General features: G+C 44.4%; 1 protein-coding gene across 1 annotated transcript; it reads right to left on the bottom strand.

Annotated features, from left to right (window-relative positions):
* Positions 1 to 288: 288 nt before the first annotated feature.
* LOC311227185 (sentrin-specific protease 6-like) lies at positions 289 to 31238 on the bottom strand. The gene is made up of 8 exons (XM_084312734.1): positions 31017 to 31238; positions 28420 to 28947; positions 23540 to 23775; positions 17906 to 18046; positions 10227 to 10260; positions 9323 to 9508; positions 2284 to 2477; positions 289 to 1195 (listed from the first exon to the last, which is right to left on the bottom strand). The coding sequence occupies exons 1-8, from the start codon at positions 31213 to 31215 to the stop codon at positions 1001 to 1003; spliced, it is 1713 nt and encodes a 570-aa protein (XP_084168860.1). The 5' UTR covers positions 31216 to 31238; the 3' UTR covers positions 289 to 1000.
* Positions 31239 to 72089: the final 40851 nt, after the last annotated feature.

Here is a 72089-nt window from a genome sequence, read left to right on the forward strand (position 1 = left end):
ACCTAGTTTCCATGGTGATACAATAGTATCAAAAGTAGAGCTGTACAATGTCCAATTTATTCTCAAAATGGCAGTACAGTGTAATGTACAGCTTATGCAGTAAAAGAAAAAACATTACAACAATACAAGTCAGTTTTTCAGGTCCAGAAGTATTATTGTGACCAGCAGAATGGAGCTTTGCTAGCAACAACATGACTTCCGGCCACTTTTTCAAAATAAAAGAATGATTCTGCACAAGTCTAAACACACAGAAGCTATTGAAAATGGTTTATTTTGCCCAGTAAAACAAACAAAGCTTTCAAACGAAGTTATACAATACAAATTATGTTTCTGTATGATAATAACTGTTCTTCTCAGTACCTAAAAGGATAAATGGTGTTCATTGGAGAAAATAGGCTATAAAGATTGACTTTATGGCAGCATGAAACATATGTCCACAGACTGAGGAAGACCTCCACTTTCACATCCCACTGTCATCTAAGGTGAAGCTGGGTCAAATAAATTGTAGCTGGCTCTCAAAGCTACCCATACTACACTCGAGGTCCATTTTCATACTACATTGGACACTGTTCAAGTCTACTGGCTTAATGGCAGCATGGCTGGCTTTGAGGGCCAGCATTAGCTTTTCATCAGATGTGGTGAGTTTACACAGGTCTTACACAGGTATCTAGGCTACATTTTCACATACAGTGGAAACCTTTATGAATCGGCACAAAATGGCTACCAAATATCTACTTTGGAAAATCAGCTGACTGGAAAATGTCATTCATTTAAAACTTTAATTAAAGAAAAGTGTGTCTAACCATTTAAAAATAACAAGATAAAATGAGGTACAACTGAGGAAAATATTTACACGAATGTCGTTTGCAGCACTCTCAAGCATGTTTACTGACTAACCCTAATGTTAAACTAGATAAACCCCAACCTTAAACTAGCTAAACCCTTATATCAGCACAAAGTAATGTTTGATTTGACCTAGGTCCTGGCTTAAAGAATTCTGTCAGAGAACTGGTCCAGAGAATGTGGGGTGGAGCTCAGACATGTCTTGATCATCATCACTGAGCGTGCTAGCCTGCTGGCGGGTGGCCATCCGTCTCAATACTGGCTGGGTTGCGGGGTTGACCTGTGTGACCTTGCTGCCCGGGTTCACTTGGATGACACTGGCCGGGGAGACACTGGTTAGCGTTGCCTTCACCTATAGAGACAGACAGGTGTTGAAAGGAATGCTATGGTATTGAAAATGTGTGGCAGTGGAGCCTTTTCTAAGGGCTCTCTGACACAGGGACACAGGCAATGATGGTACAAACGGACCCTTTTCATTGAAGAGAGTTGGCAGGATGTTATGAGTACTAAATACCTATATGTCCCTATGCCATAAATGTCATGTATGTTATGTATGTCATAAATGTCTATATGAATTGAAAATGGGGGACCCTGATGGAAACAAGACAAACGTCTTTCTCAGGTCTGCATCCCCTTAACAATTGTATGTATTGAGCCGTACTGTATTGTACCCATTCTGCAATCTGTTAAATAAAGTTTTTCATTCATTCATGAGCCTGAGCAGATAGAATGCTCTCATGACAGAGGTGTGTGTGAGGATGGATGATGCAACCTGTGTGCACCAATTACCTAAACGCACAGCCATCCTTGCTCCAGAAGCTACTTGACCCAGGGCAGGTGTGGCCACTTACACCCCTTACACCCCAACATGTTTTCCCAAACCCTTTTCATGTCAAGGACCCACACATACATATGCATTATGTTAGCTTAGCTTAGTACACACAGTCTATTGTTGTATTGTGACAAGCTAGGCTTATGTTAGCTTAGCACACACAGACTATTGTTGTGTGAAAAGCTAGGCTTGTTAGCTTAGCTTAGCACACACAGTCTACTGTTGTATTGTGACAAGCTTAGCTTATGTTAGCTTAGCACACACAGACTATTGTTGTACTGTGAAAAGCTAGGCTTATGTTAGCTTAGCTTAGCAGACAGTCTACTGTTGTATTGTGACAAGCTTAGCTTATGACTTTATCTTAGCTTAGCACACACAGCCGATTGTTGTATAGTGACAAGCTTAGCTTAGCTAAATATATACCTCACATCTTTTAAATCAATGTGTTGGTATTACCGGTAACCTACATTCTGGTCAAACAGGCTGTATATTATTTTCTTCATAAAAACTAGATTTTTTTAATTTTTCTAAAAGTTAAGTCTTGAAAAAGTGGAGTCATCTTAAATCAAGATGGTTTTATATTTGGGTAAATATGGCAGAAATCCCACCTTTCCTTCCCTCTCCTTGGTGGCCTTGTTGTAGTTGACCAGTCTGATGTTGGTGTCATCCAAGGAAAGCTTGGTTGGGAACTTGTTGCGATTGTTTATTTTGCCGATCTCCACCAGGACGTTCTCCAACATTATCTGCTTTTTGAACGTCAGTCCATTCTCCAAGATGAGAATAATGTACTTCTCATTATACTCTAAGGAGACCAAGAAGAAAACAACATTTTACCGGTATGAAGGTACAAGCAATCTAAGTAACAATTAGGCCCACTTTATTCTAAAACATCTCCTCTTTGTGGTTCTGTGCAGCTCAATAGGTAGAGTGCTGGGGACTCTGAGCATGGCAACAACACTGCCAGGGTTATGGGTCCTGTGTAGCGCAATAGGTAGAGTGCTTGTGGTGGCAATTGCGTTGTCCAGGAGACTTGGGGGGGGGGGGGGGGGGTGTGACGTGGTGACGTGATGATGTGGATGTCATGAGTACTGATACGTCTAAGATTCTGGTGTTATCAGCTTTAACTCATTCCCTACCAACAATGATTTTTGTTGTTTGTTTGTCCGCCAATCGTTGAACGCCAACCACGTATATATACGTTATTTGATCGTTATTTCTTTTATTCGCTATTTCCATTTAGTTATCCATCCAGGCAGCCTGTGTTACCATAGGGAATGAGTCTGAGATCGCAAAAGTCCAATACCGCCGCCTGGTGGTATGCGGACGATGTTGCACCTCCTTTGAGACTCTGTATGGGGCTGTGCGTCGATGAAATTCCTCCGGCGAATTTTTCCTAGTCGGGCATGGCGAGCGCTTATAACGCATGGATTTATAAGAATCAAACACTCCCGATTCATGTTCTTTGGAGGATTATGTTATGGACACGATTGACATCAATACTTGGAATATTCTTTTTGGGTTACATCTTAGTCAAGGTAAGGGCTATATGGTATCAATCTTGCGTTGTTCCAATAATTCCTTCATTGCGATCGGAGGGTATGTGTGTAATGTACTGTGTAACGTATTCCGTTGGTGACGATCAAAGCATAAAAGACGACCCCGCCCCCACCGTTTCATGCATTCATGATGAAACATAATACCGATAATATAGAGTTGATTTCAAAATAGTAGCATATACAGGCGAGAAACAGCATGGTTTTGAGTGAAATGCACGTATTGCTGCATAGTAGGGCTGACCCCTATTAATCGATTAGTAGACTAATCGGTCGAAAGGAGCCGTAGTCGACTGGCCAACCTCTTAGTCGAATATATAAAAAAATATATATATATATATTAACACTATGATCGCCGCGGACAAGTTTTCACGTCATTCCGAGCCATGCTCATTCTGCCGAAGACGCCGTAACTCGTCTTTGATGTCAATATTTCAAAAATCTGTCATCGAAATCATATTTCCTTTCCGGAGCCCTGAGACACACTGCTGATCTCCTCTCAACTCTCTAGCGGTTCAAGAGCGCCATCTGGTGGCTGATCGGCAGATCGCCAACCGGATATTAACCTTTGAACCGGCTCGGGGGGGGCAGGTGGCGCACGGAGATTACGTTCGTCACCAACACCGGGAGACACTGGATTCGCCTGTTCGAATCCAGCTCCCGGCGTTGCTATCAGCTTGGCTGGCCTCTCACACTGATACAATTGGCTGTATCAGGGGGTGGGAAAGCTGAAGGGTGGGTCCTGGGCGTTGTGGACAGCGACCCCTACAGTTCGGTCGGGGCGCCTGCTCAGCAAGGGTTGGAACTAAGGAGAGATAGTGTGGCCTCCCACACGCTACACTCTCCCCGGTGAGAACCTGCGCGGCCAGGTTGGCCTGCCCCAGGCTGCACATGCGTCGGAGGAAAGCATGTGACAGTCTCCGGTCTCCCGGACCAACAGTAGGGGAAAGTATGCAACAACCAGGAAGGGTGGGATGAGAGAAAAATCGGGAAAAAGGAGGGGAGGGAAGAAAGATAAAAAAAAAAAAAAAAACGTTGAACCGGTAGTACTCATCCATATGTGGTCCGGCCACTCGCTATAGCTCCCGCGACTCCATCTTGAAACACTGGATAATAGATTGCTCGCCCTAACTCAATAAACAACGTTATTTGGACGTATATACTATTATACAACCTGGAAATGGATCGGGCATTTCTACATCCCATAATAGAAAAAAATCTGTTCCACGCTCATCTGCCAGCGGCGCGAGGAAGCCACGGTAAGATTCAGTGTTATTTTCTAACGTATTCTATACTAACTGATCTGATGAACATATGACCCACTCTGGATGAATCATCTAACGCTGCCCACGGAATTATAAACGATCCCCCACCCATCCGGTCAACATCAGATGATGCGTAGAAACTTCTAGAAGTACGTCCAGTTGAAACTTTTTATCTCGCACAGATTCCTACAAAACTGTATTTGATCATCAATATAATGCATTTAGGGCTATAAATCACGTTCTGAAGAAAGCTGCAGAAAACGATAAAAACATACTTATACTTTAGACCAAGTTTAACGTTGCTACACCCTGAACAATACATATAGGACATTGAATGGGGCATAATAATGGCAATTTAGCAATAGAATTTAAAAAGTTATAGCCCTGCAAAGAAGGGGAACTTCTCCATAGACAAATAGAGCTGGCGAGGGATGGTAAATTATGAATTTAACCCATAGTGTTAATATGAATATTTTTATTTTATCATTTTTTCCAAAAGAAAAGAGGCCTAGAAGCATGGCTGACGCTAATGGCACGCATACCAGAGGCTAACTGCCTACGAAAACAGGCACAGAGGCACTGAAATAGGATTTTACCCATCTAATGAACACACTAGACTAGACAAATATCAAGATGTATCCATCAGTGGCGCGGCTACCTGGCGTAGTGGGCAAGGCACTCGCCACGAAATCTGGAGAGGCTGGGCTCGCCTGTTCGAGCCCAGCGCTCCACATTTGCTTTCAGTTTAGCTGGTCGTCCGTACTAATACACATTGGCCGTATTAGGGGGTGGGAAACTGATGGGTGGGGATCGGGCGTTGTGGACAGCGACTCCTACAGGTCGGTTGGTGCGCCTGCGCAGTGGAATCAGGAAGTGTCGGGGGCAGCGTGAGCCTCCCACGCGTTACTCCTCACCACAGAGATCGAGCTGCGCAGGTGAAAAGATGAGACTGCTGTTACCTCAAGTACCGGAGGGGACTTGTGCTATGTATGACTTAGTCCACATTGCAGCCGGCTTGTGGGAGGCAAGAAACAGCGTTCGTGACAGGGGAGGGTTGAATTGGATGATACGAAATTGGGATGGGAGGAAATATAGAAAATGGGAGAAAAAGTGAAAAAAAAAAAAGATGTATCCATCAGTGGACCAATTGCATGCTTTTGCAGAGGACAAGAAGCATTCAGTCGACTCCTTCAGACATTAAGCACCCCCCACAGCCCAAATGGAATGATACAAAATTAAAAAATATATATTTTTTTATTCGACCAATAGTCGACTAACGGCAAATTTTGGCCAATCCTAGTCGACCATCCAAATCCTTAGTCGGGGACAGCCCTACTGCATAGCGTAGTTTTCTGGGATTAGACAGGATTACTCTAAAACTATACTCATATTCACCATGGTATAAAACGGGAACGTATGGATGATTTTTTTTCTCTTTTTCACAAATTGAACGATAGATACTCGATGTCAAATGGGTAGTGATGCACGATATATCGGCCGCCGATATAATATCGGCCGATATGGCCGTTTTTTTACACATCGGTATCGGACCGATATCAAGATAGGGCAGATATATATATAAAAAAAAAAAAAAAAAAATTATTTTTATTTTTTTACATGTTTTGGCCTTAAATAGTTTCAAAATATCAGTCATTTCTGAAAATAAGTTACAAAAGTAAAATAATTATGCGTTTTGGAAAATAGCTCTTTATTTGATTATCATAAAAAAGTGTTTTCTATACAGAGATATCGACATCGGTAAATATCGGTATCGGCCAGAACAGCAATATTAATATCGGTTATCGGTATCGGCCACAATTTTCACATCGGTGCATCACTACAAATGGGCAATAGTATTATATCGATAGCTATGATATATAATATAGTTTGAGCCCTGCAAACACAGCCACATATTCGTATACTTTAAAATCGCTGGCATTTCAACAGTAACAGTAAACAGCCCTGTGGCACTGAATGAGTTAATCGCCTCCACCGTTGTCATCTGTGTTGTGTTTGTTGTCATTCCATGAGGCAAAACATCTTCAGGTGTGGAATTCCGAATTCCACCCTAAGCTGAAACACGCCATCTTCCCCGGTAGCATAATGAACAGCGTACACTGAACCAATTGCGTGCTTCAGGTATCGAGTTACATGACGACATATCCGGCGAGTGTCATTTGACAGGCCGCTCCGCCAAGTGACCACGATCGGTTGTGAGCGGTCCTGAACTGATCAGTCACCGCTGATGGTGAAAATGATTGACCACCTTAGTAGCCAAGGAGCGTCTGCTCCGAAAGCGATCCCAGACGGGCGCTGAGAGTGGGGGAAGGTGACACAAGAAGACGAAGAAGTCCATTGTTTTGACGAGAGCCTCTTGGGAGCGGATGGCCATTTTGGATAATCATGCTGAATTTTTACTGGTACACATACATTTTCCGTGGGATTTTTATAAACTTTGGACCCGTACTACATAAGACTTAAAGGAAAACTCCAACATTTTGGGAAATTAGCTTATTTGGCATCTACCCTGGAGTTAGACAAGAAGATACATACCTTTTTCTTCTCTGTGCATGCAGTAGGAGTAGGAAGACGCGCACCGTTAGCCTAGCTTAGCGTCAGTCACTGGAAGTAGGTTCCTCCATTAGCCTAGTTCCAAACGTCTTCCTACTCCTACTGCATGCACAGAGAAGAAAATGGTATGTATCTTCTTGTCTAACTACAGGGTAGATGGCAAATAAGCTAATTTCCCAAAAATTTTGAGTTTTCCTTTAAGGCTATGGAAACGTTATGTTTCCCAGCTCCTACATCTCAGCTGGTACTTAAAAACAGGCATCTGGCAACCAGTAAAAAGAAATGTGAATACACAAAACTTTTACTTCAGTGTGTTCAAACCTCGGTTACTCTATTTCATTAGCACTCAAAGTTATTTTTCTTTATTGTGTGAAACCTCAGAATGTTACCTTTCAAAAGAGACCACTCATGTATGTGCTATAAGTATAAAGTATAATAAATTGCAAATGACTTTGGGTATGCAATCGTGAATTTGGTGAAAGTGGTTATGGGCTTCATTTGAGAGAAATAATTGGTGATTCACGTCAATTCTACAGACATCCTCGGAATTGAATAATTATAATAATAATAAATACGACAATATTAACAATTACGTTTTAGATTTATAGTCATGACTATAAAAAAACATGCTACCTGTTGAGGCATCGTGATGTCCGAAAATTTATAAAAGCACTACACAAACACTGCAAATGACAGTGAATAAATAAATAAGAACTAAAACCAATCGCACGGATATAGCTATATAGTGGAATAGACTATATTCCATATACCGTCTTGTTCTCTATGCTATTATTTATTGTTGGTTTTATTTATTTCTCACATTGCTTAGTGTGCAGATCGTAAGAGCCAGTGCGTATCTTACTGTTCCCAAGTTGAACCCACACAAATGACAACAGACACAAAGGATAACAAATTCCATATAAATCTATAGCTTATTAGCAACGATGCAGCAGCCTGATGCAGGCGGCTTGGTGAGGATACATACAGAGCTGTGCGCTGATGGGCACTGGGCAGCTGTGCTCAGCGTGCGCACACACACACACACACAATATGGCATATCTACTGCTGCTGGAAGATATCTCTGATCATATCTCTGATCATACACAAAGTACTAATCGACCACAGGAAAAAAAGGTACATATTGTATGTTATGTTATAGCCATAAGTATGTTTACATCTTTTATTGAAAATGTACAATGTGTACATATTACAAATAAGTACTTATATAACATGCAATTATGCTGGAGAGCAAACTCGGGGCATTCACTTGAGAAGCAAGTGCCTTTGCCTCAAGACTACCAAGACCTCTCTAATAGTCTTGTCTAACCTTAATCCTAACCTTAACCATAACCCTAATTTGATATCTTAATCATAACCGGGTTAGTCTAGTGGTGAGAGCACTCACCTGCAAACACAATCATTGTCGGTTAGTTTCCCGGTCACAATGTTTCTTTTGGACATATGCTGATACAAAACATAAATATATTACTTATACAACACGTAAATATATTACTCATGTCTATAACATACGGTACATTATGTACCTTTTTTCTTGTGGTCGATTAGTACTTTATTTACGTTTTCTGATGAGACCTTGTTGCAGCCACACCAGCCATTGACACAGTTGACTTAGTGTCTTCAGTCAGGGACAACCCTTGTAACAACGATTAAATCAATTCAGCGATGCGCTCGGCAAGAGAACTGAAGAAAAGCCGACGGAAGGGCGGCTACGTGTTGCAGTGGGCAAGGCGCTCACCACGAATACTGGAGACGCTGGGTTCGCCTGTTCGAGCCCAGCGCTCCACATTGCTTTCAGTTTAGCTGGTTGTCCGTACTAATACACATTGGCAGTATTAGGGGGTGGGAAACTGATGGGTGGGGATCGGGCGTTGTGGACAGCGACTCCTACAGGTCGGTTGGTGCGCCTGCGCAGTAGAATCAGGAAGCGATGGGGGCGGCGCCCCTCCAAAGCACAGACCCCTGGCGCTGAAAGATCACGCCGCGCAGGTGATAAGATGCGACTGCTGTTACCTCGAGTATCGGAGGGGACTCGTGCTATGTATGACTTAGTCCACATTGCAGCCGGCTTGTGGGAGGCAAGAAACAGCGTTCGAGACAGGGGAGGGTTGAATTGGATGATACGAAAATTGGGATGGGAGAAAAATAGAAAATGAGAAAAAAAACAAAAAAAAAAACGACAAAGATACAGAAACGTGGATGAAAAATGTGTCCTCTAGGGTGTGAGGCCTTGTACTCACGCTTCCGGGCACAGTCGTACCACGGCCCACCTCTCCGAGTCATGTTGAGCTGGGTGCGGAGCCGAAGACACTCGCCCCTAGTGGTCTGGAAGAACAACACCGCCAGCTTCCTGCTGCTGCACCATTCACAGCTAATCAGCTCTGAGGCCTGCAGTCTCACCTTCTCCAGATCTTGGTGCTCATCGCCTGGTAGACACACAGCAAGGTGTTAGAATGGAACCATAGTTAGAATGGATAGAAGACGATATGCTGGTACTATATATCATGATAATCTCATCTGGTAATGGTTTTATCTTGTAATAAAGCACATTGTTTCAAGCGGGGACTGGGAACAGTGCATGAGACTCAAAAAGATGAACAGCGGTTGCCTAAAAGGTTAGAGAAGACGACTTGTGACCAGAAGGTTGCCGTTCGATCCTCGGAATGCTAGGGGGATGTGAATGAGTAACGCTGCCTTGAGCAAGGCACCTAAACTCTAATTGCCGAATGAGGAGCTACTCAGTAGCATGCATGCTCAGCAAAAATCAACCCTTGGTAAGCAAAGGTTAAAACAAGCTCAAATTCGCAATAGCTGCAACCTTTTTGCGATAGGCCACTCCTATTGCCACGCCCCCTTTTAGCCAATTGGCATGAACACAAAGACACTTGACCTCAAAGCCAAATGTCTGCCTCCTGAGGATGAACCCTGTGGCCGCTAGAGGGTGGGAAAATTTGTGTGGACCGATTTGTGTGGTCGCAGCTATTGCAAATTCTGAGACCAGTTGTTATTTAGAAGAAAACCACACACATCAACAATTTTGAATTGAATTCTAAGTCTGCGGATAGAGCCATTTAACATAACCAACACAGAAACAAAACTTACTGTAGTTTACACATAAGAGATTGAATGGATTGTGTTCAGTACCTACTATTTCAAGCTGGATGTGATCAGTGGAAAACTGCAAGACATGAGAGCAAGAACACCGTTTATCAGGGGTCCCGTCCCGTTAGAGGCAACATAAGCAAACATCGCAGAGAAAACAGTACAGTCTGTTGGCAATATTTCAGCAGTCACAGGCAGAGTGCATTCTTTCAGAAAGACCTTCCTATCAATCGTTAATAAACATGCACCCCTCAAAAAGCTTAGAATAAAAGACAAGTCATTGGTAGACACAGTGGGGATCCATCCCATTTGCCTTATTCACTTCAATGCCATCTTTATTTAATAGATTGCTATAAATCCATTTCAATGCGCTGATGACTTCCATGTATTTCAAAGTGGTCTGCATTTAGACCACTTGGAAATGAAAGCACATCCTCTGTAAGGAACGCGGAATCAGATTATTATTTAGACTTAACACACTCCTACTAAAATCCTGCCAAATTTTGGAAGGCAGTAAATTCTAACAAAACAAAGCGTAGCTTAACACATTGTGCGCCAACAACGAGTATACTCGTTATTGCCCGCCAATCGTTGTGCGCCAACAACGAGGGAACTTGTTTTTGGGATCAATATTAAATTTTTTCGCCATGGCATTCATAATTCATCCAGCCTCCCTCCGGGACGCAGCTGGACCCTGGTCTGATATTGCAACGCCTCAATACCGCCGCCTGGTGGATTTCGGGCGAGTGACACTCAACGCCAAACCGGAAGTGGCGCTCTGTGCAGCGTGGAAAATCCTCCGCCAGAGATATATTGTAACGTGGGTCTAGATACACACTCGAGTGCATTGGATCGCTTTCGAAATGCAAGAATCAATATGATTTCAGCGTTTATTGCGTCATACAAACGGAAAATGAATCTAGCAGATCGACATCGAATAATTAGAATTTTTTTCCTCCAGACTCATCGGCGAATGGTAAGAGGAATCTAACCTTATTTTCAGCCCGATTGTTTATTTATTTCACTGCAATCCATCTGATCAATGTATCAACCCATACTAAAAAAAGCTGTTACTGACGATCAAGGAATTATAAATGACCCCTCCCCCCCTTTCCTTCACACATGATGAAGCATAATGTATACCGATCACATACATTTGAATTGTTTAATATAGTGTGTATAGGAACAAAACGCCAATCAATAATGTATTGTATGCGTCGGGGCCTATAACTCGCGTTTTAGGAATTACTGCTATACAGTCCAAAAACACTTATATTCACGACGGTACTAACACGACAATGTATGAATGGAAAAATATAACATTCCCACATCCGGAACGATAGATACCCGATGTTGAATGGGCCATAGTAATGTCGATATAGCTATAATATTTAAAAAGTTATAGCCCTGCAAAGAAGGTGAGCCACTCCATAGGCTTACAGCGGTGGCAGAGAGGACACAAGGATGGGCATACTGCCTGACAGACAATAAATACTTTGTTGATGCTGAAACCATCCAGATCAATTCTGGGTCCTGTCCCATTTACCTTTTATATTAATGATAGTGTCTCATTTTTAAAACCCTTTTACACAGAATGTGTCAGGACAAACACATTTCACATGCATTTATACAGTGGTACTGTAGGTATAAAAGGGTAAGGGTCTGTCAAATACCGTATTGTGCTGAATATAAGAGTTTTTTTCCCCCTAGAAAAAAATCTGAAAAATGGGCATTGCCTTATTTTCGTGGTCTAGACTTTTAAATGTCATTATACACTCACAACAGATGAGTGTACACCAAGTGAGCCACTGTCTTTCTCTCTGTATCTCCTTCTCACACACACACACACAGCCTGCAGGGTGATACACACACAGCCTCCTGGGTGATATGGCCAAAAATGTTATCACGATAAAATTTTCATATATTTTTTTTAAGTATTATTTAAACAACAAATGTATGTTTATTTTGCAACTTGGTTGTTGCCGCCATCTTTAGTGTTACAGCCCCTCACACTCCAGTTCTCAGGCTGCAGCTGGTTTGAAAGCGAAAGTACGTGTCTGTAGCTCCAGGGGAGTTGAACAGTTCTGGCTCTGCTAGTTTCTTTTCTATCTTTTGGCGCTTTATTGGTGGACAAACCACCGCACACATGCACCGTGACTCGCGACTGGAGACTAGCACTGCTAGCACACAGCCTACTGTACAGACCGTTTCAAACTGTATTTTAAATTAGAAAGCAAACAAAATAAATGGACAAGAGAAAAATAAATCTCAATTTGGATAAGCAAAGCCATTACTTTAAGTTGCAGGCAAGAAAGACAAGTCTGTCCACCGTCTCTGGTTTTAAAGCTGCCCTGTTGCAGGTCACAATACAAATTTTAAAAAGAATTAAACAAATTTAAAATACAATTTTAACACTTTGATCGCCATGGTTAAATTCATAATTTACCATCCCTCGCCATCTCTATTTGTCTATGGAGAAGTTCCCCTTCTTTGCAGGGCTATACCTTTTTAAATTGTATTGCTAAATTGACATTATTATGGCCCATTCAATGTCCTATATCTATTGTTCAGGGTGTAGCAACGTTATACTTTTTCATTCACATATTCATACTAAAATACGGTCTAAAGTATAAGTATGTTTTTATCGTTTTCTGCAGCTTTCTCCAGAACTTGATTTATAGCCCTAAATGCATTATATTGATGATCAAATACAGTTTGGTAGGAATCTGTGCGAGATAAAAAATGTCAACTGGATGTGCTTCTAGGAGTTACTACGTATGATCTGATGTTGACCGGATGGGCGGGGGGTCGTTTATAATTCCGTGGGCAACGTTATATCATTCATCTAGTGTGGGTGATATGATCATCAGAGCAGTTAGTAAAGAACACGTTGGAAAATAACGCTGGATCTTACCGTATCTTCCTCGTGCCGTTGGGCGATGAGCGTGGAGCAGAGATATTCCTATTATGGGATGTATAAATACCCGATCCATTTCCAGGTTGTATAATAGTATATACGTCCAAATCATGTTGTGTGTCGAGTTATTTGCAACCGATCGACATCCATTGTGTCAAGATGGAGTCCTGCTAATGATAGCGAGTGCCCGGAAGAAATATGGGTGAGCACCACTTCATCCACATGACTTCCTGTTGGGCGATCTGCCGATCGGCCACCAGATGGCGCTCTTGAACCGTTAGAGAGTTGAGTGGAGCTCAGCAGTATATCTCAGGTCCCCGGGGGAGAAATATGATTTCGATCACAGATTTTTGAAATATTGATATCAAAGACGTGTTACGGCGTCTTCGGCAGAATGAGCATGGCGGGGAATGACGAGTTTCGGCGTTTCAGGCGATTAAAGTGTTAATTATCGCTATTATTTTTATTATCGATTATTAAAATATATCGTTATTATAATATATTGCGATAATTATCGTTATCGTTTTATCGCCCAGTCCTACTGCAGTGATAGATAGAGATGGAGAGACAAAGTGACCAGCTCGAACAAAGTGGCTCAAAGGTCAGGCAAGTCAGACTGATTCAGAAATACAGTCAGAGAAAAGATTTTAACCAAAGGATGTTTTATTCAATGCATGCGTTTTATTTTTTTTTATAAAAGATGATTTTACCAAAATATGATAAATAATAATAACAGCATACATTGAATAAAACAATGTGTTTTATTATCATTATTTTAAAATAAAATGATTTTCTTTAGAAAAACTAGATTTGGTCTTCAAAAAAATATATTTCCAAAAAATGAGTCTTGAAAATAATCAGGGTTGTCTTATATTTGGACCAATATGCTACATCTTTATGCTGATGACACTATTGTGTATTGTATTGTTGATTGTGTATAACTAGCCATTCAGAAGCTGCAACTTTCCTCCAGGGCTGATTGCAAGATGCACTTATTCATCTTAACACAATGGCGCCCGACCACGGATATATACGTGTTTCGAATCCATGCTTAATGGACCGAAGGACGGATATATCTGTGGCAAGTTGTTTTGGCTTTTATTCCATTTTAATAACCTATTCAAGGTCGCCGAGCTGCACTGCAGATGTACCCTACTCTTTGAATTCGAGAAAGTGCATTACCGCAGTTAATGCAGTGTTCCCTGTGGCCGAAGTTGTCTTTTTTCTTTTTTGATCTCTAATGAAGTTTTCTACTCACCTGAAGCGATAGCTATTGTCTGTTGCACGGAATACGTTTTGGATTGCGGATTTCACTATGCAATAAGGGGATTTATCATCAGCCAATGGACACATCGATCTACCAGATGGCGATCGATAACGGGGAAATGCTCGGGGGATCCAACCGGCTCATGGTAAGATCTTTTTCACGTAAATTACATGCTGATCAGAGCTTGCTATGATACTCAACCAGTCGACCAGCGTATGTGGCTACTTAGACGAACACGGTTATTGGTAATCAATAATCAGAAACGACGTCCCCCGCCCCCCCCCCCCCACTTTCATGCTTGAGGATCATACCGATCATATGCAGTTTGAGTTTTAACTGTAGCTTTTGTATAACGGAAATGCCATTGGATATAACGTTAGTAGCTATTAGCCTATTATCTATTAGCTATTATCTAGCCTTCCAGGAAATATACTAGACCAAATGCTGTATAACGCTTATATTCACGGCGCTATAAAATGAGAACGTATTGATGAAAAAATTATTTCTTTAATCCATTTTGAAGGGACGGTTTATGGTCTCAATTTACAATGAGAATGGACAGATAGCAATACTATAAAGTATAGATTTAGCTCTACAAACAGCCCCAAGTCTGTTTACATATTATGCTGGTCGTCTCTAGTGATATTAGACTCATCCCAGTGGCATGTGTTAAAATGGTACTGAATGCAAATAAAACATAGCACATGCTGTTTACATATTGATTACAATAATCTGCATATATCCACCGTGAAAGGCCTAACATAGAAAGTTCTATCTAATTTTATCAATGAAATATGAATAATTCATTATTCTTGCACTGACCATCTTGCACGTCAATAAGTACACAAAGTACCATTTACCATGAAAGATAGGGCCCCTCAGTTCACCTTCACCACAACCCTGGTCTCATACTATTTGATTTGATCGAACAACCATAAACAGACAAACTTGAAATAACAAAAACTAAATAAAAAACAAATACAAATAAAATAAAATATATCTTCCTAGACATGGAAGCAATTGTCAACATAGCTCAAGACAAATGGTTGTTCGAGAAGGGACAGAAAGAAGCAAAGCTTATCTGGTCCTGCCCCTTCCTTACAATATCATATTAATATGTAATAAGTTATCCATCAATATCAAAAATAATATACCTATCCACTACAGCAAAAGATAAATAAATAATTACAAGAATACTAGTTCACATTATTTTCAAGCTCCTCAAACTTATACTTGTCCAAGAATTCCTGTTTATATCTGCATTTAAACATTTCAATAGACAGTACTTGTTTTTATTGCTACATCAAGGCCAATTCCAAATAGATACCCCACAAACTGAGATGCACTTGCTTTTGAGAGTAGTACGGACAATAGGTTGTTTTAAATTCAATTCCCCTCTTAGATTATAACCCCCATCTCTGCCCATGAAAACATTTTGTATGTTGCCCGGGACTATATTTTGTGTTACTTTAAACATGAACATGAAAAACTTAATTTCATATACTCTATCGATTTTGACATTATCAATTTCCAGATAGAGTTCTGTATTTATTTTGCGATTTCCAAACAGCATGAACTTGGTTTTACTCAGATTTAATGATAGCTTGTTTGTATCAAACCAGCATTTCAGTTTGTATAATTCCTTCTTTGCCACCTTTAAAAGCTGCTGCAGATCATCCCCATAACATAAGATATTTGTGTCACCTGCAAAGACAACCAATTTAAATATTTCAGACACTTTACAGATATCATTAACACTTTGGGTGCCGGAAAACGCTTTCCAGCGTCATTCCCGGCCATGCTCAAGTTGCCGAAGGACGCTTTACAGCGTCTTTAATATCAATATTTCAAAAATCTGTGATCGGATTCATATTTCCCCTCCGCTGGCCTGAGATCCACCAGGAGGACCCACTGAGCTCTCTGGCGGTTCAGGAGCGCCATCTGGTGGCCGATCGGCGCAATCGCCAAACAGGAAGTGCTGTGGAGGTTGTGCTGGTCGGCCATATTACTTCCGGGCACTCGGTTTGGCTCCCGGCACTCTGGCTCGTCACAATATATAGCGATCCATTGCCAATAACTCGATAAACAACATGATTTGGACGTATATACCATTATACAACCTGGAAATGGACCGGGTAAATCGACATCCCATAATGGTAAAATGTCTACTCTACGCTGATCGCCCAACGGCGCGAGGAGATTGGGGTGAGTTTTAGCGTGTAAAATTACCATCTTCGATACTAACTGCTATGATCAACATTTGACCCACATTAGATGATTGGTATAACGCTGCCCACGGAATTATAAACGCCCCCTAGCCCATCCGGTCAACATCAGATGACGTGTAGTAACTTCTAGAAGTACGTCTAGTTGGAATTTTTTATATTGCGCCGATTGCCATAAAACTGTATTGCATCATCAATATAATGCATTTGGGGCTATATATCACGTTCTGGAGAAAGCTGCAGAAAGAGATGAAAACATACTTATACATTAGACCATACTTTAGTATGAATATGTGAATGAAAAAGTTTAACGTTGCTACACAATGAACAATACATATAGTACTTTGAATGGGCCCTAATAATGGCAATGTAGCAATAGAATTTAAAAAGTTATAGCCATGCAAAGAAGGGGTACTTCTCCATAGACAAATAGAGCTGGCAATCTATGGTATATCATGAATTTAACCCATGGCACCCAAAGTGTTAATGTATAATATGAACAATTTGGGTCCCAACACTGACCCCTGTGGGACACCACGGGTAATATTTTCTATCATCATATAGTTTCTCAAGTATTTTTGAGAACTGTGATAATAATGATACCGGTCTGTAGTTGGTGAAGAGGTATTTATCTCCAGCTTTAAAGAGAGTGGGATAACTTTTGCCATTTAAATTTTTTCTGGAAATGTTCCTGTCATACTACCCCAAGAAGGCGAAAATGTTGTGCTCAACTGCATGAATTCTGGCCTATACTCTAATATGTAGTACAGCTCCATGGTGTACTTATGACCAAAACACCAGCAGAATGCAACATGGGGACCATGACATGTAGTCTGTAATCGACCGTTGGTAGAGACTGGCTTGAAAAATGCAATGTTTACTAGGAAATACCAACATGTCTCACATGACATTTGCCCAAAATAAATGTTTTATTTAATAAAGTTTGACTTCTGATCACGTTTTTTGCCACCGATACCGATCACAGATCGTCTTGAGCCATATCGGCCGATACCGATATCGATCGTTTTTGATTAAAAAAAATTTATATAAATGACCCTGTAGATATTTAAATATGAATTAATTAGAGATAGATCAATGACGCTATAGAGATTTAAATAACAGGCTGAATGAATTAATGATTTAGAGAGAGATCAATGACCCCACATAGATTTTTATATGAAATAATTAATACATGTGAGATAGACCAATTATTAACAATGAATACCAAAAAATTATGAATTAGAGAGAGAGATCAATGACCCTATAGAGATTTAAATATGAATGAATGAAAGAGAGACACCAAAGTACTCACAACGACAGGCTTCGCCACCATCCTGCGCAGAGACCCTATTCTTACACTCCGACACTCCAGGACTGTGGTCTCACACTTTCTTGGTTCCACTCGGGGCTTCTTTGCTCTTGGTGAAAACCGCTTTGGGACATCTTGTCCAAACTGCAAGATAGAAAGATACATGCAAGGCTTTTTGTCTGCAGTTCAGTACACTTTCATGTTACACTGTTCAGTACATTTTCATGTTACACAGTTCAGTACATTTTCATGTTACACAGTTCAGTACACTTTCATGTTACACAGTTCAGTACATTTTCATGTTACACAGTTCAGTACACTTTCATGTTACACTGTTCAGTACATTTTCATGTTACACAGTTCAGTACACTTTCATTTTACACAGTTCAGTACACTTTCATGTTACACTGTTCAGTACATTTTCATGTTACACAGTTCAGTACACTTTCATGTTACACTGGTCAGTACATTTTCATGTTACACAGTTCAGTACACTTTCATGTTACACAGTTCAGTGCACTTTCATGTTACACTGTTCAGTACACTTTCATGTTAAACAGTTCAGTACACCTGTTAAACAGTTCAGTACACTTTAATGTTAAACAGTTCAATACACTTTCATGTTACATTACTGCTAGGGGCGTCACGGTTCTCCAAACGGCTATAGACCATCGATTATCTTTAAAAATATAGGGTTAGTGTTGTGAAGGATCAGATTAAACCGAATATGTATATTTATTTATATATATATATTTAATTGTATTTGTATATCGTTTGATATCCCCTGTATATTCCTTGTACAATATGCATTGAATATCCCCGTTTCTACTAAACAGCCCATAATAGTTTCATTCTACCATTGGACGAGAACCTGGCACCAGGTTGCCATACCCCTAGGTCCAAGTTCAATCGTGCCGCCTAACATGTCGAGGCAACCCCCGGTTCCGCGCAGTAATATGCCGGGCGAAATACGAATGGTACTATTTGTTCATAGCGCATATATATATGGCGCTCGTAAAGTAGAACTTTCTTTTAGTCCAGTTCTTTACCCTCCAACAGAGTGACAGACGCAAAAGCCTCCCCACGACGCACGTGCGGTGTAGTAGGGCCTACTTGGCCCAGAATAGGCATTGAGATATCGTGTAGATTAATAGTTGAATGGTCATAGTTTGGCACCATACCGTCGAGTTGGACGTATTCTATTAAGCTAATAATAGTTTATTTATGTATGGTGCATCGTTCGGTTCGAGTTCTACAGTTATCAGTACCCCCATCGTTCCTGACGTTATCTGGACGCTTATCCAGGCTGGTCAGACCCCTAGTGGTGATTGCATCCGAGGAGCTCCGGGTCAAGAGCGACTGGACCTGTATATTGGATTGCTCTACCCGACGACGGCGAGCCTTCCACGGCTCTTGGATTATGCTTTGTGTGCTTTGATTATTCCATGGATAAAGGCCAACACTGCCGAGTGTTGGAATTACCCCCCGGAGAGGACTCCAGGTGAGGCGGCGCTCTACACGTGAGGTCGCACCACGTCTCTCCGTTGTGGACCGGCAGATACCGTTCCACAGAGGGTCCAGCTGTATTCGTCTGCGGCCCGAGGTTCTGTGGGCACTGTGTCCAAGACTTTGGATTCTCCCAAGACACCGTCGGCCAGATGGGATACCGCCAGCGGCTTCTCTAACCCCCCCCTCCTACTGTCTTACAACCAGCGGGACCCCCCCCCCCCCCCTTAGTGTATCCAGCTATAATCATTTAAGTACCATCGCTATCGTTTCCTAAATATTCCAGGTTGTATACTTACTCCCTGCGCAACCAGAGATTGGACATTCAATGTTGATTTACCTACGAATACTCATTTGCCATAAAAGTGCATATTCAATATTTCAAATCATAAATGTAATTAAGTGATCGTTGTATACACCTTTTGCTGTATTAAATATTCGATTTGGTACATTTGTGTTGGTTCGTTTCATCAGGTGGGAAAGTGTTCATCATACTTATATCTTGTACTGGGTGGCCAGAAGTTAAAGTACATGAGGTAGTGGTATTAAATATCATATCTAACAATACAGTCAGGGAATTGTACCCCTCAGCTACAGTTAGGGTAACAACAGCTACTACAAGGACAGTTTTCAACATAATAGATCAGTCAGATTGGTTGGGATACCTTGGTATAATTACAGTTAACAAATGAGACCATTGCTGAAACAAACGGTAGCCTAATTCTCAAGACCATGTTTAGTCGTTGTTTCAGGCCAACTTACATGGAGGATTGTTATGGAGAGGAGAGGATGAATAGTTATTTTTGTAAATTATATTAAATAATTTTTGTTGATGAAGTAGGTTTTGTTCAGAAAGGCTTCCTTTGCATTGGATCTGACCTGGGCACACAATATCAATATAAAATAAAGGATATTGATAATGTACTTGGTCGTGGTCTTGTTCATAAAGCTCATGGAAGCAATATTTTTGCCACACCGGTGGCAAGGGAAGCAGGAGGGTTTTACAGTTCTGTTTCTCAATCTCTTCCATGGCCATAGTGTCTAAACGTAATGCAGGCTACTGGTGAGGTAACGTTAACTAGCAGCTACACTGCATGTTCTCTCAAAGTAATGCACGGCTAGTACTGGTGAGCTGGTTAAGTAGCAGCTATGCTGTGTGTTCTCTAAAATTATACAACGGCATGCAAATTTCTCGATTCTGATTGGCTGAAACAGTCCATTTACACGTCTTTATTGGCAACAATCCACGGTCCTGGGCTCAGGACCCGCCCACAACCGAATCACATATCACTCCACCGGCTCACTCCGGGAGAATGTTGATAGCGCCATAACGACTAAATATGAAGCGATTCTGTCAAGGGGAATGTGTTAGTCCTTTAAACAATGTTGGATGATGTAATTGATGGGTCTTGAGTCAATCTAGAACAAAAGAAAAATCGCGAATTGATTGATTGATTTAAATTTCTACTTCCTTCCCACTGACTGCAGCGTTCACTCTCACACTGTCCGACGCTGGCGTACCCCCACACACACACACACACACACACACACACACACACACACACACACACACACACACACACACACACACACACACACACACACACACACACACACACACACACACACACACACACACACACACACACACACACACACACACACACACACACACACACACACACACACACACACACACACACACACACACACACACACACACACACACACACACACACACACACACACACACACACACACACCTGTCTGCAACAGAGTCAGACTGAGAGAGAAGCAGCGCTGTTTTAAGTGAGCATGGTCTATTGAATTGATTGGTTGATTGCTAATTTTATTACTGTACCCCTGGTTTCCAACTGGTTAAGTTTAGGCTAAAAGAAATAAATAAAAAAATAGGGCGAAGAAAACGTTTTTTTTCCTATAGGGCAAAGAAAACTTTTTAATTTGTTTTACCTACTTTATATAGAAGCATCTAAGAATGAAGTTCTATGGAAAGTAGGTCTGCATTCCCTTAACAATTGTGTGTATTGAGCCGTACTGTATTGTACCCATTCTGCATCTGGTAATAAAATTTTCAATCAATCATTCCAATAATACACAGTTGGATGTGTTAGTTGGTTGGATGCACTTCAAGCTGCTTCCACCATGAGGCAACTTCTCTCAATCATTCCAATAATACACAGTTGGATGTGTTAGTTTGGTTGGATGCACTTCAAGCTGCTTCCACATGGAGGCAACTTGTCTTTTTTGTAGTTGTGGGAACTACTTTTTCTGGCGGATGGTTTTTTCAATAAATCTTCGATTAATGTGTGTTTATTGTATAGAAATAAGGTTGGATGAATCTGGCAGTTGTATAAAAGCTTTACACCACTTGCAGTCGTGATTTGTGAACAATAAACCATGCCTAGGGGGGTCTAACGACCCTCGGCTGCGCCTCGGGCCTAACGACCACCCCTAGGCATGGTTTATTGTTCACAAACCACTCCTGCGCGTGATGTAATGCTTAAGTAATGCACGGCTACTGGTGAGCTGGTTAACTAGCAGCTACTCTGTGTGTTCCCAAAAAAGTAATGCAGGCTATTGGTGAGCTAATGTTGACTAGCAGCTATGCTTTGTGTTCTCTAAAAATAATATATGCTAGTACTGGTGAGCTAACGTTAACTAGCAGCTATGCTGTGTGTTCCCTAAAAGTAATGCAGGCTACTGGTGAGCTGGTTAACCTGTGAAGGATATGGCTGGTTTTCGTTGGGATTATAAAAAGTGAATTGAGCGAACGATGAGAGAGAATGAGACAGATAGATATAGATATTTAGATATATTAAACTTTTGTTTTTCCTCCTTCATTTCATTCTGTATTAGACCTTTTGTAAATAAATGTAATGTATAAATGGATGTAAATAAACTATCCTTTTTTATATGAAACGACCATAATCTTACACCTGTTAAGCCCCGGTACCGGGCCGAGATGTATTTAGCGTTGCACAAATAGATCAATAGAGTCCGTATTAACCTCTAAACATGCGGGCACATTTAGCATAAAACGCCTGTTGATTGCATACTTAACCTCTAAACTCATTGACTGCCATCAACTTTCACCATCTTTACTAAATGGCGCCAGCGTTATTAACTATTTTAGCGATGTTTGTAGACCCATCGTGTGTTCTGTATTATAGCTATGGAGACAATAGTATGGCTCATTTGACAGGCATTGTTCATAGTCCATTACTGAGTAATTAGTTCATTTCTACACACTGTAGTTTGTTACACGCTACACATCGCCCCATTTCCAAAAGAATCCAGTCTTTTTCCATAGATTGCAAGATATGACACATTATAAGCAATAAGCCCAAATCGTTATGGTTGATCGCCTGAAGCTCCAAATACTCCCAAATCAAAAAGGTATATACTATGTACATATGTGTCTTCACAAAATCATCAGGGGGGGGGGGGGGGGGGGGTCGTTTTAACTCAAAACTGTGATCGTTACCAAAAGCAAGTTTTACAATGGATCAATGTAGCCACATAACGTAAGCGCTCTACAGATATTGAGTGTCAGTTTGTAAAATGTCCGGTATCAATGGTAATACCAGTGTTGTCATGAGTTTATTAGTCATGGGAAACCCTAGCGAGCCGTTTATTTTTTTAAAGTGACACACGCGATTGTTATGTGCATAACAGTTGTGCACGTACACAAAGGCCTGCTGCTAACATAGGTGCCTGCAAGCTACCTAGCGGGGAGTGGCTTTGGAGGCATTCTGGTGTGTTCTGATTGGGGAGTGTTGTCGAATTTGGTTTAAGGATTTGAAAATATTTCTACATTCTGCCGCCAAATCAACTCTTGCTCGTTTAATTAGAGCGCAAAGGCAACGTTTAGTAACGTGATAACAAACCTATTAATACCAAAGTTATTCATTGCTTTAGTAGGCGTAGGCCTAAGTGTTTATTTGCATATTTGAGCGGGGAAGTGAGATCCGATGCGTACATACGCAAACTGACGTACTTAAGAGCTGTCCAACAGGCTACAAGAATGTTGAGATGGGGCCGATTTGGCCCCCATGCCGTAGTTTGGGCAGCCCTGGCTTAGAGCCCTCTGCGCAGCAGTAATAAACATACCTGAACCGTTCTGCGGTGTCTCCTGGTGAATGGGATTTTCATGTCGACATCTTCAGAGAACTCATTGGTGATAACGCCTCGCTTGCGTGTCCTGTTCACCGCTGCCTCCACTCTGCCCCGAGAGGGCGCTGCTGAAGAATGGGCGGAGTCTGCGTGTCGAGGGGAAACACTTTGCAGTCTATCGATACACCCTGTGCTGGCATCATCTTTCTCCTCCTCATCGCTGGACAGGACAGCTAGAAACAGAACAGAGCATTGGAAATGACACTTAGGCCCATTTCACACAGGAGAATGACAAATTATTAATAATTATTATTATTAATTACTATTATTACTGGTATCGGTTCAAAAGTGAAGGTACCCAACCCTAGTGGGCATGTATGACTGCCAATGGAACTGGTTCCCTTGTATTTATTGATGATGTTGCTGACAAAAGCAGTAGCAAGTGTTTCGGGCAATATTATCTGCTCATATTCAGCCAAATGTTTCACAACTGGGCTTCAAAGTGTAGATGGACAATGAATGACCTGAAGCATACTGTGAAAGCAACAAACGTTTTTTAAGGCAAAGAAGTGGAATGCTATGCAATGGCCAAATCAATCACCTGACCTGAATAGAATTGTGCATGCATTTCACTTGCTGAAGACAAAACTGAAGGGAAAATACCCCAAGAACAAGCAGGAACTGAAGACAGTAGATGCATAGTAGAGCATCACCAGGGACGAAACCCAGTGTCTGGTGATGTCTATGGGTTCCAGACTTCAGGCTATCATCCACTGCAAAGGATTCGCAACCAAGTATTAAAAGTGACCATTTTATTTATGGATTGTTAGTTTGTACAATTACTTTGTCCCTTAAAAAAGGGGGGTGCACATGTAGAAACTGTTGTCATTTCTACACGGTTCACACGATTTTGATGTAAATAACCTCAATTTAAAGCTGAAAGCCTGTACTTAGAGCACATCATGATTGTTTCATTTCAAGTCCATTGTGGTGTTGTACAGAGCCAAATTATGAACATTGCGTCAATGTCCAAATATTTATAGACCTGGTTCTAAAGGGGAGTCTCGTCACTCTGGTGTGGTTCCATTGAGCACATTTCCATTCGATATCTTGAGGCGAGAAGTCATTGATAAATGTTTTTTTTTTTTTGTAATAGGCCCTAATCATTTGGCATAAGATATTGATGGCTAGTGCATTTGTTTGGCTATTGTGTCACAAAGTAAATAAACTCACTTTGAAATGGTGACTGCCGTTTCATTTATGTTTAATGTCAACCTTGTTTTATTTGTATGTATGCTCTTTGACTGCCAGAGTGGAGTGGACTCAACCATAGATTGATAAGATTTTATCGATACGATTCCATTATCTTTTTTTTTGATCAAATGTTTTATTTTCTCTTTTTTTACATGAAACAAGACAAACAATACAGTAACAGTAATAATCAACAATAACTCACAGGACAATAACAGAAATAATAATAACAATAATGACAGACCGGTAATTAAATCAGAGTGAAAATAGACTAAAAGACATAAAAATAATAAATACAATACATGGACACGATTCCATTCCATTCCATTATCGATTCAGTTTATCGATTTCCTTATCGATTCCTGATATATTTATAATTTGCATAAATATATTGGAAATGCAACATAACTAAGCTGGTTAGAATAACAACATGCAACTTGACATTTCTGATTGTCATTTATCATTTATTGTTGAGCTCCCACGTCAGTCAAAAATACAAAAACTGTAAAAAAAAATTAACTATACACTTAAATAAAAGAATGTATTTGAGAACTAATTTAATCTATTGAACTGTAGTTGCATAAAAAATTATTGCAAAAGAGAATTTGTTAGCAATAACCTACCTGAATAAATAATGGCCAGCTCAGTGGTCTCTCTCTGTGTCTTTCTGCAATGAGCATGGCTATTTAGCTAGCTAGTGGCTAACGTTACTTTACCATGTAAATGAATGACTAGGATGCAAAGCACTTTGAGTTTTCACTGCACACACAAAATGGTTGCAATATCGAGCCCTTTAGGTTTTCCTAGTCAAGGAATCAAATAGTCTGCTATGGCTGCATGCGTGACGCTAACGTTATTGTTTTTAAATGCGCAACTGTCGGAAAAACATGACATCGATAAGAGGAATCGATAGTCACGGAGGCATGCGATTCAAGGAATCGGACAATTAGGAACCGGTTCCCAATCGATTCAGATTCTTGATTCCCATCCCTACTCAACCATGATGACTTGGACTCGGACACGGACTAGGGTAATGGGGGACTCGACTCTGGCTCTTCTTTGGTGACTCAGGCTTGGACTCGGACACTGGGGACTCGAGACTCGACTTGGACTCGAGATTTAGTGACTCGACTACAACACTTCAGAGCTAACCTTCCTACCCATATAGCTAGTTCCTGTTACGTTGGTTGTCCCCATCTCGATGGTCCACAGTAAGAGTTCATTGTCACTGCATCGGCCTGTAGTCAATATAGTTTTCCATACATAAACAACACGTGGGGCGGCGTGGCTCAGGGGTAGAGCGGGTCGTCCAATGATCGAAGGGTTGGTGGTTCGAATCCCGCTCAAGCCCATGTCCATCCCACTGCCGTTGTGTCCTTGGGCAAGACACTTAACCTACTTGCCTCGTATGAATGTGTATGCATGTGAATGAATGTTGGTGGTGGTCGGAGGGGCCGTAGGCGATGATTATTCGCCACGCTTCCATGAGTCTGGCTGCAATTGTAGCTTACCACCACCGGTATGACTGTGTATGAACGAATAATGGACTCTGTAAGCGCTCTGGGGTCACTGGTGTGTCATGAAGAGCGCTATATAAATCCAATCCATTATTATTATTATTATTATTCACAAAGAATGGATTGCACGTGCTAATTGCACCCTTACTTACAATTCATTATGAATTGAAAATGGGGGACCCTGATGTAAACAAGACGAAAGTCTCTCTGGTCTGCATCCAGGGGAGGAAACCAACTTTTTGGCTTACCAGCCAACTGGCGAGTAGATGATTTTTTTTACCAGCCAAACAGATTTTTTACCAGCCAAAAATAAAAGCGCTAATTGTGATAATTACTCTTTGTATGTCTTCGTCTAAATAGATTTTCAATCATAGTAATAATCACACTGTGTCTCTACTCTTTAAAATATTAGCATAAAACATAGTAACATGAAAGAGGGAACTATCCTGGAGTGGGTTGGGCTGAACTGGGCAGTGAAAGATGCTGGGCTGGACTGGGTTGGGCAGGGAAAGTTGGGCTGGTCTAGGTTGGACTGGGTTGGGCAGTGAAAGATGCTGGGCTGGACTGGGTTAGGCTGGGTTGGGCTGGGTTGCACTGGACTGGGTTGGGCAGTGAAAGATGCTGGGCTGGACTGGGTTAGGCTGTGCTGGGTTGCACTGGACTGGGTTGGGCTGGACAAGAGATGCTGGAATGGACTGGACTAAATACTGGTTGAGCGGGGCATGGTGAGTGTTCATTTTCCCCCTTCCTCTCCCAAACTGTTCCTACAATTGTTTTATGTTGCATGATGATCATGAATACATTTATTATGTATTGTATTTTTTATGTTTAAATATCAACATTATCTGTCCATCCTCAGTAAATACTATCAATATAATACTCCTGACTTCATCTGGTCTTTTCAAACGCACACACAGAATGCCCCCCGCCCCCCTCCTCCTTCCCCAGTCCCCTCTCCTCTCTCAGGGTTAGCTGCTTAGCTTAGTTAGCTTAAGCAGCTAACGTAAGGTTAATAGGTCTGCCCACGCGACGTGGGCATAAAGGAATGGCGACGATGCAAAGCATGTTAGATGCATTTGACCCGTTGCGGGAAAAAACTGCACAGACTTATATCGGGTCGCAAAATAGGCGCTCTGTAGCCCTGTTCTGCTATACAGAGCTACACAGCGTTTCAGACTACTGGGCGGATACGACTCGCCGGATTTTCAAAATAAGAGTTTCGCAATATGAACAGATCCTTTTTTGTTTTGTTTTCTTTACTCGCCAGTGTGGCGAGTGGTCTTCATGAATCATTCGCCAAACATAGAAAATACTCGCATTTGGCGAGTAAAATGGCCTAATTTCCTCCCTTAACAATTGTGTGTATTGAGCCGTACTGTGTTGTACCCATTCTGCAATCTGTTAATAAAATGTTCAATACATTTTCAATTCATAATGGATTGTAAGTAAGGGTGCAATTAGCACCGTGCAATCCATTCTTTGTGGATCCCGCCCTTGGTGTACAAATACCACCATTGTGAGACACTGCTCTGCTAACATGGAATATATCATGATTAAGTGCAGACCTTTCTACCAGCCCAGTGACTGCAGCCTGTATATACCTTCCGATGCTAATGCCAAGCTAGCAATGAAGGAACTGCATGCGGCCATTAGCAAACAGCAGAATTTCAATCACTCCAACCTAAAGACTGTGCTCCCCAAATACCACCAGCATGTATCTTGCCCCACAAGAGGAGACAAAACACTAGATCATGTTTACTACAACATAACGGATGCATACAAAGCCATTCCATAGCTAGTTCCTGTTACATTGCCCTCATCTCAATGGTCCACTCCACAGTAAGAGTGCATTGCCACTGCATCGGGCTGTAGTCATATAATTTTCCATACATTGGGTCTTGAAAGGTTGTTGACTATGTTAGTTTATTCAGTATTTTTTGTATTTTACTTAATAGTTAGTATACTGACAAATGTGTTTTTCGCATTACATTTTAACCACATCAACATATTCAAACTGACACTGTTGGCGAGCGGGGTGTCTATAGAGAATATCATCATCACAATTTTTAAAATCGGCTCATGGGATAAACTTGTTACTGATGCACAAACCTTGTCCTTTGTTTTTCTGTCTCTTCTTTGATTTCCGAGGTTTCCACTCATCACCGCTGTCATCCGTCTCAGTTCCAGAACAGTCAGAAGAGAGGGGCTGGCCATCTCTAGATGGTTCTAACTTTAAATCACCAGCTGGATCTAAATGACTGGATGGTTCTGATACTCCACAGTCGGATGGTTCTGATACACCACAGTACTCTTCATCAGGTTCTGTTTTCATCTGTTCAGTTGAGGTGCTGGCTACAGGCTCTGCCTCTCTGTTTTCCCCAGTCTGGGTTTGTTTAAACCAAAAGGACTGAGGTTTATCTTCAACATGTTCACTTCTCACAGAGACAGGAGTGGATAAGAACTTTATTAAATCAGCCTCCTCCGGATCTTGAAGCTGCTCTCCCTCCTCACTGGTCCATAGTTCCTCCTGTTCCTCTTTAATATGTAGGGGCTCTGGCTCATACTGGCCCAGACTGGGGCTCCTCTCCGGCTGCTCAGGGGGAACCTCCTCTTCACAGACAGAGAGCTGTTGGGGGTCTGGAGGGAGGGAGAAAATAATATGAATAGCAAACATGAAGATACAGTAGATAACTATTCATAATTTAAGTCAAAACCTTAGCAACTAAAAATAAACATTAAAAATAACATCCTAAAAACAAGACATTGTAGTTTTTGAAGCAGATACACAGTTGGAGCCATTTTCTTGATGAACAACCACTCAGTGCAGTGATTGCACGCAGCATCTCAAAACCACATCAACAAAACCAATGTTGATAAAAGCTAACCTACAGAAGAACGATTGCTAATCCTGTCCGACTAAAAGCAGATGCTGATGATTACTTCTGGACAGACCAAGATCCCTCATCTATTTGAACCAGAATTTACAGAGGAGGAACCACAGTCAAACAGCCTGGGGCTGGGGGAGAAGCAGAACACATGGTAAAATACACAAGATACAACCTAAGGTTGTTTGAGTTGTTGGAAGGTGTATTTCTTCACTTTTGACGAAGCTAGGCTAGCCGCTGTAACCTGCTTCTAGTTCTTGTGTTAAGCTAGGCTAGCCGCTGTAACAGCAAACAGCAAGAAAAACTAAAACAATTATTGTCATTATTGATGCCTGTAGCTAACTTTTTCCCAAGGACATGTAAAGACTGTGCTCCCCAAATACCACCAGCATGTATCTTGCCCCCCAAGAGGAGACAAAACTACATCATGTTTACTACAACATAACAGATACAAAGCCATTCCCCAATCTGACCACCTCTCTTTGTTCCTTCTACCCATGTACACCCCACTCATCAACCGTGTGAAGCCTCCAGTCAGAACAGTTAAAATAATGGCCTGAGGGGGAGACTCTGAACTGCACCGGTTTCAACACACAGACTGGAGTATGTTTGCCACACAGTCCACCCTGCACACACACAGACATCGACCTCCTCTGTTGTGGATTACATCAACTCCAACATCGACAGTGTCACCACCCTCAGTGTCCCCAATCAGAAGCTGTGGATGAACATAAAGGTCAGGTCGATACTGCTAAAAGGCACATGACACCTCTTTTAGATCTGGTGACACGCAAGCCTACTGTTCAGCCAGGGCTAATCTGAATAAGCGGGCCAAGCACAGCCACAAGCTATGAATTGAAGAGTACTTCAACAACTCTGACCACCGACGCATGTGGCAGGGCATCCAGGTCATCACAGTCTATAAACCTACCAACAACTGACCCCTCCCTCCCCGATGAGCTCAATAACCTCCGCTTTGACAGAGACAACCAGGAGGTGCCCATCAAGGCTGCTCTCCCTGCTAAGCCCGTCAGTCACTCTATCCCCCACCGGCTTGTGTACAGCACTGAGCAGGACTAATGCATGTAAGGCGACTGGCCCTGGCCGTGTGCTCAGGAACTGCGCTGAGCAGCTGACCAAGAGCAAGACTAGTATTAACCCCTAACTGCTCCCGGTTGGCACCATGCAAGGTTGCCTCCGCCATCGGTCGTCGGTGTGTGAATGTGAGGTATACGTTGTAAAGCACTTTGGATAAAAGCTCCATCTATAAATGCAGTCCATTTACCACTCTACCCACAGACAGTCATTTTCAAAAGTGTTTACCAATGGCTGCAAGCATCCATGTTGGAAGGAAGAACTACACAAACATTCTGTGCAAGGCCTCTATTGTGTGATTGATTTGTTACATTATTGAACATGGGGTGGCTCTGTGTCACTCATTATGTAGGATAGGAGTTACTGTCAGACAGGTGTATTATCATCTTTTTCCATTGTCGTTTTTTCATTATTGGCTCCTTCCTGTCATTGGCTTCCAGTGTAGCTTATCGGTATGCAATAACTCACATTGCCAGATATATCTCAGTGTTTGGATTACAGATTGTGCCTTTAACCGAATTCCCATTGCAGTAACAGTTAGTGGTTCTCCTCAACTCTTCCACGTCAGTCTCATGAACTACAACATCAGCCATCTCCAGTCTATCGTGGATTATTAACGACGGAGTAGACTACCAGTGTAGACAATATCATAGATTAAGACGGTATTACAAAGTATTGTTACTGACGACATAAAAAATCGAAGATTGCAGATAATAGTTTACAAACCTGATCTGTGCAGCCTGGTTCCTGGTAGCAGAACAGTGTCCAGCAACTTCTTCTGTCGGTTGATTTCTTTCGTACAATGGAAAACCTCCTCTTCGTAATTTGCTACAGTTCTTTCAAACACCCCCAAAATGTCTTCTGCAGCCAAAGCTAGTCGCTCGTTGACTAAAGACCTGAGAGACTGTAGCGTTATGTCAGACATTTTCCTTAATATTTTAACATCTTTCTCTTGTGTTTCTGGTCGAAGAAAGCGGAGACTGAAATAAACAGATCTAGTTCCGGGGTCATCCTAGTGCTTTCGCGCATATCAGTGCGTTGGAATGCCATTATCGCCACCTACAGGATAAATGTTGATTGATTGATTGATTGATTGATTGATTGATTGATTGATTGATTGATTGATTGATTGATTGATTGATTGATTGAAAATGTAACAGATTGCAGAATGGGTACAATACAGTACAGCTCAATACACACAATTCTTAAGGGGATGCAGACCAGAGAAAGACTTTTGTCTTGTTTACATCAGGGTCCCCCATTTTCAATTCATTATCATAACATCTTTAAGTTTAACCCATTGAGACCGAGGTCTATTTTTCAATGGTGATCTGGCCAAGAAGGCAAGCACAAATTATGACTAAACATACATAACAAGACACAATACACATACAGTAGACGACCATACCACGATCACAACACCAGAGGGAGCTCCACAAATCATGTTAAACCCAGATTCGGCTCAAATAAGGGACTAAACACGTTTCGCAATTATGCCACATCAATGTGGAACGCCCTACCCAAAGCTGTAAAGGAATGTGGATCACTACCCACTTTCAAAACCTCTCTCAAGAGACACCTACGGGAGACTGCAATTCAACACTGGCCCCTGTAAATATCCTAACCCAACCCCCTCCAATGTACAGTCATTTACCTAGTATGGTTTTGTCAATAGTCCAATGTACAATTTTGTTTGTTTGTACAGAGTCTCCCCCCCCTCAATGTACAGTTTTGCTTGCTTATACAGTGTGCCCCCCCCCCCCCCCCCCCAACCACCTCCAATGTAAATTACCCAGTATGGTTGTCAATATCCCAGTGTACCCAACCCCCCCCACCCAACCTCCTCCAATGTACAGTTTCTACGTCAAATGTATATACTCCCTTTTCTTGACTCCTTCTGTATCACAAACAGTACTGTATTTGCAAATCTGGTATGTCATAAATGTATAGATGTAGCAGTACTGACTATCTGTATGTCATGTATGTCATATATGTCCTGATGAATTGAAAATGGGGGACCCTGGTGGAAACAAGACGAAAGTCTTTCTCTGGTCTGCATCCCCTTAACAATTGTGTGTATTGAGCTGTACTGTATTGTACCCATTCTGCAATCTGTTAATAAAGTTTTCAATCAATCAATCAAAACCATACCAGGGGCGGGGCTAGGGGGTGGCTACTTGGGCTCAAGACCCGAATGTTTTCTGAATAGCCCCGAATCTATTTTCAAAAAAACAAAAAATTAAAAATAAACTTTTTTTCTTTTTTCTTTTTTTTTGACAATTAATCATTGTTACATGAAAATAGATTTAGCAGAAGCTAATTTCCATCTGTAGTCTATCCAGCTGCTAACTGTATTTGAGTGAGTTAAGTCTTGGTGTTATGGTAGACTCAGTATATGTCATGTATGTTGTGTATGTCATAAATGTCTATATGAATTGAAAATGGGGGACTCTGATGGAAACAAGACAAACGTCTTTCTCAGGTCTGCATCCCCTTAACAATTGTGTGTATTGAGCCGTACTGTATTGTACCCATTCTGCAATCTGTTAAATAAAGTTTTCATTAATTCATTCATTCATTCAGACCTAAGCTTTAAATCACAATCAACAAGTTGACAAAAGCATAATTCTTCCACCTTAGAAACATAGCTAAAGTACGGCCATTTATAAATCAAAAGGACGCTGAAAACCAGATTTATCTCAAGCCGACTCGACTACTGTAATGCACGGTAAGGAGACCGGCCTCCCGAAAAAATACGATGATAACTATTTTATTGCAATGCACTATTGCATTATTTTATTCTATTTTACTAACTATTTTATCGAGGTAACCCTAGATCTTAGCAGTGATGCCACAGATTACTTGTAAAAGTAATCTGATTACTGATTACTGATTACTCCTTTAAAAAGTAATCTAAGTTACTTTACTGATTACTTGATTATCAGAGTAACTTAGTTACTTTGAAAGTAACTAGGTTACGAAGTCGTCGTCGTTCCCCCAACAGTTTTTTTTAAACGCTTTATTGAAAGTGCATAAATTGTTTTTAACTTGTTTCTCTGCACATAACGTAAATTGTTAAACTAGTGCTTCAGCTTCTGTACCATCAAGTATGGTAAAGCAACAGTCTATGATGCTCACAGCATTAGAGCAGCCAGCCAGTGGTTTTACAAAACCAGTGTATCACATCTAACAAATGCAGGCTGAACTATTATTTCAATTATATCAACTGTAACTATTAAATTGTTTTTATAAATGTCTCTCTATAAACATACAATCAGTCTCTCTTTAACATGTAAATTAACTGTAAATCTGGCAAATAAGAGCTTTTGCTCTGCCACCATCAACCCTCCTGTACCTAGTCGAAGCGTCGGCTAGTGTTGTGATTCCAGATGCTTTCAATGCAATTGGATGTGCTGTTTTTAGCGGTAGACAGTATTTTGTTTCCTCCGCCGTGAAGTAGTGACTGAGGCTACGTTTAGACGAGCGTTTTGGGGTGGAATTCTGAACAGAAACCGCAAAAGTCATCTTGCGTTTTCACTTTTAATTTTGCCAAGCGTTTTGGGGTGGAATTCTCCGACTACGGAGCCCTGCTGTCACACGATTGGCGCATATGTCACATGACGTGCTGTGAAGACCCGCCCTACTCTGCCTCTGATTAGCAGACTGTGGATGGGGAATGTGATTGGACCAAAGCAGAGTCACTCAGACAGAGGGACCAGTCACGCCGCGGGACACATTCTTGTATTTAACCCTTTCACTGCCACACCACGTCACTCCCAAAAGAAAAACAGCTCAAAATGTATTTTTGACTGTCGAAAACGAAATAAAATACTGCATTCCGCCTGCATTATGAATTTATGATGAGATAGTAACTGTTACGAAGGATCAGATTAAACCGAATATATATATTTATTGATTGATATATATTGCATAATATTTGTATATCGTTTGATATCCCTTGTGTATTGTATACATATACACGGAATATCCCTTTAGCCTAGTACAGACCATAATATTTCATTCTCCTATTGGACAGCGGTCCACCAGGCGCCATTGCCATACCTCCAAGGTCTGGTTCAAAGTCACCGCCGGGGACTTGCCTGGACATGAACGGTTCTGCGCAAGGATATGAGACAGGAATAAAGCTGGTACTAGTTTGTTCACCTAACGTATAAATACGGCGCAGGTGAATACAGAAGTAGAGTTACCCAATAAGTTGAAGCCTCACCCACGATACAACGTGCGGTGAAGTATGGCCTGTTTGGCCCCAAATAGAGCATTGAGACCGCGTGCGAATTAATAACTGAAGTGTCATAGTTTAACGCTGTACCGTCGAGTTCGACTTATTCTATTAAGTCAGTAATAGTCTATTTGTGTATAGTGTATCGTGCGGCTACAGTTCTACAGTGACCAGCATCACCAACGTTTCCTCGTACCAGCTAGAGTGCTTATCCAGGCTGGGCTGCTTACCCTGGCGCTTTCACCCGAGGGGCCCTAGACGAGGACCGTGTGGATCATGTACACTGGATAACCTACCGACGACTGCATAGCCCTTTTCGGCTGGATTATATTTGCTTTTGGTCCTGTAATTGATGGAGCGGAGAATCGCCGACACCCACAATTGTGTGGGATTTACCCTGTGAGGAGCCACGTCGAGCCCGCCTCTCAGACCACTGAGGCCGGCTAGCTTTCTTCCATGCGGAGCTGCATGCTACGGAGAACAGCTGTATTCGTCTGCGGATCAAGAGATTATTGCACTGTCTCCTGTACTTGGAGTCTCTTTATCATCGTTGACCCAGACTCTACTACCGACAAATCCTCTCCCCTTGCTGGCTTACGACCGGAGGGACCCTACCAGTATCTCCCGCTATATTACCAGAGTACCATAGATATAATTCCTAAGATTCAGGTTGTATTATTATCTCCTGCGTAATATGAGAATGGACATACGTTATTGATTTGCCTACGCACATTCCTTTGCCTTATAAGCGCATCCAAAGTAAAGTATATTATGTACTATCATTGCTGCTAATAAATACTTAAATCCAGTTTTGTGTGGAACCGAGTCATTGTGGGAAGTGTTCATCATAAGATACCTGTGTACTGTATGGCCAGTAGTAATGTACATAAGACGGTAGTGGTTTAATGATACCATACTTATCAATACAGTCAGGGAATTGTACCCCTCAGTTACAATTGGTCCTTCGAGCCGGAGGGTAACTAGCGTAATATTAATATAGTGGTATTAATATTGACATGGCCAATGATGAACACTCCACAAAACGGTTCTCCTAAAATAGATTGCCCGCAGCGTAGACGGCAGACACCTCAGTACTTAGAGGATTACGTTGCCAGTATACCACCTAGCTTTCTACAGACGGTAAACGCGGAAAAAGTAGATAGTAAAATTATGTCCGACCCTACCGACCAGGCTACCCCGCCAGTAGAGACCCTAGTGGGTTCTAACGTAACTGACCAAGCTCACGGTGGGGACCAGGAGGGACCTGACATGACTTTACCCCCCGCCAAGACCGAAGAAGTAGTCCCCGGAGAGCTCCAGGATAAAGAAAGCCCTCCAGGGATGGAACTCGACCCACCACAAGAAGGGACGAGCACCCCGGAGATGGATCGCCTCGATACGCCACAGGAGAACGGATCTCCAACGAGTACTACCAGGAGCGGATCACCTCAACCAGCGTCTTCCCCCAGCGAGGCGGACAAGATGCTGGCGCAGGCCTTCCTCGCCAGCCTGGCAGCCTCAACCGAGCGCGATCGACTCCAAGCACAGACGCTTAGTGAGCGCGAACATTCTTCCATGGAAAGAGAACGCCTTCAAGCGCAGCAACGGAGTGACGAAGACCGCATACGCCTAGAGATTAGACGCCTCCAGACGGAAGAGAATATGGGAAGAGACCGCGCCGAAGCCCAGCGCGCCGCCGCCGAAGCCCAGCGCGCCGCTGCCGGTGCCCAAAGAGAAGCAGAGCGCGACCTCGCTCTCACCAAGCGCGAAGCCGAGCGCGACCGATTACAAGCGCAGATAATGGAGCAGCTGATTACCAGGGCAACCCCCCCTCCCTCCGCACGGGGCTCCAGGGCCTCGTCAAGACAAGGGTCAAGGGCACCCTCCCCTACCCGATCAAGCGACCCTGAGCCCGACCACCAGAGAGAGCCTATACCCCTCTCCGAACCCCTTCCCCGACCGGTCCAAGCGAGACCCAGCTACAGGGAAGAACCGGTCTATACCGCGGAGAGGCTAAATAGACGACTACAGGATCTAGATGACCTGCCAGAGGAAGAAGAAGAGGGAGAGGAGGAGAGTCAAGCCCAACAGCATCACAGTACTCCACAGGACCAGGAGGTCCAGTACAGCCCAGACTTTACCCCCGCGGCTCTGCGCTACAGACCCCCGACTCAATTCACGGGTGAGCTTGACGCACGACCAGCCCCGAGGAACAGCACCTGGGTACGCGGGCCTTGGTACCCAGCAGGTACCAGCCCACCACGACACGTAAGAGGAGACTCGCCTAGGAGGCCTCTCCTCCAACGCTCACCGATGTGCCAGCCATCCATGGCATCGTACCTTGGCACACCGACGTTCCCGGACTTCACACACGAGAACAGAGCACAGTACACAGAGCTACGAATGTGCTTAGAGACAATGATGTCCGATGTAGCTGATGAACCGTACAAATATGCTATCCTACTCAAGCACCTCAAGGTGCCCCGAGCGCACAATATAGCGCTGGCATATTCCACCTCTACTACCCCATACACCGCGGCTCTAGCAGCACTCGACCAAAGATATGGATGCATATGGGACTACATAATACAAGAGATAAGGAATATTGACCGTCTACCCCCAGCCACAGACAATCGCTCACTAGATGACCTGTCTATCAAGGTACAATCCCTGGTAGGGATGCTGGGGGCGCAAAAGGAAAAGGGTATGTACGAACTGCACGCAAACTCTAATGTTGAGAGGATTTTAGAGAAGCTTCCGCCCGCCCGACAAGAGCGCTTCAGGCGGCAAAGAGACCACCGTGATCCTAACGGTCCCGAGCCATCCCTCCTAGACCTAGCCGACTTCCTGGCGAGAGAAGTCAACAGCCTACGGTTGGATACGTTCGTGCGGAGCACACCAAGCTCCAGAGAGGGACCTAGGAGAGCAAACGATGGCCGCAGATTGGTGACCGTCATGCACCAAGCAGAATCAGTACCGAGCAACAAGAACCACAGTACCCCCTCGATGAAAGAGAAGTGGAAGATGGTGTGCCCGTACTGCGAAAAGGAACACTGGCTGTCACACTGTGACACGTTCAAGAAGATGACCGCCGACGAGGTGAGTCTGAATGAATGAATGAATGAATGAATGAATGAATGAAAACTTTATTTAACAGATTGCAGAATGGGTACAATACAGTACGGCTCAATACATACAATTGTTAAGGGGATGCAGACCTGAGAAAGACGTTTGTCTTGTTTCCATCAGGGTCCCCCATTTTCAATTCATATAGACATTTATGACATACATAACATACATGACATTTATGGCATAGGGACATATAGGTATTTAGTACTGATACATTTGTGACATAGGCGGTATTCAAATATACAGTACTGTTACCCCTAGATCCTGACAGAGTATATACATATGATGGGGAGGGGACTGTACATTAGGAGGGGGTGGGTGGGTGGGAGGGGAATATACATACGGCGGGGAGGGAATATATACATGCGGTGGGGAGGAGACTGTCTATTAGGAGGTGGTGGGGGTTTTGAGCATTTACGGTGGCCAGTTTCGAATTGCAGCCTCCCGTAGGTGCTCTTTAAGGGCGGTTTTGAATGTGGGCAGGGATTCACATTCCTTTACAGCTTTGGGTAGGGCGTTCCACATTGTTGTGGCATAATTGCGAAACGTGTTTAGTCCCTTGTTTGAGCCGAATCTGGGTTTAACATGATTTGTTGAGCTTCCTCTGGTGTAGTGGTTGTGGTATTCACTGACCTTTGGGAAGTATTTTGACATGTACATGGGCACCCCGGTCGTATAGTGTATCTTGTAGACCAGGCCCATTGCAAGTTGCTGTACTCTGTCGTCTACTCTAAGCCATCCTAGGTTGGCAAAGTGGGCAGGGGTGAGGTGGGTTCTGGGGTTCAGGTCAAGTAGTAGTCTGACCAGTTTGTTTTGTGATGTTTGTAATTTTGTTTTAAGCGCCTTTGAGGTGCTTTGGTACCATGAGGTGCACGCATAGTCATAGTACCCTTGAATGAGTGCTCCTGCCAGAGTCCTCAGGGTATTCTTGTTTACCAGAGAGGAGATCCGGTACAAGAATCTAGTTCGTTGGTTGACTTTTTTTATTACATTGGATGCCATTTTGTCACAGGAAAGATTTGCCTCTAGGATGGAACCCAGGTAGGTAATTTCGTCTTTCCTTGTGACAATATTGTCACCCACTGTAACTGAGAAGCCGTCGGTCTTGCTGAGTTTGTTATTTGAACCGAAGAGAATGGACTCTGTTTTGCCCATGTGTAATGATAGTTTGTTATCAGCGAGCCATATGCAGATTTTGCCTAGTTCCGTGCTGAGGGTTTTTTCAACCTGCAATTTGTTCTTGTCAGAGACCAGCAGGGCTGAGTCGTCCGCAAACAGGAACAAGTTGCAGTCACAGGCTGACGACATGTCATTTGCATAAATTAGGAAGAGTAGCGGTCCTAGTATGCTTCCTTGTGGAACACCACAGCTCACTGTGAGGGGGGGGGATAGAGTACCGTTTACCTCTACCATCTGTTCTCTCCCCTCCAGGTAGGATTGCATCCAGCTCACTGATAGGCTATCAAAACCAATTGCTTTTAGCTTGTCCATTAGAATGGAGTGATTGACAGTGTCGAAGGCCTTTTGTAGGTCCAGCATGACCATGCCGCAGTATTTGCCAGCGTCCACCTCTTGTTTGATGTGGTCGTTCAAATAGAGGAGGCATGTGTCAGTGGAGTGGGACGTTCTGAAGCCAGATTGGAATTCGTAGATTAGGTTTTTTTCCGCCAGGTACTTTTCGACCTGTTCGTAGACTATTTTCTCCATGACTTTCGAGATGGAGGTAAGAATAGAAACAGGGCGGTAGTTGCCTGGGTCTAATTTGCTGCCCTTTTTGTGTAGAGGGGTCACTCTCGCAATTTTGAAGTCCTTGGGGACGTGCCCCTGTTTTATAGAGAGGTTTATTATGTGTGTGATGACTGGGGTGATGGCGGCTGCTGCGTCTCTGAGGAATTTGGAGGGGATGTTGTCATGGCCAGTGGCCTTGTTAGGTTGGAGGGCGCTCAATTTTTTGAGTACCTCATCGGTTGTTACCATTTCAAGTTTGAAGTCATCTTTGTGGACCCCTAGGTTTTTGTAGTATGCTACTATGTGTTCTACCCCATAATGCCCTGAGTGGGAGGGTAGTTTGTTTACCAGTGTTGTGGCTATGTTTGTGAAGAAGATGTTTAAGTAATTGGCTACATCCAGCTTGTCTGTGATGAGCGTGTTGTCCGTCTTTATGTTTATGTTTGAGAATCTGGTTTTAAGTTTTTTACTGCAGCCTAGTTGATTATTGAGTAATTTCCAAAGTTCGCGGGGTTTGTTTTTGTTTTCCTCAGTTTTGTCGTTGATGAAATTTCTTTTTGCGGTTCTGATCATGGTGTTTACGTCATTTCTTAGTCTGTTTCTTTGGATTTTTAGTTCAACCACGTGGGCTTGGAGTTCACTGTTTGAGCTTTTGGAAAGCTTTGTCTGACTTTTATGAAGTTCAGAGCATTTTTTGTCTCTGGTTTTCATAGCGGCCAGTATTTCAGTGTGCATCCATGCCTCAGCGCGATTTTTAACCCTGGTGGTTCTTATCGGTGCCATGTTGTTGAGTATTGCTGTGAATTTGGTTTTGAATCCAAGCCATGTTTCTTCAACCTGTGTACCACTGAGCTCATCTGACCAGTCCAAGCTCCCCAGTTCTAGGTTAAAGGCCTCTCTAGAGTAAGTTTTGAGGTCTCTAGATGTGACTGTTTTGTGACAGCCGGCCTTCTGTTTTAGCTTTTTGCGGGTACAGAAAATCATATAATGATCACTTAACCCGCATGCTATCACCCCTTTACTGGAGATCATGGACTTGTCAGAGGTCAAAATGAGGTCAATGGTGGTTTGTGTCGAATCGCATACCCTTGTGGGTTGTGTGATTAGCTGGCTGAAACCGTGCAGGTCAGAAAATCTACTGAAGGCCTTGAAGACGGGTGCTGATTTACGCAGCATATCCGTGTTCCAGTCCCCAATAAGAATTTTTTCTACCCCCTCCACCCCAGCTAAACACCCATCAAGTGTGTCATAAAACCCACTCTGTTCTGGTGGTCTATAGATTGTGCCTACTAGTACCGGTTTCGCCCTGTCTAATAAGATTTCAATCCAAACAGTTTCAATTTCATCATGGTTAAGGTCAGTACGGTTGATGTATTTGGTATCCTTGTGTATATACACACAGACGCCACCTCCATACTGGTTCCTATCCCTCCTGACTATTGAGTAGTTTTCAATTTCAATCTCTGGATCCTGTACAGATGAGTCTAATTTTGTTTCTGTGAAACACAATATGTTAGCCTTACCGTTTAAAAACAACTGTTTGATTTCAGCCAGTTTCGGTCTCAGGCTATTTGTATTCAGATGAAATATGTGAAGTCCATTTTTGCTTGTAATAAGTTTGATGTCGTCACAGTTGAGGTAACTCTGTTCCATTGTGTCCTGTCCTGTGGTGGGGGGAGGGGGGGCGTTGTTGCTGTTTGTGCCGTGGGTGGGGAGGGGGGGGAGGGGTGATGCTTTGTCCTTTGCTGGTGTCTGTATTCCTTTGTGTGAAAGCCTGCGATGTGGGGGGGGGGGCTGGTTGATTACAGATATGTCTGATTGTACTCCATTGTGGGGGAGGGGGGGTGCCTTTTGTCCTGGCCTCGGCCCGGGTAGACTTGCTGGCATGGCGGCCTTGGCGGGGCCAGCCAAGCTAACCGTCGGGTCCTTGGTGGTCTCGATGTCCCGCGCCGCTCTTCCTTTAGCCACTCGCCGAGTCCGCTGGGGCTTCTGTGAGGGTATGTCGCCGCTTGCTGGTCGGCTGGTGCAACTGCTGGCTGAAGCGTCAATTGCGTGGATGCTGTTGATCTCCGGCGCCGGTGTGAGGAGCGATGCCTCGCTGTTTTGTCCCCGCGACGTGCTGGGCGCCTCGGTTGTGAACCCCGGTTCCTTCCCTCTCGCTGTGGCCTCTCGTGGGTTCTTTTGCAGGGGTGGCAGAGGAGGAATGTTGCCGTTGATCATGTCGTTAGCCGCAGTATGTGTGGGTAGCCGTTGATCTGTTGTGCTGGCTGCTGCTTCTTGGATCAGCAGATTTGACTGTAGTCTCTGGTTCCGTGTCATTACGGGACCAGGGTTCTGATGAATGTCACCCGACATGAGCAGGTATAATAAAAACATTGATCTCTTATTACACTTGCCTGCCGGGGGTAATTTCTTTCGTTACGGATTTGCAGTAAGTACTGTGTGGATGGTCGTGGCTCCGAAGGCAGGATGTTTCCTCTCCGAGCCCGTTAACAAATAGAAGTCGCAATGGGACTGCTGTTTTACGTTTTCGCTATCCTCCACTTCTGTCTGGAGTTGCTGCTTGAGTTGTGAATTCCGGTACAAATCCATAATCCACAGGAGGGAAAGTAGAAAATGAGCAAAGTACTTTGTTGTTGTTGCTCTGTTGCGTTGGTTACGGGAGCTACGTAAAATGCGACCGTCCATGTTGAAGCCGGATGACATCTGTCAATGGATAAAGTCCAACCGACGCTGTTACCGATGTGCGCGCAGTCACATGGCAGCCGATTGCCGCTTAAAGAAGAGGTGTAGTCGGTGTGACGGAGCCCACTTGGACGTCCTACATGACAGTAACAGAAGAAAGCCTGCACCCTCAAGCAGCACAAAGGCAAGTGTTATGTACATTGACCCCGCCAGCAGCGGGGGCGCCCGGGTGCTCTTGAAGGTGGTCCGCGTAACATTGAGTTACCAAGACAAGGTCATGGACACCTACGCCGTCCTTGACGACGGGTCAGAGAAGACCCTTCTCCTCGCGTCCGCTGCGGCCCAGCTGGGGCTGCGGGGGAGCGAAGAAACGATGACGATTCGGACAATAAGAAGAGACCTAAAGACGATAAAGGGCGAGAATGTCTCCTTCACTATCGCAGCAAGCGGGCAGCCAGAGAGACGGTATAGGATCACTAACGCTTTCACCAGCCAAGATATAGGCCTGTCGCAGTACACCTACCCCATCGCCAAGCTGATGGATAAATATATGCACCTGCGTCAACTACCTATACCGCTCATAGAAGGTGCCACCCCGACCCTGCTGATAGGCTCCGACCATGCACACCTCATCGTCCCGATGGACCGGGTCCACACAGGGCCCAGAAGCTGTCCTGCAGCAGTCGAGACCCGCCTAGGATGGACACTACAAGGCCCCCTCGCTAGGTCTCCTAACCGAACAGCAGCCACTAGCTGCCTCCACTCCAGAGTGACAGAAGAAGACACCACCCTCCTACAGCATGTCAAGAGGCTATGGACACTAGAGACAATGCCCTTTAAGAACGAAAAGAAAGACATTCGTTCCAAGGAAGACATTTATGCTATAGCCCTCCTCGAGCGGGGGACAAAGAGAGTCAAAGTCAACGGAGTGATGAGATACGCAACTCCACTCCTGAGGCGAGAGGGTATGCCTACCTTCCACGCCCCAAAAGAAGCGACGGAGCGGTATCTATTGAACTCAGAGCGGCGCCTAGCCAGAGACCCCGCTCAAGAGACTGTGTACCGCGCTGAGATTGACAAGCTAATCACAGCGGGACACATAAAGAAAATTGACATTAAAGAGGCCGATCAGACGACCGAATCATGGTACGTGCCGCACCACAAAGTCCACCACAACGGCAAGGATTGTATTGTGTTCAACTGCAGCTACCAGATCGGATCACAAAATCTGAATAAAGAGCTCTTGCCCGGCCCAACACTCGGCCCCTCTCTACTAGGCGTGTTACTACGTTTCCGCCAAGACAAGGTGGCCATCAGCGGCGACATCAAAGGGATGTTCCTGCAGGTGCGACTAGTGGAAGAGGACAAGCCCCTGCTGCGGTTCCTATGGAGAGAGAGGATCGGGGACGAGCAACCAGCCATCTATCAATGGGAAGTCCTCCCTTTCGGAACCACATGCAGCCCATGCTGTGCTACGTTTGCACTGCAAAAACACGTCGCAGAGGACCCAGCAGCTGATGAAGAGGTCCGACAAAGTGTAGGAAATAGTTTCTACGTGGACAACTGTCTGCAAAGCGTCTCGACGCCAGAAGAAGCCGAGGCCCTCCTACTCAAGCTCCGCGCCTCCCTGATCAAAGGCGGCTTTGATCTCCGGCAGTGGGCCAGCAGCGACCCTCAAGTATTGCGCAGCCTCTCCCCAGAGGACAAGGCAGCAAGCAGCGAGACCTGGATGGCGACCATCCCAGGAGAAGCCCAAGAAATGACATTAGGACTAGTCTGGCGCTTCAAAACAGACTCGCTCCATTATAAACACACACCCCTGACCAAGGAGCAGGGAAGGTCGACTGCACTACCGACCACAAGACGGAGTGTATACAGAACACTCGCCAGACAATATGACCCGTTGGGATGTATTCTACCTTACACCACCAGGGCAAAGATGATTGTAAGAGCGTTATGGGACAAGGACCAGGGCTGGGACGAACCCATACCCGAACACCTTGCCTCCACATGGAGAGAGTGGGAGACAGAACTCAGCTCACTCCCAGGTGTCAACATACGCCGCAGCTATTTCCCACCCACAGTGAGGCCGGAGACGTGCCAGATGGACCTGCACGTCTTCAGCGACGCCTCCGAAGTAGCCTACGGTTCGGTGGCCTACTTGCGTGCCCGAGAGGAGGGAGGAGAAATACATACTGCTTTCATCCTGGCTCGCTCAAGAATAGCCCCCCGCAAGCAACAATCTATCCCGCGTCTAGAGCTCTGCGCAGCCCTAGCAGGAGCGCAACTCGCCACGTTAATCCAACGTGAACTCACCATCCCGGTGCAAAGAACAATCTTGTGGTCAGACTCCACGACCGTACTCACATGGATCCAGTCTGATTCGTGTAGATACAAGGTCTTCGTGGGAGTCAGAATCACAGAGATCCAAGATTTAACAGAAGCAGCAAGCTGGAGGTATGTGGACACAAAACACAACCCAGCTGACGTCATCACCCGGGGAATGTCCCTGGATGACCTCACCCGTCACAATCTATATAGTGACGGGCCCGAGTTCCTCAAGCTCCCGGAAGAAGAGTGGCCTACACCCACCCCACGGGAGGCGAGTGAAGAGGAGGCAGAGAACAAGAAATCTATGTTCTGTGGGTTGACACACACACTTGTCCCCACAGACCCCAACATAGACGACTGCCTCACCCTTTAGAGTGCGCAGCTAAAGACATTCCTGTGGCACCACCCAGAGGTTCAGCCCACTACTGACATTACTGCAGCTAACTACGAAGAAGCAGAACTTCTTCTGCTACAGCGAGCCCAGAGAGACTCGTTCCCCGACGAGCTAGACTGTCTACAGGGAGCAAAGCCCGTCCCGTCAGACAGCAGATTGCTCCACCTAGCCCCCGAGAGCGACGCCCATAATCTCATCAGAGTGGGTGGTCGTCTGAGGAGAGCTCCAGACTTACCGGATGACATCAAGTAACCGATAGTCTTAAACAGCCGACACAAGGTCACAGAGCTTATCATAAAGAAATACGACGAGGACGTGCATCACGCCGGGGCAGAGAGAGTCTTCGCGGAGATCAGACGTCGTTATTGGATACTGCAAGGGAGAGAAGCAGTACGACGTTTCCAGCGGACTTGTCTAGACTGTCGTAAATGGCGAGCACAGCCCAGTATACCCCGGATGGCTGACCTACCCCCCTGTCGCCTCCGACTCGGCGACAAGCCTTTTCACTCCACCGGTATGGACTGTTTCGGCCCGCTGTATGTAAAGAAAGGAAGAGGGACCGAGAAGCGGTGGGGTATTGTATTCAAATGCATGACCACCCGAGCGATGCACATAGACCTCCTTCCAACCATGAGCACAGACTCATTCCTTATGGCCTTCCGAAGATTCACATTGCGGAAAGGGAAACCGTCTATATTATTGTCTGATCACGGGACAAACTTCAAAGGCGGAGAAAGAGAGCTGAGAGAGAGCTTCCAAGCTATGGGCCCAGAACTTAAGACCCACCTCGCTCCATACCAGATTGATTTCCAGTTTAATCCCCCGAATGCACCTCACTTCGGTGGAACTTGGGAACAAGAAGTACGTTCAATAAAGACAGCCCTGTACGCCATGCTTGGGGCCCAGACCGTGGCGGAAGAAGTCCTAACGACAGTCCTCACGGAGATCGAGGGAGTATTGAACTCAAAGCCCCTCGGTTACGTCTCAAGTGATGTAGCAGATGTCGACCCAGTCACCCCCAACACTCTCTTGATGGGGCGGCTGGACCCCGCGCTACCACAGACAGTGTACAGGCCTGAAGAAGCGAACGGCCGAAGAATGTGGAGGTACAGTCAAGTATTGGCTGACAAGTTTTGGAACAGTTTCCTACTCCACTATCTACCGTCTCTACAGACCCGCCAGAAATGGGTGAAAGAGAGAGACAATTTGACAGAAGGAACAGTCGTCATGATTATCGACCAGTCACTACCCCGAGCTATGTGGCCGGCCGGCCGCGTAAGCAAAGTGATTACCGGTGCCGACGGAAAGGTCAGAGCAGCAGAAGTGCTCGTCCAAGGGCGGATATACACTCGGCCCGTGGCGAGGCTAATAGAGTTGCCAAGGCTCCCCGACACTATTGATGACGACCATGACCCCCTGACTTTGTGAACTGCCCTACCCTCCCAACAGACATTGAGTAGCGGACAGTGCGGTTAATCTGTATCTGCTTATCTAATTAGGTGGGACTAATTAGGAGGCGGCTGTTACGAAGGATCAGATTAAACCGAATATATATATTTATTGATTGATATATATTGCATAATATTTGTATATCGTTTGATATCCCTTGTGTATTCCTTGTACATATACACGGAATATCCCTTTAGCCTAGTACAGACCATAATATTTCATTCTCCTATTGGACAGCGGTCCACCAGGCGCCATTGCCATACCTCCAAGGTCTGGTTCAAAGTCACCGCCGGGGACTTGCCTGGACATGAACGGTTCTGCGCAAGGATATGAGACAGGAATAAAGCTGGTACTAGTTTGTTCACCTAACGTATAAATACGGCGCAGGTGAATACAGAAGTAGAGTTACCCAATAAGTTGAAGCCTCACCCACGATACAACGTGCGGTGAAGTATGGCCTGTTTGGCCCCAAATAGAGCATTGAGACCGCGTGCGAATTAATAACTGAAGTGTCATAGTTTAACGCTGTACCGTCGAGTTCGACTTATTCTATTAAGTCAGTAATAGTCTATTTGTGTATAGTGTATCGTGCGGCTACAGTTCTACAGTGACCAGCATCACCAACGTTTCCTCGTACCAGCTAGAGTGCTTATCCAGGCTGGGCTGCTTACCCTGGCGCTTTCACCCGAGGGGCCCTAGACGAGGACCGTGTGGATCATGTACACTGGATAACCTACCGACGACTGCATAGCCCTTTTCGGCTGGATTATATTTGCTTTTGGTCCTGTAATTGATGGAGCGGAGAATCGCCGACACCCACAATTGTGTGGGATTTACCCTGTGAGGAGCCACGTCGAGCCCGCCTCTCAGACCACTGAGGCCGGCTAGCTTTCTTCCATGCGGAGCTGCATGCTACGGAGAACAGCTGTATTCGTCTGCGGATCAAGAGATTATTGCACTGTCTCCTGTACTTGGAGTCTCTTTATCATCGTTGACCCAGACTCTACTACCGACAAATCCTCTCCCCTTGCTGGCTTACGACCGGAGGGACCCTACCAGTATCTCCCGCTATATTACCAGAGTACCATAGATATAATTCCTAAGATTCAGGTTGTATTATTATCTCCTGCGTAATATGAGAATGGACATACGTTATTGATTTGCCTACGCACATTCCTTTGCCTTATAAGCGCATCCAAAGTAACGTATATTATGTACTATCATTGCTGCTAATAAATACTTAAATCCAGTTTTGTGTGGAACCGAGTCATTGTGGGAAGTGTTCATCATAAGATACCTGTGTACTGTATGGCCAGTAGTAATGTACATAAGACGGTAGTGGTTTAATGATACCATACTTATCAATACAGTCAGGGAATTGTACCCCTCAGTTACAGTAACGAAATAGTAATGCACAGCCACTTGGACAAGTAACTGCAATCAGATTACTGGCTTTTAAAGATTAACGCGTTAGATTACTATTTTCGGGGGAAAGTAATCAGATTACAATAACGCGTTACTTAGTAACGCGTTACTGGCATCACTGGATCTTAGATTCTAATATGAAAAACGATGTGATTTAATGTTCTATGTCTTACCTTGACTTTGTCTATTTTACTGCTATCTATTTTATGCTTTATGTCTGCACTTTATGCATTGCTCTTGATCTGCCAATGTTGTGCTAATTTTATGCCTGTCTTTTTGTACTGCTGTGAAGCACTTTGAGCTGCAATTCTTGTATGAAAGGTGCTATACAAACACAGGGTATTATTATTATAAATTATTATAGTTTGCTTCATTAATTAAAGGGTGTGAATTTAAGTGTTCTCTAGTGCCTTTTGTCCGCTTTAAGGTGGTGGTATAAATTAAAGGTTGTGGTGTCGAAGTTAAAATAATCCGTGCCCGCTCATGCGGGCACCTATCTGGGCTAAGCCCCGGATCTCCTACAATCCTAAATCCGCCCCTGGACCATACAACCGATATTTTAAATGAAAATGTTTATTGTGGAGACCCGCAGCCCTCTAGTGGTAAGAAAATAGTTATTGCAGCTTTCATTTCACTATAATATTCATGGCATAATGAGATACCAGAAATCCATTGAAATAATGAGTATCCTGTTCATAGCTTTCATTCTTCAATTATTTATGATTTTAGTTTTATTGTTGTGCGGAACTAGATCTGTTTATTTCAGTCTCCGCTTTTTTCGACCAGAAACACAAGAGAAAGATGTTAACACTTTGGGTGCCGGGACACGTCTTCTCACGTCTTTGCTGGCCATGCTAAAGTTGCCGGGGGACGCTGTACAGCGTCCTTATATCAATATTTCAAAAATCTGCGATCGGATTCATAATGTCCCTCCGCTGGCCTGAGATCCACCAGCAGGACCCACTGAGCTCTCTGGCGGTTCAGGAGCGCCATCTGGTGGCCGATCGGCGCAACCGCTTAACAGGAAGCGCAGTAGAGGTTTTGCTAGACGTCCGTATTGCTTCCGGCCACTCGGTACATGTCCCGTGACTCTAGCTCGTCACACTACATAGCGATCGATTGCCAATAACTCGATAAACAACATGATTTGGACGTATATACCATTATACAAGCTGGAGATGGACCGGGTAATAATATATCCCATAATGATAAAATGTCTACTCGACGATGATCGCCCAACGGCGCGCGGAGACTGGGGTGAGTTTCAGCGTGTAACGTTACCGTCTTCGATAATAACTGATATTATCAACATTTGACCCACATTAGATGATTGGTATAACGCTGCCCACGGAATTATAAACGCCCCCTCGCCCATCCGGTCAACATCAGATGACGTGTAGTAACTTCTAGAAGTACGTCTAGTTGGAATTTTTTATATCGCGCTGATTGCCATCAAACTGTATTTCATCATCAATATAATGCATTTGGGGCTATATATCACGTTCTGGAGAAAGCTGCAGAAAGAGATGAAAACATACTTATACATTAGACCATACTTTACTATGAATATGTGAATGAAAAAGTTTAACGTTGCTACACAATGAACAATACATATAGGACTTTGAATGGGCCCTAATAATGGCAATGTAGCAATAGAATTTAAAAAGTTATAGCCCTGCAAAGAAGGGGACTTTCTCCATAGACAAATAGCGCTGGCAATCTATGGTATATCATTAATTTAACCTTAGGCAACCAAAGTGTTAAAATAGTAAGGAAAATGTCTGACATAACTGTAAGGGCAACCTAACAAGAAAAGATGCCAGTGAGGGAATCAAGGTAGTTTCATGATTATTGCCCGTAGGTTTGATGGCATGTTCATCTCAGACATGTAGCTGATGTCTTCCATGGCATTACAGCAGATGCGTAGAAATAACGAAAATGCTTGTAAGGCCTTGATATCCTCTGATTTTACAGGTACCCATCCAAACGCTCTCTCCATATATGCAGTGGCTATTTTCTGCTCATTTCCAAAACGTTCATGCAGAAGCGTTCTAGCCTTTTGGTACCCCCTGTCGGATGGCATATGTTGACAGCTCTTTACCAGCTCTTTAGGTTGCCCTCTAGTGTACTGCTCCAGGTAGTACAAGCAGTCCACACTGTTAGCAGCCTTTCCTTCCACTCCATGTTCAAAGGCTCTAATGAATGTGTTGTACTCAAAAGGGTTTCCATCAAAGATTGGTATATCCCTGGGGGGTAGTGATAAGGAAACTTGCTGTTGCACAAGTAATGCTGTAATGTAATTTTGCTTCTGCATGATCGTGAAGATATTGCCTTGATCCTCACTGCTTTGAATGGGTTGCTGCGGTGAATATACAGCATGAGGTAGGTGTTGAGATCTTTGTGACATGCTTGCAGTGAGAGTTGGAGCACTTGGTTTTGTTTTGGTTCCTTGAGAAATGATTTCCTTGTGCCGGGTGGCGACAGTACTGAGCTGATTGTATGGCTTTTGGTGTGATTGAGTTGGTCTTGGAGGTTTGCTGCCTCCTGTTGGTAGAAATCTGTATTGCTGTGTTGAATCCATTGGCTGTGCATCAATTGCCATTGCAGGTCCACTCCCTCCTGTTGGTGGATAGTTGACATGACAGTCTGAAAGTGATGGAATTAATTGTACAGCAGAGGGGTTGAGAGCAGCCTTTTCTTTTGACGCATACGAGTTCATTCCATCTGTAACTCTGCTTTCAATGTCAGACCCTCTGTTCCTGAGAACAGTCACCTTAGCTGTCTGAGCAGCAATTTGACTTTGTATTTGAAGCAATTGCCTTTTTTTTCTTATTTGTGCCTCCTGGGCTTCCATTTGTGCTTTTAATTGTGCTTGCTGGGCTTCCATTTGTGCTTTTAATTGTGCTTGCTGGGCTTCCATTTGTGCCTTTAATTGTACCTCCTGGGCTTCCAGTTCATGACTTTCTTTTAAAGCCATTTCCAATACCACGAGTGCCGCCACCTCGGCCTGTGCCAAGATGGATGCAGAAATGTTTGATGACATTGAGTGTCTGGTAGAACTACCACGTGACACCCTTGATTTACCCGTATTGGAAACACTGTCATCTGGCCCAATACTATCCACCTCATTTCCAGTTGACACAAAGTTGAAATTTGAACCGTCATTAGCAAGAACCTCGTTTGTATATGACACAGCATTGTTATTTGAACCGTTGTTATTCAGAACCTCATTTGTACTCGAAACAGCATTGTTCTTTGGGTCAACCACAACCTCAGTTGCATTGGGCACACCACTGAATTCATAATCATTGTCATCAACTTGTGTGGGCGTGCACTGCTCCCTGTTAGCACACACCCATTTCTCCATTTTGTCAATGATTTGATTAACATTGTGCATGTGACCTGGAAACCATTTTGTTTGTTTAGACATTTCGTCGTCAGGCAATAAAGGTTTTAGTGATTCATGCAACCGTGTAGTTTCACCAAGCAATTTCCACAGTGTGTCGTGCTTAATTTGCATGACGGTAATATTTTCATTTTAGCCCATCATTTGATCCAACTCTTTAGCCATTTTACACAATTGTTTCAGTCCAAAGTTCCTTTCTTTATGCAACAACATGATCTTTGTTTCCAAAGCTTTAAATGTGGGCTTAGAAAGCCTTTTGCCAAGTTCATTTTCTGTTTCATCTTGATTGACAGCTGCATCCATTTCAACGTTAATTTCCTGATTCCCCACGCTACTCATGTTTACAATGTCAAGCAATAGGCGGAGGTTTTACTTAGAATTCTTGATAGGATTTGTGTAACTGAGGGGTACAATTCCCTGACTGTATTACTAGATATGATACTTACTACCACTACCTTTGTACTTAATATTCGGCCACCCAGTACTCGGCATAAATATATTATGATAAACACTCTCACGTAGATGAAACGGATCCAACACAAATGTACGAAGTCGAAGTATGTATTTATTCCTACACAGCAATGGTGTGTAGAGCAAGCACTTAATCACTTAATTACATTTATGAATTGAAATAGTATGCACTTTTATGGCAAAGAGTATTCGTCGGTATATCAATAGAGAATGTCCACTCTCTGATGGCGCAGGTGGTAAATATACGACCTGGAATAGTTAAGGAATAACAGCAATGATACTTTAATGATTATAAGACTGGATACACTAAGGGGGGTAATCCGGTCGCTTGTAAGACAACAGGAGTAGGAGGGGGGGGGGGGGGGTAGAGTCTGGCTGCCTCGTCCGGCCAAGGGTATCCTGGGTGAACCCACAGTTGTGCAGCTCGGTGCGCCAGCGATCCTTGGACCACGGATGAAAGCAGGTGGACTCTCTGTGAGCCGGCTCTCTCCGGTCCACGGGGGAGAGACGTGAAGCGACCTCGTCTTGCAGAGCGTCTCCTCACCTTGCGTCCTCTCCAGGGGGGGGGGTTCCAACACACGGCAGTGTCGGGGGTCTTTATCCATGGAATAATCACTGTACACAAAGCATAATCCGTGCCTGGGAAGGCGGGCTGTCGTCGGTAGAATAATCCGGTATACAGGTCCACTCGCTCGTCGGCTCTGGGGCTCCTCGGATGCAGTCTCACATGGGGTCGACCATCCTGGATAAGCAGCCAGTTCTCTGCCCGAAACGATGGGGTACTGACTACGGTAGTATTCTCACCGCACGAAGCACTATATATTAACAGACTATTATTAGCTTAATAGACTACGTCCAACTCGACGATATAGTGCCAAATATGACTATTCAAATATTAATATACACGATGTCTCAATACCGATGGTAGGCCGAACTTGGCCTTACTCCCACACGTGGCGTCGCGGGGAGGCTTTACGTCTGTCACTCTATTGGAGGGTAAGAAACTGGACTGAAAAGGAAGTCCTACTTTAGTAGCGCAGTATATATACGCACTATGAACAAATAGTACCGTTAGTGGTGCGGTAGCCAGATTCCTACGCGGAACTAGGACTTGTTCGTACATGTTGAGCGGTACGTTTGAACTGGGTCTGGGGGGTATGGCAGCCTGGCACCAAGGTCTCGACCAATAGTAGAATGGAGACTATTATGGGATGTTCAGTAGGCTAGAATGGATATTCAATGCATATTGTACAAGGAATATACAAGGGATATCAAGGAATATTAGAGAATATACAAATACAATTAAATATATATATATAATAAATATATATAAACTAAAAGGAGAAAAACCTTCAAAGGAAAGAAGGGACCGCACACTCCACAGGACTCGTTTTTGCTTATTTATTGTTTGCACAACGCGTTTCGCTGTCGCTTCCTCAGGTGCTATGCGACAGCGAAACGCGTTGTGCAAACAATAAATAAGCAAAAACGAGTCCTGTGGAGTGTGCGGTCCCTTCTTTCCTTTGAAGGTTTTTCTCCTTTTAGTTTATTTATCTCTCTTGCGCTGACCTGCACCTCCAGTCGGGGTCCAACCAGATGTGCACGAGTCCTATCTAGTTTAATAATAAATATATATATTCGGTTTAATCTGGCCCTTCACAACAGCCACCCCCTGATTGGTCCCAGACCTAATCAGTTAAGCAGAGACAGATTAATCGCGTTGTCTATTTACACATAAGGGTTTGCTGTAGGGGTCAGTCAACTTCACAAAGTCATAGGGTTATAGGGTCATGGTCATCATCGATTGTGTCTGGGAGTCGGGGCAGTTCTATGAGCCTCGCCACGGGACGGGTGTAAGTGCGACCCTGGACAAGCACTTCAGCTGCTCGGACCTTGCCGTCGGCACCGGTGATCACTTTGCTTACGCGGCCGGCCGGCCACATAGCTCTGGGCAGTGATTGATCAATAATCATGACGACTGTTCCTTCTGTCAAATTGTCTCTCTCCTTTACCCACTTCTGGCGGGTCTGTAGAGACGGTAGGTAGTGCAGTAGGAATGTCCTTTGTTGTGCACTCTCTATGGTAGTGCAATCATCGATGTTGGGGTCTGCGGAGATAACAGTGCTCAATCCACAGAACACAGGCTTCTTATCCTCAGCCTCCTCCTGACTGGCTTCCCTCGGGATAGGCGTGGGCCACTCTCCTTCCGGGAGCTTTAGGAATGCTGGGCCGTCACTGTAGACATTGCGACGGGTGAGGTCATCTAGGGGCATTCCCCGGGTGATGACGTCAGCTGGGTTCTGTTTTGTATCAACGTAGCGCCACTCTGTTTCTCCGGTTAACTCTTCGGTTAAGTCTTGAATCTCGGTGACTCTGACTCCCACGAAGACTTTGTACTTGCATGAGTCCGATTTGATCCAGGCGAGTACTGTCGTGGAATCTGACCACAGGATTGTTCTAGACACCGGTATGGTGAGCTCACGTTGGATGAGCGTGGCTAGGTGCGCTCCGGCTAGGGCTGCGCAGAGCTCTAGGCGTGGGATAGATTGTTGCTTGCGTGGGGCTATTCTCGAGCGGGCGAGGACAAATGCTGTGTAGATCTCTCCCCCCTCTTCTTGGGCCCGCAAGTAGGCTACTGATCCGTATGCGACCTCTGAGGCGTCACTGAAGACGTGTAAGTCCATTTTACATGTCTCTGGCCTCACCGTGGGTGGGAAGTAGCTTCGGCGCATATTAACGCCTGGGAGTGAGTGGAGCTCCATCTCCCACTCTCTCCAGGTGGATGCAAGGTGTGCGGGAATGGGGTCGCTGCTGGGTCCTCTGCTACATGTTTCTGTAGTGCAAATGTAGCACAGCAGGGGCTGCACGTCGTTCCGAAGGGGAGGACTTCCCATTGGTAGATGGCTGGGTGCTCATCTCCTGGCTTCTCTCTCCATAGGAACCGTAACAGGGGCTTGTCCTCCTCTACTAATCTCACCTGCAGGAACATTCCTTTAATGTCCCCGCTGATGGCCACCTTTTCCTGGCGGAAGCGGAGTAGAACGCCGAGTAGGGAGGGGCCGAGTGTGGGACCGGGCAGTAACTCTTTATTCAGATTTTGGGATCCGATCTGGTAGCTGCAGTTAAATACTATGCGGTCTTTACCGTTGTGATGGACCTTGTGGTGAGGCACGTACCACGATTCAGTGGTCTGGTCAGCCTCTTTAATGTCCATCTTTGGGACGTGTCCCGCTGTGATGAGCTTCTCAATCTCAGCGCGGTATACACTCTCTTGGGCGGGGTTCTTGGCTAAGCGCCGCTCCGTGTTCAGCAGGTACCGTTCTGTGGCGTCTGTCTTGGCGTGGAAAGTAGGCATTCCTTCTCGCCGCAGGAGTGGCGTGGCGTATCTCAACACGCCGTTGACCGGGACTCTCTTGGTCCCTGTCTCGAGGAGGTGAATGGCGTAAATGTCATCTTTAGAGCGAATGTCTTTCTTTCCGTTCTTAAAGGGCATTTGTTCCAAGGTCCATAACCGCTCTACGTGTTGCAGGAGTGCGGTTTCTCCCTCTGTGACTCGGGAGTGGAGACATCTAGTGGCTGTACTTCGGTTGAGAGATTTGGCGAGCGGGCCTTGGAGAGTCCATCCCAAACGGGTCTCGACTGCTGCAGGACAGCCTCGGGGTCCGGTATGAACCCGGTCTATCGGGACAATGAGGTCTGCATGGTCGGAGCCTATCAACAGGGTCGGCATAGCATTGTCTATGAGCGGGATCGGTAACTTGCGCAGATGTGCGTATTTCTCCATCAGCTTGGCGACGGGGTATGTGTACCGCGACAGTCCTATTTCTTGGCTGGTGAAAGCGTCTGTAATCTGGTACCGTCGCTCAGGCTGGCCGCTTGCTGCGATAGAGAATGAGACATTCTCGCCCTTTATCGTCTTCAAATCTCGTCTTATTGTCCGAATTGTCATTTGGGTTTCGCTTCCCCGCAGCCCTAGCTGGGCCGCAGCGGAGGCGAGCAGAAGGGTCTTCTCTGACCCGTCATCGAGGACGGCGTAAGTGTCCAGGACTTTATTCTGGTAGCTTAGTGTCACACGCACTACTTTTAGGAGTACTCGGGCTCCACTGCTGCTGGCGGGATCGATGTACATGACGCTCGCTTTGCTGCTGGATGGTGCGGGTGAAGGGCGCCGTCTGTTACTGTCGTGAAGTATGTCCAGATGGGCTCCATCGCACTTGGTGCACCTTTTCTTTAAGCGGCATTCGGCTGCCATGTGTGAGCGCGCACAGCGAAAACAGCGCTTGTTGGACTTTATCCATTGACTTGCTTCCTCCGCGTTCAGCTTGGGGAAGGAGTCACATTGCGCTAGCCAGTGTTCTTTCTCACAGTAGGGGCACACTATCTTCCACTTCTCCGTTCTGGAGGGGGTACTGTGGCTCCTGCTGCTCGGTACTGACTCCGATTGGTGCATCACAGTCACCGATCTTCTTCCATCATTTAGTCGTCTGGTTCCTTCTCTGGAGCCAGGGGTGCTCCGTCCGAATGTATCTAGCCGTAGGCTGCTGACTTCTCTCGCCAGGAAGTCTGCTAGATCGAGGAGGTTCGGTTCGGGGCCATTCGGGTCTCGGTGGTCTCTCTGCCGCCTAAAACGCTCCTGTCGAGCGGGCGGCAGCTTCTCCAAGATCCTTTCCACATTTGAGTTGGCGTAAAGTTCATGCCTCCCCTTCTCTCTCTGCGCTCCCAACATCCCTACCAGGGACTGCACTCTGATGGACAGGTCGTCCAGTGCTCGATTGTCTATTGCTGGGGGTAAGCGGTCGATGTGTCGGATCTCCTGGATCACGTAATCCCATATGCGCCCATACCTCTGGTCCAATGCTACCAGCGCTGCTGTGTATGGGGTGGTGGAAGTCGCGTAGGCGAGCGCTATATTATGTGCGCGGGGTACCTTTAAGTGCTTCAGTAGGATGGCGTATTTATGGCGTTCATCCAATACATCCACCAACATGGTCTCCAGACACATGCGGAGTTCTGTATACTGGGCCCGGTTCTCTTGGGTGAAGTCGGGTACCATAGGCGTGCCAATGTATGACGCTGACTGTGGATACATCGGCGAGCGTTGGGGGAGAGGCCTCCTAGGCGAGTCTCCTCCCGCTCCTTGGTATGGGCTGGTACCGGCAGTGTACCATGGCCCGCTTGTCCAGGTGCTGTTCCTCGGTGCGGGTCGTGCGTCGTGCTCACCCGGGTATAGAGTCGGGGGTCTGTAGCGCAGCTCCGCGGGAGTATAGCCTGGGCTGTACCGGACCTCCTGGTCCGGTAGAGTACTGTGCTGTCGTCGGGCGTGGTTCTCCTCCTCTTCCTCTTCGTCTTCAGTTAGGTCATCCAGTGCTTGTAGTCTCTGGTTTAGCCTCTCCACAGGATATGCTGCTCCTTCCCGGTTGCTAGGTCTCGCTTGGACCGGTGGGGGGAGGTGGTCTGTGGGGGGTATAGACCTCGTCTGTTGGTCAAGTTCAGGGTTGTTTACTCGGCTAGGGGATGCCGCCCTGGAGGTGTGTCTAGACGAGTTCCTGGAGCCTCTGGCGGAGGGAGAGGGTGTTGTCCGTCTGATCAGCTGTTCTATTAGTTGCGCTTGCTGTCTGTCGCGCTCTGCGTCCCGTAGAGCACCAGCAGCTGCTCGCTGGCTGTCTGCTCGGTCTCGGGCCACATTCTCTTCCCTCTGAATGCGTCTTATTTCTAGACGTATATACTCTTCTTCGCTCCGCTGCTGGATCTGCAGTCGGTCGCGTTCAGCAGCGGCGTTCAGGCTGATGAGGAAGGCCTGCTGTAGGGTCCTCTCTGCCTCGCTGGGGGAAGGCGGTTGTATAGGGGAGCCTTCCCTCGGGGTACTCCTTGCGGAGCCTTGGAGCTCTATCTCCACGGTGCTCTCCCCGTCTTCTTCCGTGCCGAGTTCTCTCTCGGTAGCGTTGTATTCCTCCCGGGACTCATCGGGGACTACTTCTTCAGTACTGGCGGGGTGTGAAGTCATGTCTGGTTCCCACTGGTCCCCACCGTGAACTTGGTCAGTTACATTAGAACCCGTAGGGGCCTCTATGGTCGGGGTAGTCTGGGCGTTGGGGTTAGACATACTTTTACTTTCTAGTTTTACCGCGTTTACTGTTAGTAGAAGACTAGGTTGTTGACTGACAGCGTAAGCCTCTAAGTACTGAGGGAGCCGTCGTTCGCGCTGCGGGCGTTGGTTAGGAGGATCGTTTCGTGGAGTGTTCATCATAGGCCATTTCAATATTAATAACACTATATTAATATTACACTAATTACCATCCGGCTCGAAGGACCAATTGTAACTGAGGGGTACAATTCCCTGACTGTATTACTAGATATGATACTTACTACCACTACCTTTGTACTTAATATTCGGCCACCCAGTACTCAGCATAAATATATTATGATAAACACTCTCACGTAGATGAAACGGATCCAACACAAATGTACGAAGTCGAAGTATGTATTTATTCCTACACAGCAATGGTGTGTAGAGCAAGCACTTAATCACTTAATTACATTTATGAATTGAAATAGTATGCACTTTTATGGCAAAGAGTATTCGTCGGTATATCAATAGAGAATGTCCACTCTCTGATGGCGCAGGTGGTAAATATACGACCTGGAATAGTTAAGGAATAACAGCAATGATACTTTAATGATTATAAGACTGGATACACTAAGGGGGGTAATCCGGTCGCTTGTAAGACAACAGGAGTAGGAGGGGGGGGGGGGGGGGGGTAGAGTCTGGCTGCCTCGTCCGGCCAAAGGTATCCTGGGTGAACCCACAGTTGTGCAGCTCGGTGCGCCAGCGATCCTTGGACCACGGATGAAAGCAGGTGGACTCTCTGTGAGCCGGCTCTCTCCGGTCCACGGGGGAGAGACGTGAAGCGACCTCGTCTTGCAGAGCGTCTCCTCACCTTGCGTCCTCTCCAGGGGGGGGGGTTCCAACACACGGCAGTGTCGGGGGTCTTTATCCATGGAATAATCACTGTACACAAAGCATAATCCGTGCCTGGGAAGGCGGGCTGTCGTCGGTAGAATAATCCGGTATACAGGTCCACTCGCTCGTCGGCTCTGGGGCTCCTCGGATGCAGTCTCACATGGGGTCGACCATCCTGGATAAGCAGCCAGTTCTCTGCCCGAAACGATGGGGTACTGACTACGGTAGTATTCTCACCGCACGAAGCACTATATATTAACAGACTATTATTAGCTTAATAGACTACGTCCAACTCGACGATATAGTGCCAAATATGACTATTCAAATATTAATATACACGATGTCTCAATACCGATGGTAGGCCGAACTTGGCCTTACTCCCACACGTGGCGTCGCGGGGAGGCTTTACGTCTGTCACTCTATTGGAGGGTAAGAAACTGGACTGAAAAGGAAGTCCTACTTTAGTAGCGCAGTATATATACGCACTATGAACAAATAGTACCGTTAGTGGTGCGGTAGCCAGATTCCTACGCGGAACTAGGACTTGTTCGTACATGTTGAGCGGTACGTTTGAACTGGGTCTGGGGGTATGGCAGCCTGGCACCAAGGTCTCGACCAATAGTAGAATGGAGACTATTATGGGATGTCCAGTAGGCTAGAATGGATATTCAATGCATATTGTACAAGGAATATACAAGGGATATCAAGGAATATTAGAGAATATACAAATACAATTAAATATATATATATAATAAATATATATATTCGGTTTAATCTGGCCCTTCACAACAATTTGCCTATATCCAGTTGCGCGAGGCCACTCCTTCCACAACTTTATTCCATTCATTCATGAATCCGTCTCACCGTAGCTTCTTTGATGTGTTGTTCCGCGTTGTGCTGCGTGCATGTTGATATCGTGGTTGAATCGGCAGAAACGTCAATGAAAAAGGCGCTGTTCCTTGACTCCTTCCGTATCTGTCTGTCTTCGAAAACAATCTTGTTTAGAAGCATATCTTTTTACTTGTGTAAGGGCAACCTAACAAGAAAAGATGCCAGTGAGGGAATACTGGGTGAAGCTCTTTCCAACGCGTGATGCTTGTTGATAATAAAAAGATGTCTTCTCCTTGAGTACTTTTGAGAGTTTTTATTCTTACTTGCAGTGTGGACAAATATAAGCGTACTGTAAACTCTGTGTTTAAACTGGACTTTAAACACAGGATAGTTGCTACAAAGTAAACCCAAAAAGTTACTCAATATAACTGAAAACAAAACAAACGAGCACGGTAAAAAGATAGTGTGGCTTCCCTGTGATAATTACCAATTCCCTGCCGCTGCACACCTGTGAACACATACATATAGACTGCACCTGAGCGCACATGAGCCCCGCCTCCTGTGCCCACTGCCTGCTAATTGGTCAACACTTTCATGGTGACACGGTGCCTTCATACAATAACATAACGGCAGAAAATCATTAAATTGGCTACAACAATAACGCTACAGTCTCTCAGGTCGTTAGTCAACGAGCGACTAGCTTTGGCTGCAGAAGACATTTTGGGGGTGTTTGAAAGAACTGTAGCAACAGCTGCTTCTGTTTTCAGAAATAATTTATCTTACATTTACTGAAAAATAACAGCGTCTGAATGGTGATATTCCAATCATTGATCTTCTCAACCCAAATGTCTTTGGGACTCCTCAAGAGTAGGGTATATCTGCAGAGCCGCACTGCCCAATTTATGGGCGGGGCTTCGGGTCTTGTACTTGGATGGGCGGCGTCTAGTTTTTTACCAACGGATTTCCAGTTCCGCGTTCGCGCTCTGCGATCTGATTGGCCACTGACGTTTCTGGTGCGATCTGATTGGCCACTGACGTTTCTGGTCATGTGACATACGTGCCCATTTCCGCCTCGAACAGCAGCAAACTACCTAACGCCTAGTTTATCACTGGTTAAGCTTAGGCGACTCTTTCGAAGTTGGTTAAGGTTAGAGTATGGAATCAGGGCTGGTGTTCTATCGCCCTGCTCTAATACAAACTCTAACCTTAACCAACTTCGAAAGAGTGCCTAAGCTCAACCGGTGAAAGAAACAGGCGTCACACGATTGGCGCGACCAGAAACGTCAGTGGCCAATCAGAGCGCAGAACGCGAACGCGGAACTGGAAATCCGTTGGTAAAAGTAATCAGGCGGATGGGCGGGGCTCAGGTGCATATGTTGGGCGGGGCTTCATAGTGCGCATGCGTGTGGAGCAAATTATGTTTGTATGAGTTTCTAGCTCTGGTTTAACCTATATAATAGCACTCATTCTTCTTCGTTGAAAAATAACCAAATATGTCTTTCAGTGAAAATGTAAGTACCTTAGGCCGGGGCGCCTTCGCTATTTTGGACATTAGGGCCTATTTTCCGCCTGTCATTTGCTTTAGTGGTGAGCTAACGTTAGCTAACGCACGCTCCGGGATTGCAGCTTTACCCTATTGCCCGAAAGGGGCTAGTTCTGCACTAACCTAACGTTAGCTAGCTAACGCATGTTAGCTAATATTCCCTGTAAACACCCAACTAATGCTATGTGAATGTGAAGTTGCTATCATTTTGGCCCATGTTTTGACTACTTTATTAATGTTGAACTAATGTTAAATAGTCTAGAATAGATGGAAACATATAGGTCCACCTGACCACCTGCATGGTCTGCATTTTTTTTCGCCACCTGTTTTTTCTTAATCCTTGAAGTGTCTATTTTAAGATTTTAACAGTTGAAATAATGTCCCATGGGGTTTATTTTTAACATCGTATTTGTGAGGATTCGCCTGTTCCCTGAACCTTTCCCTGTCTACTCTCCTTCACCAGCCCCCACCCTTGCGATAATTTACTCTCCTCTACTCTTCACCAGCCCCCACCCTTGGACTACCTTTCGCAGCTGTCATAGTTTATGAATAGCGCCCCAGAGGGCTTTAAATACCTGGACCTCCCTTCCAGTCCTGGTCGGGTCGTTCTGTGTTCTGGACTCTGTATCTGTATCTGTGTTCAGTGTTCATGGAGTTCTGGACGTTACCATTCTGTACGTCACCATCACCTGGCGCGTCTCCGGCGTGAGACGACGGCCCAGCCATCACCACCTGTCGCCGTTTGCCTGGAGTGGGACACCGTCTTCGCTCTCTAATTCTCTACAGGAGGTTTTCCAGTGTTCCCACTCCAGACGTCAAGCCGGCTCGTCATCGCTCCCGATTCCACGGGAGGAAGGCGTCTCTTCGTGATCCTCGTTCCTGGGGTGAGGCTCGTCGTCGCTCCCTAGTATTCCACGGGAGGACGGCGTGTGCCCATCCCGTTCCCCTTGGACCCAGGCTCGTCGTCGCTCCCTAGTATTCCACGGGAGGACGGCGTGTGCCCATCCCGTTCCCCTTGGACCCAGGCTCGTCGTCGCTCCCTAGTTTTCCACGGGAGGACGGCGTGTTCCCATCCCGGTCCCCTGGGACCCCCTTTGTTCTGCGCTGCCCGTCTGCAGCATCCGAGTTGGGACGAAGAGGATCTCCGTGCCAGGCCTCCGCCATCGGGCCCCTGTCCCCGCGCCAGGCCTCTGCCGTCGGGCCCCTGTCCCCGCGCCAGGCCTCCGCCGTCGGAACCCTGTCCTCATCCCTGTAAGCAGCTCTGGCCCTCGCCCTGTCCAAGGCCTTAACCCTGTTCTCTGTCCCTGTCTCCAGCCCGCCTCTCCGGGCCTCTGTCCCTGTCCCCCTCTCCAGTGCCCCTGTTCCTGGCCCTGACACTTAGCCCTGGTCCTTAGCCCTGGCCCTTAGCCTTAGTCCCTTAGCCTGTTCGCCTCTTAAAGGCACAGTGCCGCATTTTCCATATTTCCTTGACTCAAGTGTTTTTGTGTTTTCCCTTAAAGGGACTGTGCCGCTTTTTGTTCTATAATAAATATTTGCCCTGTTTTGGCTCACTCTCATACCTGTCTTGTGTTGTGCGATTGGGGTCGGTTACAAACCATAACAGTATTACACCTATCCTGAACGAAAACCTGAAAAAGAAGAAAAAGAAAACAGCATAACTTTTTATACATATAGAGACAAATGAAAACATTTCCCTGAGCTCGGATGGGAGGGGCTTGAGGCCTGCTAAGCACTACTGCACATGCGTCTCGCTCTCTCTCTCTCGTACGTGTTAACTTACTGGTGAGACATTAGCAGACAGACGTTAAGAGACACGTGTTACTGGCGCAACATTAGCCGACAGACATTAACAGACAGATAATGGAGGGTTTAAACTTTACACTGCTTGTTTGTGGTGCTATGATGCCGGAATTTCCCCAAGGGGACCAATAAAGGAATATCTTATCTTAATATAATAATATATTTACTAAATAAAATATAGGCCAGGGCTGTACGACTGTATAAGAGGTTGAATAAAATGATGGGATATAAACTAAATTAAATATAGAATAGAATAATAGATAGTACAATTATAAGTAAAAATAAAATAGGAATAGGCCAGGGCTGTGCAACTGCCGGGCAGATGGTCAGTTTACAGTATACAATTATTATATACACTAATTAGAATGAAGTAACAATACAGTGGGCAAGTAGATGGAGATTACTTTAGCCTTTCCTGAGCTAGACATTATCAAACAGATCTATAAGCAGATGTATGGATGTCTGGCATCTTTATGTCATGACAGCTAAAGCTTCTTTTGGTTTAGTGTCTGTGGCTGTGCAGGGATTCATGGGAAAGGAAACGGGTTGGTTTGTAATGGGCTGCTGGAGTTAAAATGACTTGTACCTGAGGCCTGCCTGGACACATGACATCAGTGGTGATCCACCCGTCACCTCTCACTTTACCATAACTGCACATAAACCTGGCACACAACATACTTGTTCACATATCATTTTGCTTTCATTCTAAAGGAAATGTCTCACATAGACCCCCCCAGTACTTTGTGGAGACGAAGATGGGAGGCCCGTCTGTGGACCTGATGATGAGTACCAGTCTTCTCCTCAGACATATAAAATCACTTTTTCACATTAGGATCTAACATCCCAACAGGCCACCTTGTTTATGGTTTGATTCAGTTTTAGTAGAATGTGAGACATGAATGATGTGACGTACTATAAAATCACAGTGTCTTTACAGTGCAATAAAATAGTTCTGGATTACTATTATACTGTATCGTCGTCTTAAAGGGGACATGTACTATAAATGTCATTTTTCAGTCTCTAGCATTGTATTATAGTAATAGGAGTTAGTATCAATGTGTTTTAGTCTCTAAATACCATATTGGCGGATTGCTCTGATTCAGCTCAGATAATTTCCTGCTCCAGTAAATTAGTCCATCCTGATTTGAAGGCCTGAGTCACGTCATTCAGGCTCTGGGTAGAAGACAGTGATGTGATTGGCTCTGTGGTTGTAGCTAATGCCCGCCCACTTCCTCATACTGCGAGGCAGATTGAAACCCGACACCTCTGCATACTCTGGAGGGAGAGAGAGAGAGAGAGATAGAGAGGGAGAGAGAGAGAGGGAGAGAGAGGGAGAGACAGAGAGAGAGAGAGAGACAGAGAGAGAGAGGGAGGGAGCACTTGGGGGGGGGGGGGGGAACTGCCGTGCCACACGGGAGAGGGGAGGAAGGGAGGCCCCCCCCCCCACACAAGTTGCCGCAGGGAGAGAAAAAACGAAAGGAAGAGACGGCCTGTCTTTTTTCTCTCTCTCTCTCTCTCTCTCTCTCTCTCTCTCTCTCTCTCTCTCGCACCCCCCCCCCCCCTCTCTCTCTCTCTCTCTCTCTCTCTATCTCTCTCTGTCTACCAGTCGCAGACTGTGTGGACTAACTGTCACTCAAAGTGCTTATGGGCGGAGCCAGGCCATAACAGCCTGAAATCTTGAAGCTGAAAAATGATGGTTTTGAGTACTTGATTAGAAATATAAAACAATGCATTTTTTTGAAAAAAACCTTACAGATGTCTTCAATAGACTAACAGGAATTGTGTAAAGTTGCCCAAATAGTGCTAGGAATAGCAGTACATGTCCCCTTTAAGTTTACCTTCTGTTTGGTATCCACAGTTTAAAACCTGACAGTCTTCCCTCTTGTCTGACACCCATGATGGTTTATATGGTATATATCAATAAACACAATGGGTTTGATAAGAGATTGTTTTGATAAGGACCCCACAGAGATGCAAATATTCTATTAGAATCCAGGTACTTTCTGTGTGGAGTTGGCATGTTCTCCCTCAGGGGCGGACCTTCCTACAGGCGATATAGGTGGTCGCCTAGAGCGCCACCCAGAGGGGGGCGCCAACTTTTTTTTTTTTTTTTTTTTTTTTTTTTTTTATTATTATTATTTTTTTCTCTGTGCAGTTTTGGCGCCCCCTCTATATCGGCAACCATTATTTTTACATAAAAGAAATTCTAACATAAGGGAAAATGAGCCAAAAATCTAAAACGGTCGGTCGGTCTGAGCCTCAGCTTTAGGTGTTCACAGTCAGAACATGCTAGAGCGCTGTGCATTGATGGGTATCGGTCAAGTGTTTATAGAATTGAGCATTGAGGAAAGGGGGGGGGGGGGGGGGGCGGTGCAGTGGTGAATCTCGCCTAGGGCGCCAAATGTGCTAGGTCCGCCCCTGATCTCCCTGTGTCTTTGTGGGTTTCCTCCAGTTGCTCCAGTTTCCTCCCCGCAACTGACTGTGGTGTTTTACAGTTCAACTTCAGACAGATCTGGTACAGTAGCTCTGACTGTGGGGTTTTACAGTTCAAACATACACAGCCTCCATCAGAGGAGAGGATAAAGGCTCTGTTGGGCAGCTGACCATTATCTCCTCCATCACACAGAGATAACCAGATACACATACCACACAGGTTAAAGTTGAAGCAGTTTAATTTGAATGTACTGAATACTACAGGTACTTAAATGAATGTTCAATTCATCAAGACTTTTAGAGACATACAAATATACAGTACTATGTAAGAAAAGAGCATCAAGTCATGTTTATCATTTTGGACTAAAATAGAGGTGTTGCTCAAGGTTATAAAACGCAGTTGTGCGCACTATGAACCGGGATTTGATTGAATAAGCAACACGTGTTTTTTACAATGACGTTGACAATGTGTATTGCGGTGGACAATAATAGAGAATGTGAAGTTGAACGCCTTGTGAGAACGGTTCATGTTTAACATAGCTTTTAGTCTAGATGGAAACATAGGTCCACCTGCATGGTCTGGATTATTTTGTCACCTGTTTTTTCTTAATCCTTGAAGTGTCTATTTTAAGATTTTAACAGGTAACAGGTTGAAATAATGTCCCATGGGGTTTATTGTTAACAGCATAATTTTTGAAGTTAACAACATATAGAGACAAATTAAAACATTTCCCCAAACATTATTGACCCAATGAATTCAGTAAAATTGTTATTTTTAAGATTCAAACACATCTTGATTCTATTTCAGGACAAGAAAATGCAAAAAAAGCTGAAAATGTTTAGATCACATCTCTATTTTCCCACTTTACTCAAATGTAGTCCATCAGATGAGATCAATTTGAGGTTAATATTGGAAATACAATGTTAATAAAGATGATTATGCCCTAAATATTGTAGATTTTGTGTAAACAAGGCCAAAAGTGGAAGACTAATGTGAAAAGACTAATTCGTCCTACATAGACAAATTACACATATTTTCCTATACAATTTGAAATCCAGTGAAATATGTTTTGTTAAGGTTCAAACAAAGTACTATTACAGTACATCTTCTCAGTTGGCACAACATTAAAACCTAAACTAATCATCATCATCATCATCATCATCATCATCATCATCATCATCATCAAAGAGATCATCAAAGTCTATCTCTCCAATCTCCATCCTCATCACACTCATACTCTCCATCCTCGTCATCCACTTTATGTTTTGCATAATCTGCCTCCTTATTAAGAGTTTATTGCTCTTCTGACTCCACTTTCTGGGCCAGTACCTCAACAAGAGAAGGAGGGAGGATGGGTCCAATCGTCCAGACAGGCTCTAACACCCCCTCATCCATCATCTTCTCCCAGCCCATATCCTGATCATAGGGTTTGGGCATCTCAAATATTGGCTGGTCTGCTCTTTTGTAGCAGGCAACTCTGAAGTTGACTCGCTGTACATGTGGGATGAGACAGACCTTGGGAGGAGGCAGGTGTTCAAGGTCTACTTTGGATCTGGATATGCCCATCAACCTCCAAGAACTCATGCATTACCCTCTCTCGCCTCATGCACTTGGCTCTCCCAATGGCTTTTTTGCCAAAACAAACAATGATGATCCTCCTCTACCAGCATGACCAACCTCTCTATATGATCATCCTCTACCATGTCAGCATGACCTAACTCTCTATATACTGATGATCCTCCTCTACCAGCATGACCAACCTCTCCATATACTGATGATCCTCCTCTACCATGTCAGCATGACCAACCTCTCTATATACTGATGATCCTCCTCTACCATGTCAGCATAACCAACCTCTCATATACTGATGATCCTCCTCTACCAGCATGACCTACCTCTATATACTGATGATCCTCCTCTACCATGTCAGCATGACCAACCTCTATATACTGATGATCCTCCTCTACCATGTCAGCATGAGCAACCTCTCCATATACTGATGACCAACCTCTCTATATACTGATGATCCTCCTCTACCATGTCAGCATGACCAACCTCTCATATACTGATGATCCTCCTCTACCATGTCAGCATGACCAACCTCTCCATATACTGATGATCCTCCTCTACCATGTCAGCATGACCAACCTTTCTATATACTGATGATCCTCCTCTACCATGTCAGCATGACCAACCTCTCTATATACTAATGATCCTCCTCTACTGTGTCAGCATGACCAACCTCTCATATACTGATGATCCTCCTCTACCAGCATGACAAACCTCTATATACTGATGATCCTCATCTACCATGTCAGCATGACCAACCTCTCTATATACTGGTGATCCTCCTCTACTGTGTCAGCATGACCAACCTCTCATATACTGATGATCCTCTTCTACCAGCATGACCAACCTCTATATACTGATGATCCTCCTCTACTAGCATGACCAACCTCTCTATATACTGATGACCAACCTCTATATATACTGATGATCCTCCTCTACCAGCATGGACAACCTCTCATATACTGATGATCCTCCTACCAGCATGACCAACCTCTCCAGATACTGATGATCCTGTTAAGAGTAAAGGTAAAATGTCCTCAGTTGTGCTATTATGTGCTATATATAATGAGAAAATGCAGACTTGGATAGAGGTTTTCGACTTTTTTTATTATTGACAGAGAGGGAAGGTTCAGATTCTGACACACAGTAGAAACACTGGTCAAAAAACAATCCCTCTTTTCCTCATTATCGTCAAGGCTCAAATACTGGAGGCACCAGTAACTCACCCAATGGGAGACGGGCACATGCTCAGAATGTGCTGCTGGAGTGTTGGGGGACCAGAATGGAAATGTGGTAAAAAATTAAAGGTGCTATAGAAAAAAAAATTATATGTAGAGTAATACACCTACAGAGCTAGTATTGCTTCCCCCCCTAAAAAAAACATTACAGATTACATAATTGACCATTTAAAAAAAACGTTTGAAGGTCCAAAATTAATGTTGTTGTTTACATGTTGTTTACATGTTGCATGTAACCCCTCCTTACTTCCCATTTCCTCACATGGAATGGATAAATGACATGCTGATGCTCTAGTGGGACATCTAGTGGCTGAATGTTATCTCTAGCACCTTTAACTGCATGGTTAAACTCCAATTTGCACTATGATGCGAAATGATGGCAGTGACATTTCCTCCATTTTCCCTCCTTAATTATAGTTGAATTGAATTTAATTGAATACTTTATTTTGACACAAATCGTATGACAAAAAAAACATTTTAAAAGACAAGACAATAACAGTGTCAATAACGCAGGTCAAAAATGGATAAAACACAATAAAGCCAAGGCTTGTTTCCATTGTGGTCCATACATGGAACATAAAAAGGCACAGAAACACAAATGGACATGTACACTGACAGGACACATTCTAAAAAAAAAATTATAAAAACACCTAACCTGACAACTCATACAGTTAACTAATGTTAAAAGAAAATCCGCAAACCCTTAAAAGCAACTCATGATAAAAGAAATAAAAGCCAAGTTATGATAAAAGAGATAAAAAAAACATTTTAAGACCAATTTGAGTTGCTGCTGAGCCATGTTTTTAGGGCGGATTTAAATCCGAGAGGGGAGTTCAGGAGTTTTAAAAATGTTGGCAGGGCATTCCACATTACCGTAGCAGAGTAAAAAAATGCATCTTTCCCCATGCATGTCCTGACTCTCGGCGGGACCAGGTCCGTGGGGCTTCCTCTTGTGGCGTGTTTGTGGACATCTCCTACTTTATTAAAATAATTGACTAGGTACTTGGGGACCGTTTCTTTTAGTACTTTAAAAACCAGTAGCATTTTAAGCTGGTGTACTCTTTCTTCAACCCTAAGCCATCCCAGCCTGCTAAAGTGGGCTGGCGTTAGGTGAGTCCTAAAGTGAAGGTTGTGCAGGAGTCTCACTAGTTTGTTTTGGGAGGTCTGGAGCTTTGTCTTCATTTGTTTTGATATGTTGCTGTACCATGAAGTGCAAGCATAGTCAAAGTGACATTGGATGAGGGCTCCAGCTAGGGTCCTCAGAGCGTTCCTATTTATGAACGAGGAAATTCTAAATAAAAATTTGGTTTTTTGATTGACCTTAGTAATAACTTTTTGTGCCATTTTTTCGTTAGAAAGTTTGTTATTTAAAATAAAGCCCAGGTAGGTGACCTCCTCTTTATCCTCAATAATGTTTTCACTTACTCTAATTTTAAAACCCTGGGATTTCTTTAGGTTGGCGTTTGACCCAAAGAGTATGGCCTCTGTTTTTCCCAGATGTAGAGACAATTTATTGTCACTGAGCCAGGAGCAGATTTTTTTCATTTCACTGCTCAGGACACTTTCCACTTTAGACTTATCCCTGTCTGAGACCAGGAGTGCCGAGTCGTCAGCAAACAGGAACAGGTTGCAATCGCATGCCGATTTCATGTCATTAATATATATTAAAAACAGTTGAGGTCCCAAAATGCTTCCTTGGGGGACCCCACATGTCACTGGAAGGGACGAGGACAAGGTGCCATTGATGTCTACCACCTGTTCTCTTCCCTCCAGGTAGGACTTGACCCATTTGGCTGACTTGCTATCAAAGCCTATCGCTCTCAATTTTTCTAGTAGGATGGAATGGTTGACCGTGTCAAACGCCTTTTGCAGGTCCAACATTACCATCCCACAGTAGTTCCCCTTGTCCATCTCCCGTTTTATATAATCTGTCAGGTACAGTAAACAGGTGTCAGTGGAGTGTGATTTTCTGAAACCTGATTGGAACTGGTACAATAGTCTATGTTCAGTCAGGTAGTTGTCTATCTGCTCATATACCAGCCTCTCAATTACCTTTGATATGGAACAAAGGATAGAAACAGGGCGGTAGTTACCTGGATCTAGTTTGTTTCCTTTTTTAAATAGAGGGGTTACCCTAGCAAGCTTGAGTTCTTGCGGGATGTGACCCTGGTTGATGGAGAGGTTGGTGATATGGGCTACAATGGGAGCTATGATGGAAGCAGAGTCTCTGAGAAATCTGGTGGGAATATTGTCATGGCCTGTGGCTTTTGTTGGCTGCAGCATACTGAGCTTTTTCATAACCTCTTCAGTAGTTACTTCAGTCAATTTAAAATCATTTTCACGTACACCCAGTTCCTTATAAAAGGCCTGGATGTGCTGTATGCCATATCGGCCAGAGTGGATCGGCAGTTTGTTCACCAAAGTGGTAGCAACAGTTGTGAAGAAGGTGTTTAATAATAATAATAATAATGGATTGGATTTATATAGCGCTCTTCTCTGACTGACTGTTGCTCTGACTCAGAGCGCTTCACAGAGTCCATTATTCGTTCATACACAGTCATACCGGTGGTGGTAAGCTACAATTGCAGCCAGAGCTGCCCTGAGGCAGACTTACGGAAGCGTGGCGAATAATCATCGCCTACGGCCCCTCCGACCACCACCAACATTCATTCACATGCATACACATTCATACGAGGCAAGTAGGTTAAGTGTCTTGCCCAAGGACACAACGGCAGTGAGATGGACATGGGCTTGAGCGGGATTCGAACCACCAACCCTTCGATCATTGGACGCCCCGCTCTACCCCTGAGCCACGCCGCCCAACAATTTGCCACGCTCAATTTGTCAGAGATGATCGTGTTATCTATTTTCAGGTTGAGATTTGTGGTTTTGAGTCTATTATTGTGACCCAGTGTTTTTAAAGACTTCCACAGTTTTTGAGGATTATTTTTATTTTCCTCAATTTTTTCGTTAAAATAGTTCAGTTTTGCTTTTTTGATCATATTGGTTACTCCATTTCTTAGTGTTTTACATGTCTCAAAGAGCTGTTCATTTTTAGTTTTTCTGTATTTAGAGAAGCTCTCATTTCTCACACTGGTGGCTTTTAGAATCTCGGCAGTGACCCAGGGCTCTGTTCTGGCTTTGACCCTGGTCACCTTTGAGGGTGCAAGCGTGTCAATAACTGAAAGGAAGGTGGTTTTAAAGCATGACCAAGCTTTTTCTGTCGATGTGCAGTTTAGTACATTTGTCCAATCTACTTTGTCCAGAGCTGTTTTTAAGGCTTCACTTGTGTAGTTTTTCAGAGATCTGAATCTGATTGTGTTGTGACAATTTATTACAGGTCTGTGAATTTTACGAGTGCAGAAAATGATGTGATGGTCACTTAGACTGCATTCTATCACGCCACTTCTAGAGATCTTGGTCTGGTCTGATGTCAGAATTAGATCAATGATGGTTTGTGTGGAAGAGCAGACTCTTGTGACTTGAGTGATCAGCTGATTTAAGTCATGTATATTTAAGGTAGTCAGATGTACTATCAAAACATCGATTGAATCAAATCAACACTACCAGTCTACCACTATTGAACAGTGTTGAGACAAACAATAGCTATTTTCAATACTTTTGTCCCAAAAAGTTTTCTTTTGCATCCAATCACTACCCGTGTTATTGTATCCAAACGTGATTTCATTGACAAATCCACACGAAGTTGGAAGGCTTGCCCTCACCAACAAGTAGTAAGTAGGGACGCACCAATACTGAATACCGATACAGAATATTAGTATCGGAGAATTTCCCAGACACTAAAATCCGATACCAAGAAGAAGAAACACATCTAACCTGTCAGAAATCAAAGCAAAGTGACTTGATTTGCCGCATCTTTGACAAGTTAACTCTCTCTAATGGAGAATAATATATTATATCTCAATCATATTTGTCCAATGACCCGAAAATGAGGGGTCCAAGTCTATACTGATCATTAAAAGTAATTGATCGGAACGCTACTCTGTATTGGCTGATACCAAAGCAGAGGTATCGAGACAGAAAAAGTCAGATCGGTGCATGCCTAGTACTACTAATTATTGAAAAAAGTACTCTTATGGTATATTGTATGCAAGGTATTGGTATCAGTAATGGTACTCAAGGTTTTCCAGCAGTATGAATCCCC

This window comes from Notolepis coatsorum, assembly GCF_963971535.1.
Source record: "Notolepis coatsorum genome assembly, chromosome: 4".
NCBI lineage: Eukaryota > Metazoa > Chordata > Actinopteri > Aulopiformes > Paralepididae > Notolepis > Notolepis coatsorum.

What these genes read in the sequence shown, in the direction of transcription:
- LOC311227185 (XM_084312734.1), bottom strand. Translation starts at nt 31,215, where the DNA reads ATGTCTGACATAACGCTACAGTCTCTCAGGTCTTTAGTCAACGAGCGA. An exon ending in GACACCGCAGAACGGTTCAG is followed by an intron (nt 18,047 to 23,539) that starts GTATGTTTATTA and finishes TCTATCTTGCAG; the next exon opens with TTTGGACAAGATGTCCCAAA. An exon ending in CCAAGGAGAGGGAAGGAAAG is followed by an intron (nt 1,196 to 2,283) that starts GTGGGATTTCTG and finishes CTGTCTCTATAG; the next exon opens with GTGAAGGCAACGCTAACCAG.